We start from the raw sequence: 60,948 nt of genomic DNA, 5'->3' as shown, positions 1-60,948 counted from the left end.
GCTTCCAGAAATAATATATTGAAAAAATGTCTAATAAAAATTCCAGGTAAGAAAAATTTTTAAGAAGCACAATGAAAGCTTTTGGAAAATAAGCTTAAAAATAAAATTGATGAATGCTTTCAGAAAAAAGCTAAAAATAAGTTCAAGCTTTCAAAGCTTTCATAAAGCTTTGTTTTAGGTTTTTTCCTAAACTTTTCAGTGAGCTTTCTAATTTTTTTTCAAAACTTTTATTGAAATTACTTCTAAACTCTTTCCCCTAAAGCTTTCACCTTTTAAAGTGTTCCTTAGAATATTTTGTTCTTAATTCTGAAAAATAATAAAAAGACTTTGGGAATCAATTTTATTAGTTAGTGATGAAAACTCAGAAAACAACTGAAACCTTTATGAAAATTTCTGACTAGTGCTAACATCGCCGCTTTAACAAAGAGAAGAATTCTAATAAAATGAAATATTCTATTCAGAACGTCTTTGTACATTTTTATCAATGCGCTCAATGTAAAACATTGAATTTAAATGTAAAAGAAAGTATCGAAGGAATAAGGAGAAAAATTTAAGGGGATGTTTTAAGTTATCTGCACGATTTATCCCCTTGAACAATTGCGGTTATACGTTTTTTTATGCTTTTTATGTAAACGATTGTACAACTAAATACTCTCTCTTGGTTGTGGAGAATATAACATGAAAAGGGTGTAGGATAATAAATGACGAGTCGTAGTTCATCTGCACTATCGCACATAGAGACGGGTTATGTAGAGAAATTATGGTGAGGCTCAACATTATGTGGTGGAATTATTGCATACGCGGAATGTACATTGTGACTGAAATAAAGTATATGGATGGGAGGGAACTAATCGCGAATTCTTTATTCCAAAATAATGGTCTCAAATTCGAATTACCCCATTTTCTCCGGAATATATATACTCGCTCCAACTACGGGGAGAACATTCATTTTGGTTTGAAATGTTCTTCACGATGGTATACGTGCTGAGGGAATTTCCCTTTGAGCGTACCGTATATAGCAAAAGTACCCGTTATTATTACGAAATTGTTATTGCTTTCCTCCGAATTGATTCTCTACTTATGTCTTCTGGGGGTGAAAAGAAGAACAAAAAAAAAAAGAAAAGAAAAGAGTCTCGTCTTTCGGTTTGCTCTTTTCCACTTCAACCCCCTTCACAGAGCGGCCCTGTTTGACGGAACATTTCCAATTGAAAAGTGATACTTTTTTGCGCAAAAAAGAGCAATTTGCCCATGTCGTGCTTCCCTTCTATTTTCCATCTCAATTGCTTTCCGAAAATTGCTCGATATGTTCACTTAAAAATAGTTAAGGGGCGGAATTTAAATTATTCACTTCCACTCCGCTTCTGCACCACCCACGCGAATATACTATTCGTCGCGTTATATATTTCTCCTAGGGATATGTAGGTCCCTGAGCACTTTTGTCCTCAACATGTGAGACAATTGCGACATCTGACGTGGCGAAATTTCTTCTGTGAGCAAACGAGGGCAATATACCCACCACCAAAAAAAAAATTCAATTCGTCACGCTGGATACACCAGTGAATAAAATAAATTTTATACGTATAAAAAATCTTCTATTACTTTCCAATTCTCTCAAAGCTCCCCACTGAATTTTTCTCTTTCTCTCTCTTGAACAAATTCCAACCCCCACATACAGAAGCCACTCTCAAATGCATGAGTTCTGCATTTTGGTCCCCAATGTGGTTGGGATCCCTCATCTCAATTTCAATGACCAACCCCAAGGAGAGACAAACAATTCTCTGACTGAGTACTTTTCTCGGTACCCTGAATTGTCTTCACATTTATCCTCTTTGGGGTCCACCAGAAAGATTATTTGATATACGGAAAAGCCCTCTCGTGGATGGAGGAGTATACCACTCTGCTGCTGTGAGTAAATAGATCACAAAAGGGGGCAAATAACTCCCAGGTGGGTCGGACATACCCAACGGGGCAGTTAAAATCAATTACACTGTAACTTTACCTTGGAAACTCGAGCACTGATATTACCTGCAAGAACGGAATTTTAATCTCCCACGTGCTCTTAAATCCTCAATTCTCACTTTGCAGTTTACTTTATTTACTTTCCCATACGGGGGGATACGTACATTGCATACATATGTATGTATTGTATATATGATAGGTAAATAGTTCCCATAAGGAATGGAGAAATATATTTTACACACGATGTTTTGCTTTATTACACACACATTTATGATGTGAAAACTATATACTACACATGCTATGGAGCTTAGATAATTAAAAACTGCGGTTTTATAATGATTGGAAAATTTTATTTGCAATTAATCAGGAAAATTAGGACACCTACCTTACAAACTGCAAAGTTTATTATTAGCTCTTAATTATTAGGAGTTTAATTCCAGAAAATTAATAATTAAAAAATGGAAAACTTTCTTTAAATTTAACCCATTTGTGCGTACTCGTAGGTTTTTCTTTTTTTTTTTAAATCATTTTCTCTAAAAAAAATGGATTTCTTTCTTTTATCTTAAAACCATAATTTAACCCTTAAGAGGCTAAGCGGGGTCGTTGAACTACCCTAGTGCTATATTTCTAACCTAATCTACTCTAATTTTCGTAGCAAACTCAAGGAAAAAGTCAATCATAACGCGTCCAGTTATTAGAGTTGGTATACCACAACGCGGATGGGTCAGTCTATGCGTTGTAATTTAATTTTTAAGTAGTATTAGTAGGCAAAGTTGATTTTTTTTTTATGAAATTCATCAATTCGAAAGACAAAAATGGTTATATCTCAAGTTCTACAAGACCTACAAAAATTTCGAGACTAGTTCTGGAAAGGTATTGAAATAAGCTATAATCTGACATATATTTCGATACATTTCAAGGTCACCTCCAGAACACAAAATGGCGGATTTTTGTTCTACGAAAACAGTTTTTTGCATTTTTTGTCCTCAAGGAATGGTTCTAAAGGTTTCTGATGTTCCAGAAAGTTGTAGAGTTTTGCAAAAATCGGACAATCCGTTCAAGAGATATGACTCTTAGAACTTTTCAAATTCAAAAATTTTTCAAATGGCTATATCTTCTAAACGGCGACATAGAATTTCTTCATTTTCGGACTGATGAAAGATATTGAGTCAGGCTACAACATATCAAAATTTAAAGGAAAACGATAACAGATGTTAGGAGATATAGCCCCTTAAAGTTAGGTAATTTTTGTTTTTGTTTTTAGCGCCTCTTGCGGATGTTTTTGAAACTTGAAATGTTCTAGACAGTTGTAGGGCTTCTCAATACCTTTCATTTGATACCAAGATGGTCAAAATCGGTCAAGCCGTTCTCGAGTTATATCGAAAAAACACTTTTTGATTTAGGCCGCCATATTTGCTAAACCGCTTGACCGATTGTCAAGTATAAATTATTGATGAAAACATTTCACTGAGCTCTACAACATACTAAAATTTCAGATCTCTAGCTGCAAGGGAAGTGGTTGACGGTATTTCAAAATGGCGGACGGCGGCCATCTTGGATTTTGAAAATGCGAAAAAATGAAATTTTACACCCACATTTCTATAAAAAACTTCAAACCGGAAGTCTCTATCTGTTACCGTTCTCGAGCTATAAGGCAAAGTTTGGCGCACCGGCCGGCAGGCCGGCCGGCCGGATCAAAAATTTTCCACCACCATTTTCGTAATGTGGGATGTCTAAAACGTGCTCATACCAAGTTTGAGCCCGATCTGAGGTGGTCGGTTTTTCCGACGATTACAATACTTGGTATGCCACGATTGTGGTATACCAACTAATTACTGAAAAATATTTTTCTTTAATATCTCCTTTGAAGTGTTTTGTGGTGGTAAATTTGTGGTTCAGGGAGCAAGAGGAATATATATGGAGTCAAGTGGTACTAACACAACAACTCTCGGTTGTATAGTTTTCTAAAAAATCGATTTCCGTTTTGGGGTCGTTCAAAGACCCCACCTTGGTGTTCTTAGGAAGACCAAAGGAAGTTCTAAGGAAGTTCCAAAATCTTGGCCTCTCAGAGGTTAATCGTAAGGACATTTTATATGTGAGATATGTAATAGAAAATATAAACTTTGGATAAAATCTGCCTAAAAACTATCCATGAAAATGTAAAATTAAAATATAAAAAATTCATAATTTAAATTAATGGGTTAACTTCTCTTACTTAATAATGATCCCTTTTTGTGAACCACAAAGTTCTTCAAAGCTTTCTTATGTACATAATGTAGCATAAAATATAGGTATCGCCATTTAACAATCACCTCTAAGGACCTTCCCTTTAGAGACCCTAAACATCTAATCATTACAATCCGTTTTCTTTAAAATTTATTCCTCTAAAGACATAAGTTTTGAAAAAATCGGTTATACTGTATGTCTTATTTTGGGACCATTCTAAAAACAACCCCCAAAATGGGTCACTTTATCTCCAAAGTTACTCCCTTTACTATGGCAATGAATTTTATGGGTATAAAATCAAAAATTCTATTTCTATCAATATCCATTACATTTAATATTATCCAAAAAAAACGAAGGGATAATATAAACATTTTCCCCTATATATAGTATACTATGTGAAAGACGATATTTTTATTAGAGAGAAAAGTGTAGTAAATTTATATGGTAATTCTTTACGGTAGGAAGTATGTAGACGGGGTTGAGGCGTGTGGGCTAAGGAGAGAGAGAGGGAAGAAGAGTAAGGAAAAAAAAGAGAGAAAACCATGGCGTGGGTGCGAAACGTAAAAGTTTCGATCTGGGGGTATATGTTTCATCCCAATTTTAGAAAAATCCCATCACCTTGTCAACACGACCTCTCCATTTATCTTGTGCGAAAGGAAAAACGCCAATTCCATGCGTGCGAGGGTGTTTCCCCATGTATCTCCACCATTTATTGAAGGCATAAACGACTATCACGTGTAAATCGACTTTATTTTCCGATAACAAACCTATCCAGGCGACCACTGATATATTTCCCTACTTAATCACACAACACTCTAAATTCACCATCCACATGGCTCTTATATGGTTATATATTTTAGTGCCCCAACTTTGTCCAAATGCCAAAAAGGGGGATGTCGGACAAGGAGCTGGGGGTGGTTGATTGAGGGGTGGTGCCACTATTGGAATGGATATATCCCATGGCAGGAAGACCTTCCTTTTTTGGTTGTCTGGCATGTTGGGGAGGTTAAAGGGGGGTTGTAGGGGATACCACAACCCCGTAGAAGGAAGTATATTGGTATCCAATCAGAAAGGAGTTGGATTAATTCAATTTCAACGACACCAAGTGTAGATTTTTTATTATTTTCCGAGGATGTGGCCGGAAAATTCCAACACCCACACTCAGAGGTTGTGGGGGGTTAAAAGTCGATATCATGTGAAGTTGTAACTCTTCCTATCTCTCTACTCTTCTAACATACCGGCTATACCAAGAGTGGTGGTTCTGTGAGTAATAAAAATCAAGTTGTGCGCGATTTCGTGCCATGGTGCGAATTTGGTACCAAATAATACTATAAAAGGAATTTATTGTCGACAATTTTTTCCGTTGCCAAAAAGTCCGATCAATTGTTGTATTCCACCCCGAAGCCACCCCCTACATATGTGCTGTAAAACTGGGCCAGAGAGTGGAGCAACAGTGAAGATGTGCACGTTCAATTCACACTAAACTAGGTTGCTGGAGATTAGATAACAACACGTATAATTCTTTCTTAAAGTCTACCATCTACTCCCTCACAGAAGAAAAAGTATTTAAGAAGAGTCTTAGATGGGGGCACCGAAGTAAGGGTCAGAGTGGATGAAAGATGAGACAAATTAATGCTTCAAAGTATTTTATCTGAAAGATCCTTTCAATTCTTAGGCCCTCTCAGTAGGTCAATTAAATATCCTGACCAGATAAAATCACTCCATAATTTTTACCATATGTGGGGATTTTTATGACTTTTCTGGAAGATCCATGTTTCAAAGCAAAAGCTCCACAATAATAAATATTCTGATTAGAACCTCAAATGTCAATTTGAAGGTAATTCTTATTTGAAAAGAAAAAAAAAACAATTCTCAACATTGGACATGAAGAAGCAACCCCCTCAAGCACCCCTCACATGCATAGTAAATCACAATCGATTGTTAGTAAATTTTCAGCAGCGTGTCACGCAATATTTGTGGCAGATTTGATTAAATTATATCAGCTGATGTTGTGTGATAAAAATAGAACGATATCGTGTCATGTAGTATTTTATTTTAGGCCTCCCCCATTCCCCCGTTTATTAAAGCACGACACGTTACATTAACTCAAATGGGATATTAATGAAATTTCCTCATTAATAAATCGTTTAATACACCACGTTTGCTCTTTTTGAGAAAGTGAAGTTTTCTTCCAAGAGAAAATTTATATGAATTTCTACAGCTTTTTGGAGTAGGTAGGGTAAGATGGGGTAATTTGGTCACTTTGATAGATTTTCCAGTCATATTTTGTAGGAAATTTTCCAGCCAACAGCTTCTCCATGCAACGCTCTTCTCTATTTTGAAAGGAAATGGGAGAATTTTTAATTTTTCATATACCCTTGCAATAGTGACTAATTTACCCCATCTTCCCCTACATATAACTTATTCGAGGGCGTTACGTCGACCTCTTTGTGAGATTTATGTTGCTAAAAAGGGTGTTGTGGGTACTTTATGTGTGTACGAACCTGTGGAGTCCTAATTGAGGGGCAATTTTTGTAAATATGGAGACTAAAGAGACTTAGAATAGTAGGTACTTAAGAGGGGGTTACTGACCTTACAAAAAATTCTTTTAGAAATTAGAAACTGAAAAATTAAATGTTTTTTTTTTATATAATTTTTCTTTCTCTTTTTGTAAAAGAAACTTTTTTAATGATTGTAAAAATTTGCTCTACATCCTGTGAAATTTACTGTGAAAGATTTCCCCAACTTTAATCCATTTTGAAATTAAATTTGTGCACCCCGTGCAACTCTTCGAGCATATTTTCCAGGAAAATATGATGGAATGTTTAAAATTCCGAGATTTCACTCAAACTGATAAATTTTCCACAAAATGAGAATCCTTCCGTGGTTCATTAGCAATTTAATTAGGAGCAATAAGAATTGTCTCTCCTCTGAGTGCAGCCGTTTTTTGGAGAAAGGAGAGCACTTCCCGGAAGAAGTGATTTGTGATGGGGTCGAAAGTTCAGTTATCCAACAAAAATCGTAGGTATAGTATAACATTTCTATAGAATGGGGTAAGAATATTTTTCATTCTGAGAAAAGTTGGTGCATACACCAAGTCGTTCCTTCATTTATTCAGAGACAGGATGCTGGAACCATATTGAGTGGTGTATATAGAGAGGGCAATGGTTATATTTTTGAACAAGAAGAGGAGGCAAGAAAACAGCAAGTGTGTGGTTGTGTGAAATGAAAACTTGTGACCAAGACAAATTATGGCAAATAGAAGTTTGGAAAGTTGATAAATTGGATTATACGCGAGAGAGGAAGTGCTTCCATGTGAATACACAAGAATATCGCCATGGGTAGTACATGGCGATGTTCTTGTTTCTCCTGGCAGATTTGCTTTGGGTGAAACAGGAAGTGCTCCATGGTGCTCTGTTACTCCCGCACCGCGCTATTCTTCACTCATTTCACTTTTTTTTTGAGCCATTCCCCTCTTCTTTCGCCTCTTGTAAAGCTTTTTGCAATTGCCCCATCCACCGTGTCCATCCATCACTTTCCTTTGTTGTTCTTTGGCAACATTTTCACCTTGGCGCGTTAAAGCACGTCCCACACCCCTCTCTTAGCACAGGGGAGAGACAACGACGATGGTGAAAGAAAAAAAAATTAGAAGAAGTTACCACCTAAAGCCTAAACCAAACACGATTGGTGACATGAAGAGTATCAAGAAGGCACAGAGAGAAGACAAGATGGTAGAGGCTATATCGTAAGTGGCTGTTATTTAACCGTAAAAATTTAATTTTCACATAATCTCAGTGAAATGTTGCTTAATAACACCATCTTTCCAATTTGTTCGAGACACACAATTTTCTCCGCCCTCGTCGCATCATTATATAGGGCCCCTTTACGCAGCCCCTAAATTCTAAAGGCACTCCTCCATTCTCATTTCTTTTTTTCTCTCCATTTTCCCGAGCATAATGAATTGTTTTATAGACAAATTACAAAGTGGAAAATGGCTTAATGGTGTGTTAGAAAATATACACTCGCTCTCGTGTAGCGTGGGGTTGTGTACGCATGGAATTGGATGGGAATTTGCTTCTTGAAATCGAGTCCCAAAATTAATATGAATTTCGGTACTTTTCATAACTTTTACATTGTTTCATGAGATATCCTTTCTACCACCTCCACCTTCCTCCAACAAGGCCGCATTAGATTTTTGTGGATTTGAGTTGGGGAGGAGAGTTAGCATGAGAAGAGATTTATTTTCCACCAGCCTTGAGATTCGCATACCATCTTCATTCCACGTGGGAAGGAATCAGTATCTCCTGTATCTTCCCACGAAGGAAAAATAGATTTTTGAAATTTTCGCATTGATGGCCTTTGCAAATGTTGGTTATAGAAGGATAATGTTGTGTTTATCTACTATTGGTATAGGTACTATTTTTTTTTAAAGAGAAGCAAGTATTAAATTAAGAAGATTAAGAGAAATGAATCTAAAATTTATATTAGTTGGTCAATCTGAAAAAAAAAAACAAATATTAATAGTTATAGGTACCTACTTAATTATTTAGAGAGATAGAATATCAGTTAGGAATAATGAAAATGTGGGAAATTTTTAATTAAATAAACTTTCAATGATTCTGAGAACTTTGAAACCATCTTTAATGCACCCCCAATCAAAGTGGTGTGCCTTCAAAGGTTTTCCTCATATACGTTGTAATGATACAAATACAGTTTAAATGGCTTTACATCGAGGGAATTGTGTTCCAAGTGGAGGAACCTTCAAACAAAGTTTGTGATGGGAAGACAAATATGCTGGTACAGTAGTTGCTAATTGAAGCAGCAAAAGTGTATGAGGGTGAGCAAAATTTCCATCTTCACTATGTTGGATGTGTTTACATTCAATCTATAATCCCACATATATAGGTGTGTGAAGTGTACCCCCCTTCCTGTCTTTTCGACGAGCAACATATGTCTTAGGAGATATAAAACATTCAGATCAAGAGGAAAAGGAGCGCCACACAAAAAGGTGGGAAGTCGAAACGAGGTTCAGTGGGGACGAATTGGAACCCACCTAAATGAGATATATCACTAAAGTGCCGGAAACCCTCTTAACCAAGCTGTCTCTCTATCGTATACCAGTATTTCGAAGCTCTTTGGGGGAAACATACCACCCTATGTGGCCCCCCAAACCGCACGGGAATTCGGTTAAAGACCTGGGGGTGGGGGATGCAAGTGATCGGTGGGTGAAAGGGAGTATTTTATTTTCGTCAGCGAAACCAAAACAAATTATATTCATTTAAATAAATGGTACACATACCTACCTCTCTGGTGGAAACCCCTTTTCACGTTCCTCCCGTATACAGTTGAATTCACACACCAAATACTTCCGCAAGAGTCCTCAACCTTTGACAAAATTTTCATAGCGAATGCGTCGTTCTTATGCTACCCTCGATCTCTTTTACAACCCTCTCACGACGCTTTACTTTGTGTGTACCATCACCTTTTAGGCGGAATACATGGTAAATGGGGAGGGGGATGGAGGTTTCTCACAGAGCTTTTGGGATAGGCGTTGCCCCCCTCGCATGCCCTTTGTGCTTCCACATACGGGACCACACTCCCAATATGACCTCACCCAAGTGACAAAGTTCTTGTGGCTTTGAACACTCTCAACGATGAATTGACTCGCTTTATGATTACGACAGGCTTCTGATCAGGATATTTTGGGGTCATTCGGTCAATTTGCCATCCAGTTTTGCCTTCAAAATTTTTCCAAAAACCACACTCTGCCAACAGTTTGTGTGTTTGATGAATTATTAATTTTCCCCCCAGAAACCTTTGAAATGAAAAATCCATTCGGTGTGAAGAAATTAGGTTTTCTTAAGCAAAGAAAAAAGATTACTTTCTATAAAGTTTTGGGGAGAATATTGTCATGAAGAGTTTTTTGAAAATTGAGGAGCTTTTTCTCAATTTTTTGCTTGGCAATTAATTTCCTTCCTTTTACTTTAAGAAACAATAATTTTAATTAATGGCACTAAAAGTCTTCATTTAGTGTAATTAATTTATTTGCTAAACAACCAGATTCTAGAGAAAACAAAGCATATTTTTAACGTAGGAGAAAGTATAGGGTAAAAAGCTATTGAAAAATTGAGGAAAAGCTCAAAATATCATGTTTTCCACCGAGATAAGTGATCGATAAAGAAGAAATTGTACAGTGGAAAAATTCCCATAGAAATGAGCTTTGCGCTATCTTGCTGGAAAATGATGTTTTGAGCTTTTCTTCAACTCTTGAGTGATTTTTTTGCCTCATTTTTCCCTACATTAGAAAATATTCTTTATTTTCTAGATTTTAATCGGGAAAATTCCTAAATTACTACTTATAGACAAATATTTAATGAAATTATTGCCACATTAATTCATTTTGTGCTTAATAAAATGCAATCAACTGAAATACTTCACCCCCAGATTTCCACCCTCAACAATGCCAATACTTGGAAAAATTTTCACCGGTATCAAAACTCAATTTAACTTGAAAAGCAGTAGATTAACTCCTAAAACCTCTGAATTAACTGCAGAATACTTTGGATAATGTGTGTCCTGAGCTTCTCTGGAGTGTTTTAGGGGAACATCCCCCCCACCTTAGCTCTCGCTAAATGCTTCAACATACATTTATCTTCCTACCCACCCCTATTCTTTTAGCTTTTAATTACCAAATTCCTCCTTTTTTTATTTTCCCACAATTTCCTGCTTCTTCAACCGACCACTTATCTCTTGGAGTTTCTTCCTAGATTTTCCCTGTTGATCTCTATAGCGTACAAAACTTTCCTAATATTTCTTCTCAAAGTTCATCATTGGGTGAGCTTTTTTCTCTTGCTGTGTGTGTGTGTATACTTTGTGTGGGGGGCGGAAGGGGGGTTGTTAAGGTGAAATGGGGTCATTTTTTTCATTCTACACAGCCATCATTCTCAAGAGGACCGCAATGTAAATTAAATTTCATTTTAAATCACAATCATAAGAGAATAATTTTCTTCACAATTTGATCTAAAAGAATCATTCAGGGAAAATCAAATAGGGGTTGAGGGGTGGTGCAAAAAAATTCATGTAGAGCACTTCCCAATGGTGCAGACGAAGAGTATACCACAGTGTGTTGGGTTAAATGAGGAAGATGAGAAAAAAAGCACGTAAAGCGAGGAAGAGAAAGAATCAAATGAATTCACCAACCTCCACATAGACATAATGGTAGTTGAGTACGTTTTATATATTAAGATAATGAACAAAGATCCTACTTAATGAATGTCGTCTACTTATCTTGATGTGACTCGCTTAATTAGATCAACCCCTTTTTGTGCCAAGGCGCATTTTAAAATAAACCTCCCCCCGCCTCACGGTATACATAAAAAGTTGACAAATGAAGTTAGATATAGTAAATATTGTGTCTTCTTTTTCTACCGCACAACCACCCTTATTTTGCGCGCAGACACCCCCATCCCATGCATGGGTGGTGTGAATAAAAGTTACCTCAAATGGAGTTTTTGCCACTCTTCGTAACCATCTCACCTTTCTGACTTTTTCAATCCCCGCTGTTGCCAATAAAAAAAAAAGCCAGAAAGGGGATGAATGTGCTGCTTGGGGTAAAAATGTTTATAGTGTAATTAAATTGACAGCCAGTGTATTGAGATAATTGTGTGCTTTTATTAAATCTCCACCAGAAAGGATTTATATGTATATTTTTTTTACCTCTATACCTTTCTGAGAGAAAAATCACCCCTTTTCATCCCCATAAGAGTGAGATCTTTAATTTCAGATACACAAATTAAAATTTGCGCACCATGAGAGATTATTGTTGGGAAGAAATTGCGAATTGGGGTAATTACAGAGAGATGGTGCGGGAAAAAAAAAGTTTTTCGCACTCACCTCCTCCCCCCAACCCTAAAGTGCTGTGTGGGCTTAAGACGGGAGGGGGTGCCAAGAAGAAAAACTTTATCCTCGCATTTATGCCTCATTCCATCTCTGTATTTTCCACCTCCCACACCTCTATGCTGTATTTAGCTGATTTTGTTAAATCTACTCACGAATTTTTGACCAAAGAACATCACAAAATACCTATCGAATTCATTGGTATCCAGCCAGTGACTCTCCTTGAGAAGACTTTTCTCTCACCACACTCATACGCTATTCACCCGAGGAATTTTACTTAACAACACCGGAGTTGGTGGAGGTATTTGTAATGATTAAGAAAGTGATGCTACACTGCAAAAAAAAAGTTCTTACAATTTACTAATATCATATAAAAATAAATTAAAAGTGTCTTATAGAGTTTACATAAAAATTGTCCCAATGTCAAAACTATATGGGGTTGATTCAGTCAAAAATATTTTCTTTTATATGCTTACAACTTGAAAGTTTTTTCAAGATTCAAATCTCCAAATCACGATGAATAATCTGAATCTTAACGAATAATTCGATTCTTTTTTACGAATAACAATAAGCTCTCTGAAAAATCTGATTCTTGACTAATAATCCGAAGATTTTCATTTACATAAACACTCCTAAATTAATATTGAATAGTTCATATAAAATGAAAATTTCCATAGAGCTTTTCCGGGATATTACCACGCTTTTCTTGAATCTTTGGCAGTGCTTAATAATATGTAATTTAATAAATGAAAGGTTGCAATTTGCAGCCATTTTCTATGTTAAATGAACAAGACGCTTTTCACTCTCTCTCTCTCTGTAATTATTTTATTCCTAAAATTCACTTAATTTATGCAATCTTTCTATCTAAGCTCTACACATGTTCTTTATGCTCTCTAAGCTCATGTTAATGAAATGAAATCAAAAGTTTCAAGTTTATTTTTGAAGTAGGTATTCATCAAAACCAAAACTTGTCAAGTTTTATTAACATGAGAATTCTAAGAGTGTAGCAAAAGATATATATGGTATGTACGTATAAGGTATGGTCATTCTCATTCCTTTTCACTCAACTGGAGAATACATTTTGATTTCCAAAGAGAGATACAGACAGAAAGGAGAAACAGGTCATCGCTTTTCTGCAATTAAGCCAAAAAGGATTTTAGTCAAAGTCGATGAAACTCAAAGTACCCTGGCAAGTGCCCAGAATTCAGCCTCAAGGAAGTGGACTTCTTTTGCCGTCCCAAAACCATGTGGTGTGAGGATGGAGAATTTAGGGGGTGGGAAGGCGATGAAGAAAACTTTTGCAAGCTCTTCGTACTATATGTATTTTAGGGGGAGAGCGTGTGTAGTCGTTTTTGCAGTCATATATGGGGAATGTATGTGGCGAAAAAGCTACATAATGGGGATGACCGTATATTTGAAAATGGTAGCTATTTACTCTCTGGGCAGGTAACAAACCCTTCTACATTCGGTGGAACATACCAAAAGACATGCTCCATTACATAATATATCAACCAATGTGGCGCTATACTGTCTCCACTTGTACTTTATATCCTTTTGCACCCCTGATACAGTTTACTTACTATGAAAACTTGCACACACAGACACACACGTGGGCTACAGAGTTGGGGACTTGGAAGACTCTTCACCAGGTATACATTGAGGTGGATTCCATTGGAGAATGGGAGGGTGGGGAAGTTGGGTGCAATTGCTGGAGTTATAGAGTGTGGAAAATGGGATTTTTCAATTGTGTGCGACTTGAAATGGAAAATTAAATTAAATTGCTCAGTGGTGGAGGACTTTCACATAGTTATATACTTTCCACTCTTACTAAACTCCTCTCCATTTGCACCCCTCAAAACCCACCACATATTATTTCAAACCAATTAGGTGTGAAAATTCAAATTTGTGCTGGCACACCAAAACTCACCATTCACCACATCAAATAAGATACTCATCCAGAAAAAAAATTATGATGAATATATTTTCATAATCCTTCCTTCGTGTGAAGCATTTGCATGATTTAATCTGGGTTTTTGACCCCATCCCCTGCACACATCGTACAAAAGGAGGCTTTCGCGACATTAATGCTCCGGGGCTTACATGTGTCTCCTCAGCCATTCTTCATCTACTCGCAACCACATTTTCCCTCCAACGCATTTCCCGTGATTTTTCTCCGCCCGCAAAAACACATCGCAACACTTTCCACCGCCATCAAGCACTTTTGGCAAATCTTCAAGGTACTTTGCGTTGTCTACAGCAGCAAATGTGGAATAAAGATGGAACTTCCACAAAGCAGATACGATATTAGCTATTTCACACGGCGATTTATATTCTTACAAAGTTTCTTCTTCTGTGGTCTGGAGGCGTAACACATAGGAGACACAGGCATAAATGTGGTTGGCACGTGTGTGGTGTGCTGCAGGTGTTTAAATTACAAGGGGAAGCTTTAAAGTTTTCCAAAAGAATCCCCAATTGAATTTAGCCAATTTAGATGTGCTTCAAGGGAGCTTAAGATGGAGCTTTTTAAGAATTTATTCCTTTACATAATATAATTCACAATAAGAACGTTACAAGCTGCTGGTTTTTCTTTGCGAGTTTGGACACAGTAATGTTGGGATTTTGTTATGAGTTGTAATGTTTAAAAGGAGTTTATTCATTTTTTAGCTATCGAATGAAAAAAATCACTTAAATAATTTTATATGTTGAAATGCAAGAAATAAAATTTGAAATTTTCATTGATCAGAAAACTATTCTTTTGATATTGGAAAAAATATTCAAATTAGTTTTTTCTTAATGTCCTGCACACTTTTGTGGGATTTTTTTTGCATATTTTGACTCTCCTTTTGGTTTTAGAGCAAGTCTGAATGATTTTTTGAGTCATCCCGTACCTGCAACTGCTTCAATGAGCTCTTATCTTCGGAAATACTCGAATGATTAACCAAGAAAATTCTAACAAAAGCCTAAAAATGCTAAATTCAAGCATAAAAGCACTTAAATTAATATGAAAAGTAGTAAATTCAAGCCATTGAGTTCTAAATTCAAACAAAACAGTAGTAAATTCTACCCTAAAAAAAAGAGCAAATTCAAGATTATAAATACATATGTAGTTTTAAGTACTACTACAGCACAGATTGAGGAACAAAAACCTTAAAAAAATTATTAATTCCTTTAAAGGGGATAAATTTAAACCATTTTTGGATTTTTTTTCGGTTTTAAATTGTTCGGTTTTTACCACAAGATGTTCATGTGAAGTCAAAATATTCTCCAGATAAACACCCCTTGTCTATTGATATACACTAAAAGAATTTTTGAGATATAAAAAATTAGCATAATCGATTTTTCCACGATATTTTTCCGTTTAAAATGATATTTTTGCCTGAATGTATTGGATATTTTCTGATCAAAATTTCAACTTGAATCTGTTATTGTTTGAAGCAGAAAATCTCTAATTTTTGCTTTAATGATTTGTGAATTATTGGTAGATCCACAAAATGAATAAACTCCTTTTATACCTCAAATATAATATCAAAATATTATTTTTAAATTAAATATTCTTTTTTTTTTAAATTAATTTCATGCTCCAGCATACATTGTAATATATTTTTTACTCCCACCTCGCATAAACATAGAATTTTAAACAACAAAAAGGTGCATAATTATTGCAGATGCTTCACCTTGGGCAACATGGAAAAAAATCTGTGCAAAAATGTGTGTGCATATGTAACTCATAATTTAATTAATGTGTACAAAGGATTTGCATGTTTAACATACATAATGCGTATAATTGCAGAAACTATACTGGGAAACAAAACTCTTTTTTTTTTCGGAGGGAAATTGTTGGTACATACACCAAGGCCATGGCGGTGTGGGAAAAACTCTGCTATATAAAATTTATTTCCAAATTTGTGTCTGGGTTAAATGAAAAGTTACCTAATTTTGAAACCAAAAATATTACCTACAATATATATTTAATTTCAGCTTGAAAGCTATCGAAAAAGGCAGGGCGGCAGATAGTAAAAAAAAAACTCCACTATGTAGCTATAGGGGAAATAACTTTTGTCTGTTGGATTTTAATTTATTTTTGAGAGAAGTCTACATGTGTATTGCAATTAGTTCCGATAGTACAATGTGCAATTTTACATGCTTGATTGCTCTTTCAAATTCAATGAGTTCAAGTGACAATAAAATCATACATTTTGCAAGTTCTCAGGGCCGCAATCACACAAAAAGGAGCCCCATTGAAAATAACCCGAAATGCCCCCCTCAATTTCACATGAGTGGCAATAAATTGTAAGTGGCGAGAGAGATCAAAGAATATCAAATAAAATTCATTTCAAAATAGAAGAGGAGACACTTTTACCCACTTTTTTCCGCTCTTACCTGTGGATTTATTGGGCAATAAAAAAATCATGCAATAGTGTTTCAATTTGCTTTTATTCTGTGCTCGTTGAGTAGTTCAATTAATAGAATTGGTGATAATTTTTTTTAATTAAATGAAATTAGTCTGTGTGTTAAATTAAATTTTCGAGCTCCAAAAAAATCGCATTAATCTGAATTTTTCAATATTATGCGTGATTATGCTTAATTTCAATGAAACACAGACTCATTAAGAATTTCATTATTTAATTGAATAACTATCATGGGAAAAATAATTTTTAATTCATTTTAAATTGTAATTCTATTTATATTAAAAATCTTCGTTAATTTCGAATTAAATAAAAATTTTAAATGGATTTTAAAAATCATTTATTGGGTAATTGTGGGAAATCCTTAATTATTTTCCATGTACCAACTATTGGCAAATTCTTCGCTTTATGTAGAATTTCTTTAAGCGATTGAAAGGCAAATTATTCGATTGAGTTCGAGTCTGTTCATTGCGTAGCTGCAAAAATTGCAGAGGAAGAAGTAAGACGAAGAAAAAAAAACGTATCTCATTTGAAAGAAATTATGTGTTCACTTGGTGGTGGGTCTTTGGAAAAGAGTTGCTTATTTCGATTTGTGACCAATACGTAATGCTGGAGAATTTTCCTCGAGAGTGCCGTGTGGATATAAAACGGGGTGTGAGGGTCTCAAGCAATCAGTATCGAGTTGTACAATCGGTGACAAAGATGGTGTCAAGAACAGCGATTTTCGTTGGTGTTGCAGTGGCGTTGTTGGGTGTTATTTGTGCAGCACGGGCACTTAGGCTACCCCACTATGATCTGGAAGTAGCTGGGTCAGGGAAGAACGAGGAATGGAAGCATGGTGGTGGAAAGGATCATCATTCGGATGAGCATTCGTCCAAGGGTGAGAAGGGTGAGAAAGGATACAAAGGCTCCCATGGGTATGAGAAGGGAGAGAAGGGTCATCACGACAAGGAAGGGCACAAGGGGCAGTACGGCGAGGAGGAGGGATACAAGAAGAAGCACTTCGATGAAGGAGGATACCACCATGAGAGCGATAAGGGCGAGAAGGGTGAGAAGGGGCACAAGTACGAAGAGAAGGGCAGCTTCAGCAAAGGACACTCCACCAAGGGAAAGCACGAGATCCACAAGGTTGATGAATTCAAGAAAGACAAGAAATTCTACGATGAAGACCACGATGAGGGCTTCGAGGAGAAACACGGAGACTTCCACGAGGATCATGGCTACAAGAAGGGCGGATCCCACAAGAAGGGACACCACAAGTCAGGCAAACACCACGATCACTACGGCAAGAAGGGCAGCCACAAGAAGGGAAGCCACCACCACGATCACTCCGGGCACAAGGGTGAGAAGGGACACGATGAGCACCATTCCCACAAGTCTGAGTACGGCAAGAAGGGTGGCAGCGATCATCACAAGAAATTCGGACACAGCAAGGGTCACAAGCACTAAACCCATCGCGCCCGTGGCTCATAGGACAATTTAACATCAATGTTAGACGAATGAAATAAAAAGTCCACTAACTCTGATCACGTCTTTTTGCATCATCCGCCACACTTTCATCACCCATCGGCATTTTCTGACCAAAAACATTGATCAATGGTGCGGCACACATGTGTAACAAATTGGAATTGAAGGCAAGTGTTGCATGAGCTGTCTTTGGGTTTGTTGGGCGACAAAAAGAACCACCAAGTAAGATCCATTTAAGCGAAACATCAATTTCTTCTGCTGTGAAAGATTTTTCTCGCGATCACAACGTCGCAACCTTGCTCGATATATTTTTATTCTCATTCTCTTTAAATTGTCTTTTATGTAACACCTGGTGATTACTTAATAGTTTATTGATCGATATTTATTACGTGGTTGGGGAATTTTATTTATAGAAACAATTTATGCTTTATGAGATCTTTAACATGGATGAATGAGCCCAGCATAATTTCTACAATTTATTTCATTAATTTCTTGATTTCTATGCAAGTTTAAAATTCGATTTAATCCTTTTTCAATTACTAAGTGAAGCAAATAGGGATACATAATAGTTAAATCCTTTTAACGAAATAGTTTTGTCAACATGTTCCTTCCATTTACGATCTTTTCCTTCAATTGAATGTAATTCAAAAATGGATTGCAGGGAAATTGCATAAAATGTGTGTGTGTATTTACTTTTAGTAAAAATTGTGAATACAAAACTATTTTTACAATCAAATTGCGAAAAAATCCCTCAACAATGTTATCGTTGATAGAACGAGGAGGGGGGGCGGGAGGCGACTCAAAATGTTGAATGAGCATATAGATATTCTTGTGTATATTTTACATCAACTTGTGAATTGGAATAAATCCTAGTCTATTTTAGAGAAATAAATCTCGTTTGTGAACGAGAGATGGATAGAGTGGAGTTTGTCTGAATCCATAAGTCTCCAGTTGATATATATTCATGACAGGATGATGTATTGTACTGCACCAAACTCATGGTATTGGTGAATTTTAATTAAAACTTAAATTCCCGTTGCTGCCACTCTATTTGCACTTTCCAGACATATTGTGTGTTTTTGTTACATACATACATATAACACTAGAATTTTCTCCACACGGATTTCGGCACTTGGCCCCTTTCTACGGTTAGAAGAAAATTCATTGGGAATATGGAAAATGAATATAGTCTGCATGTATTTATATACAATAGCAAAAGATATTAAAACTTATCTTCATTCATTTACTATTGTACATATGTATGTATGTACGTATAATTTTCCAACTAAATATAATTTTCACATAGACATCTCTTCGAGTTTGCAACATAAAGTCCTCTTGCTCCCCACAGCTCCCAATATATTCTGACAAGAGGGTGGAATGTTCTAAAAGGAATGTCTGTGTCGATTTGGCAATTCACATTCAACTAGCTATACTTAGACCAATATGTATGAAAACCCATCTGCACATTGCACCGCAAGAAAGTAAATGTGACCCCACCACCCCCACATAAACACCCAATAGAAATATTATCTAAATTATTCCACACATAGCATTTAATTCCATTTGATTCCCCCATTTCATTGCACGTGAAATAGTTTATAGAATAATTTTGTATAACTTGAAGATTAACCCTTTAAAGATCTCAAGGGTTCATTGATGGGATTTTAAAATATTTGGGCTAACTTTTAGGTATAAAGAGGAAACTTTTTTTTAATGTGTAAGTTAATATTTTGAGAATATTTGTAACATTTTGAGTTATTTATCTGATAAAAATATACTAGAATTTTCTGAAATATTCGGATGATTTACAATAAGAAATAAAATAGTTCTTAGTCATTCAAGGGAGACCGTTTAAGGAGCAAAAGCCTAAAAGTCCTAAATTTCATCCGAAAAACTTTATGCAGATTTTCCAAAAAATAAAATTGTTCGACAAATAAACTTCTTAAAAAATCCAGAAATTTTGAGACAATAAAAGCAAGCCTTTAAGGTCTCGAAAGGGTTAAATAGCAATATGTATAATGCTGCACTACAAGGATAATTCTTGATTATGCACAAATTCTTTCATGTCGCATGTAAACTCTACTAACTGTTCTCTCGTCATTGTTGTGAAAAAAGCAAGAATTTACGCAAAACATTTGCTATAATGGAGAACAATGAAAAGAAAGAAATGCAAATTTTTATCCCTTCTTATGTCTTTCAAAGAATGTTCTTTGAATTTTTTTTCTAATAAATTATTTTTGAGCTTTTGAAGGAATCTCATATTCTTCAGTGCACAAAAAAATCAAATATTGAAATTGAGAACAATTTGTTGATAAAATATATACATATGTAGCATTCTTTTGACGTGATTTTGCGGAAATTAATTTTACCATTATTTGCTAACAAAAAATAGGTGTTTGGCAAACAATAAGATTGTACAACATTGTTGCTGAACACGGTGAGTGTACAGGTGATGAAAAAAAAGTTGTCTATTGTACAAGAGTGGAAATAGAGGTGAAACTTATGAATATCACGTGCAACATTGTCTCGCTTATTGTTTCCAATCAATAGCAATGTGCAAAAGTTTCCACAACGTGGGAAAAAAATGAGAGGAAAAGAGCGACATGGGAGACAAGACTGGAGGAGCTTTGGGTGGTAGTACCCAATATAGGATTATATTGTAATGATATTACCTCACACAGGAGACGACGGAAATACAACAGAGATGGAATGGTGAAAGCATTTCAACTCATTTTTTCGTCTATTTCCAATTTCAATGGATTGTACGCCAAGTATCAAAACAAGTACACACAATTTTATTTCAACTGCGCTACACCCGTGTCTTTTATACCCCCACACTTCCATATAAATTTCCCATTTGCTGGCGTAATATCGCGCGCTTAGTCTCCTCTCCTTGTTGTCTATATATTTTCAATAAAAGGACTTGGAAGTTGGTATGTAGGAGGAGAGAAGCTTGTGAATCGGTTGCAAGAGTTGTATCCAATGTACACAAAATTACAAAACGAAGGCGATATTGGGAGAATCATTCAATTATTGCAAATGTCTCAAGCTTTCTCCCCATTCAAGCCTCCTTGCACATTTTCTCAAAGCATTCGGGCGTCAGGAGCAGAGGGATGTTATACGAGCAATTTCTCACACAGCCAAATAACATTTAAGTCCACTTGAAGTGTGAGTGATGTGGACCGAAAACAATTTTGGGTGTGCTATAAAGTTTTCACAGTAGAATTTGAAGTAGTTTCATCATGAATAGCCTTTAATGATGGCGATCGTAAATTTGTATTTAAACGAAAAAGTCACCTATAAAGTAGAAAAGCCAAGACATTAAAAGACTATCATCCTACCAGCGTTATGTAGTATACCACCGTGGAGCTCCTTTCAAATTATTCACTCGCGCTGTGGTATGTTTCATTAATGCATTCATTCCTCCTCTAAAGAAACCCCCTCCGAAGAAATGTACGGTTTAAAGTTTAAATTATTCTTTACTTTTTTAAAAGGATCAATTTGGATTAGTTGTAGATGGAGAATTCTTGAGTAAGACCTTGTGCGAATAATTACAACATTTTATGGTTTTTTTTGTATTAAAATAAAAATGATTTTAATTTAGCTTGAAGATCATAAATATGGAGTTAAATATAGTTTAATTTAGATAATTTCACCCCTTTATTCACGATTCAGTGACATCTGTGTTTACCAAGACATGATTCATTTTGGACACTATTTTAAATGAAAATATAATTAAAGCGGGTAAGCCAAAGAGTTCTATTGAAGTTCTTGAGGAAATTGACTTGAAATTCAGCACAAAAACAACTGAAAGTTTTCATCTATCCGAATCCATTCGACTCTATGGAAAATAAGAACTTTTTGTGATATTTCAAGTATTCAAAGTTTACAAAGACAACGAAAAAAATTTCCGAATGTACGCACATAGTACAGTGGTGTTTCGCATAACGTCTTTTTAATTTTCACTTTAAGACAACATTATGAATTTTCTTTTATAACCAAAACGGTAAAATCCCACTAGTTCCAGTCAAATTTAAAACAGAACTTTTCCCAGGAAAATTCGTGAAAAATCATTGATTTTTTGATTAGAAAACTTAAGCTCTGGTCTCTAACACCTGGAGGACAAAACTGATAATTGCTGCCAATTCGACTTTCTTCTAGTCTGAATAACTTATTCTGATAAATTTTACTTCTATGTGTAGGCAACTTTCTTTACTTCATCAGGTTCATCGTAAGAAAATTTAGAAAAAATTCTCTTGAGAGAGAATTCAGTGTAAAGTTTGAGGTTAGAATTTTTGGTACTTCAAATGTTATTGTGATAAGAAATATTGGAATTTTTCCACAATGCACGATAAGTTGGTTAATATGCGTCCCTTATTAACCAAAAATTGTCCTTTCTGGCGTTTTGCTAAGGTCTTAATGTTAACTCAAAATTAAATTTAAAAAAAAATCGTAATGCGGAGCATCACTGTATACTCAAATTGTCTATATAAAATGAATTAATTGAGTGCAGAAATATGTTATTTTCTTTTTAAAAAATATTTTTTTCCTCAAATTCACTTCCAAATTCTATTTGAACGTCTCGATAGACGCATAAGTCACTGCTAAATGTCTACGCTAGGAAATTCCTTCAATGAAAAGGACCTCTAATGTTAAGAAGTGGGTATAATTTCCATTTCTGAGCTAGTGTAGGTACATACATTCTGGACTCATAGGGCGCACACCATGGCCCATAAATATCGTAGCGGAAAGAGAGTATGCATTTTCGCGGGAATTAATAGGGAATAATTCTCATTTTATCACTCCCTATTTTCTCTTCAAGTAAGAAAAGTACAAATTTATGTGTATATGCTACATTGTTACTTACATTTCGCCTTATATAGCAATTTTTGCTGGATCTTGTCTTGCCGCTGGTAAATTTATGCACACTTCCTGCATTGAGTACTTTTCCCATCGACTGCGGGTGGATGTGTCGACAGCTTTTACCCACACTACCTCCACGTTGTCTCCCCGTACATGGGGGGTATTCGCTACAAAATGTACCACAGGGATCTCTCTACTTTCGCTCTGATGAATTATCTTATTGCGATGGCAGCACCAACGACACAAATTTCTATAAGAATCATTCTACTGTGGTGCGATAGGGTGACTAAAGGGTGTTACCACGCTGAGAGGGGGTGTGGGTTGGAAGTTGTGCTGAGTGAGTGAGAGAAAAGTGCTCTGTGAGAGAGAAAAAAATCAGTAAAAAGATTGCGTTCATTTCTTTTCAATGTTGTATGTTATATTTCAATTTAGGGGTTGGGGGGGAGGGTGCGAGTGAAAAGAAAAAAAAAGCAGCAAAAAATACTCAAAGTATCATTCAAATGGCATGAGTATTTCGCTGTGTGGAAAAGAAGATTCATTGAAAAATCTTTCTTGGCAAGTTTTCACCCTCAAACCACCCCAGCTTCCCCCCCTCATCCTGGTTATTGCTTTGTGGGGTAGTACGAGGGAAGTAGGAATGACGCGATGGGTAGAAATGCGTCATTTTCTATCTTTCCACAAAAGTACCCCGGAGTCTGCCGATGTTGGATAAAAAATAGATTCAATTTAAATTTAGTGCGGAACTAAGATAAATGGTGCAAGTTTAGAAAAGACATAATGGATAGACGCGGGGACGAAGAGTTTTGGGGGGCGGTGGTGGATGAGGGAAAAAAAGTTTTGTGTGTGTGTTGAGTGTAGATGAGATTCTCGTGCGAATTGAATGAAATATGAGAGCACATTTCTGTGCAAACCAAGCAATATTCCAGCAATGAAAATAGCTTTGTTAATTAAAAGAAGAACCTCTGTATTTACTTTTCACCCCGTACTACTTTCCTAACCACGAACCCACCCCCACATCTGGGCAAACTTACCTATGTATGTATGTATATAGCATGGAGAGATAGTAAAATGAGATATTTTTCGTTTGGAAGATACCATTCGTCAACCTCTCTCGCCCATGGATTCGAGAGCTTTGATCTATACACCAGACCTTCCCACAGCTCCTTAATTACTTTACCCGCACCCCCTTTGCCTCTGGCACCCGCTCTGTGGCATTCAAATGAGGTGCCAATACACTTTTCCGATCCCCTACTCAGTCATCCGACTATTTCTAATCAATGGAATTTGTAACGTGCATATTTTTTTGAAAATTATCCATAATGGGGGAATTAACGTCCAATTCAAAATTGTCTCCAAAAAGGGGAAGAGTGCTGAAAACTATGTATATGTGTGTGTGTGTGTATCAGCTGGTTGCCCTCTGCTCTGTCAGTGGGCCCAGCAGTCTTAATTTGATTCTCTTGGGGAAAAGACCCATTAATTTTCTTCTCTCCCAAAAGGGAAAATTCTGTGAAGTCCCTGAGGAGTGCTCTACCACTCCTCCCGTGAAGCTAGAGGCTATCCAGAAGCCTGTGAAGAGAACGAGGATCCGTCTGTGCCGGAATTCTGCGGGTCAGGAGCTGGAGGGAAGGAATCTTTCCCATTATCGCACCGAGGGGATTGTAAATCCCAGAAGAACCACTAGAAGGGCTACGCCCTACCCTTGGGGATCTACGAGAGGTTCCGGAGACAACCCGTCCTGCCCTATAGAAGCCACCGCATAGTAGGGCTACGTTCTGGCCCCAAGAAGCCACCGACAGCACCAGAGGGCCACACCCTACCTCGAGAAGCCACAGAAAGCCGAAGACGTCGTAGAAGAGAAGGAAGCGACGACACAAGACTTACCCCCAAGAAGAAGAAGCCCAAGATTTGTACATTGAGAGGAGAATAAACTGCCCCGTGTGGGGAAAAAGAGGAAAACGAACTCTATATGGCGCCCAACCACCGCTGGAACTCACGCAAGTAGCATTTAAGAGTCTCAGGGTTGAAAAAAAAATTAAAATTATAGAGTAAAATTATTAGGAAATTTTCTTTAAAGTTTTTCATAAAAGTTAGCCTCTACGGAGGAATAAAATTTTTTTTCTGTGTCGTCCAATTTGTGAAGTTTTGTGCTTTGTCTCCTTGCGATTCTCAGAAACCGCAACCCCCAAACAATAAGCTTTTGAGTGATCATTTTGGGCTTTAGTGCAGAAATAATTTTTTTGACCATTTGGCGGGGATTTTTCTTTGAAGTTTCCCTTACGGATCCCGCTATACATAGCACAAAAGTAGTATTGGGGAGAGTTTTATAAACTTTTGATGGTCAAAAATTAAAATTGCCTTTGAGAATAAAATAATTTATTAAATTTTGCAACTGCATTTCTGCAATTTTTTTTTTTGGTCACCTTGATCAAAGTCTCGGTTTGGGGGCTCTTTGAAAGTCACCTTGGGATTTTTGAGGATCATCCGGGAGTTTTTGGGAAGCCATCCGGAGGTAGAAGAATTTTTTTTTCTTTTTCTCTGGTTTTTCTTTTTTTTTGTAAGTGAGGAAATCCCCTTCCAGGATTTTAAATTTAATAATTGTTGTTAATAATATAGTAAGTTTAAGGAATATTTGAAGCAATTATTTCTGGAAGTTTTCTTGAATTGGAAATTTGGGAATATACTTGGGATTGTTTCGTTTGATTGAATAAAGAATATATTAAGAATTGAATAATTATTTTTGGGATTTTTCTTGATTTGGGATTGAGTTTGGTTCTCCCTTTGAAAGTTTTTTTTTGATTTTTCTGGGAAAATTTCTGATTTTCATTTCGATTTTGTCAATATGGTTGGGACGCGAAAGAATCCTTCCGGGAGCCAGCCACCACCCAGTGCTGTTGCACAAGCACCACCAGTTTCCATGGAACAACCACCCTCCACAAGCCAACAGCCACCAACTGCTTCGGTGGCCAGCACACCACAAGAATCAAGAATTCCGCGAACCCCTCTGATGGGAAGTGGTCGTGGGATTGCAATCAATAGATGGGAGGAACGTTTCTTGCGATTGGAGCGAGAGTGCGAGGAAAATAGACACCTTGTTGAGACCTTGGGAACAACCACCGAGAGGTTCTTAAGGCAACAGGAGGAAAGGAACAGAGAGATATATGAAACCTTTCAAGGAAATAGCGACAGGATGAATCAGCAAATGAGCACTCTGGCCTCCACAATGAACACCTTGGTGGACAAGATGTCTTTACTACAGTTCCACAATGCTCCTCAAGTAACCCCCAGAGCTCGGCACGAGCAGACGCCACAACTTCCGCGACTCTCACGCGCGGGACCTTCGAGGGATTTTGCTGCGGCCTTGAATGCTGCGGCTCTGAATGCCACGACATACCATTCTTTGGAAAGTATTCCTGAAGAAGTGGGAGCCGTCGGTGGACAGGATGTGCCACAGGATTCTGGCAATCCACAGCCGGAAGTACAGTCTCAGCCTAGGAGCCTTGATACATCCGTGGTAACCACTGTTGCCCCTCCAGCTGGCAACCTCACCACCTTTAAGCCTATTCCATTGAAGGATTGGGGGATCACCTTCTCCGGTGATCTCAAAGGAACGCGCGTTGGAACATTTTTGCGCGAAATGGAGAGGATGTCACGGGCACAGAAAGTAGCCGCCGATTCAGTGTTGTCAAGTGTGCATTTGTGCTTGAGTGGTGACGCGTTACGCTGGTATCGGTCCTGCGAATTATTCCCCACATGGGAGGACTTCTCACGCGCAATTAAGACCACATTCGATCGGTCTGATTGCGATTTATCAGTGCGTAGGAGATTGGAGGACAGAAAGCAACGCGATGGGGAACGTGTGGGTGTTTTCATTGCCGATATTCGTGCGTTGTTTCGTGAGTTGGATGTCCCTTTGGATGAAGCAACCCAGATTCAGATGATACGCCGGAATCTCGCCCCAAGGATTCGAGAGTCAATTTTGTTGCGGGAATTTTCATCCGTGTTGGATTTAGAAAATGCGCTCCGTGTGATCGAAAATAACATGCTCATCGCGAGTGAGGATTCTGCGCGCCAAAGACCATCGCGCATCAATGCTGTGGAAACAATGAGAACCAATGATCCTCCGCGAAGGAGTAATCCTCGGAACAACAACAGGAGGAACACAGGTCAAACCACGGAGACCAATCGAAGCCGTCCACAAACTAATTCACCCTTGTGTCTGAATTGTTACATTGGAAATCATCCTTTAGATCAATGCACACAGCCTCGCCGTGCTAGGATCTTATGCTATGGGTGTGGTGCAGCCAATGTGACGAGGAGAGAGTGTCCTGCGTGTTCGGGGGAAGCATCTCCGGGACACTAGGAGGGATGGTGGACACCGGCATATCCCCAACAATCCCTCAACCGCCGCAGAAAAAACCCATGAGGAAGAGAAAACACAAGAAGAACCCCAAAGAGGTAGACGACAGGCCGTTAGGCACTCCTGATGAGGATGATCGTCGACCTTACGCCGCGGTGAGAATTTTTGATCGCGATGTGATTGGACTGCTGGATAGTGGAGCAACTCACACGTGTTTGGGAAAAGGATCGGAGGAATTATTGAAGGGAAGTCGTTTAATATCTCGTGCAGCATCAAAATTAATTTTTATCCGAACTGCAGACGGCAGCATGCATGAGTGCACCGAACTCGTCGATGTTCCAATCACCTTCGATGGCAGAACACACCTTTTACCTGTCCTCATTGTCCCCGATTTGCATTCGCCATTGATACTGGGAGTGGATTTTTGGATGAAGTTTGACTTGAGGATAGTCAAGCCAAATCCACGGAGGTGTGATGCTTTAAGTCGACATCCCGTGATTCTCAGCAGCGAGGAACGCGCCGGATTGGATGGAGTTATCCCTCAATTTCCCATCACCACGGAGGATAATTTTGGACGTACTCATCTGATCACCCACAAAATTGATACCCTCGACAACGCACCTGTGCATCAACGGTGTTATCCGGTTCCAACCCACCTGATGAAGGCTGTGGATGTGGAATTGGATCGTCTTTTGAAACGTGGCGTGATTAGGGAATGCGAGCCCACTCCGTGGTTGAACCCGGTAACAATTCGCGACAAGAAGGATGGGCGTATTCGATTTTGTTTGGATGCGCGAGGATTAAACAATGTCACCGTGAGGGACACATTCCCCTTGCCCCATATTGAGGCGATTTTGTCCCAGCTGTCTGGCACACAGTACTTATCCAGCATTGATCTCTCAGAGGCATTTTTCCAGATCCCTTTGGATCCCCAGGATCAACAGAAGACAGCCTTTGCGTTACCTGGAAGGAAGTTATACTGTTTTCAGCGAACTCCTTTTGGGTTAGTCAATTCTCCCATGACTATGGCAAGGTTGATGTCACTGGTGTTGGGGCATGATCTGGAGCCCTTTGTGTATTATTACCTGGATGATGTGCTTGTCGTGACACCTGATTTTGAGACCCATGTGCGGATGTTGGGAGAAGTTGCAAAGCGGCTCAAGGCCGCAAATCTCACGATCAATTTGGCGAAGTCAAAGTTCTGCGTCCCCGAATTGAGCTTTTTGGGATTAACAATTTCTTCAGAGGGAATCTCTACCAACACAGAGAAGATTGATGCCATCATTCAACTCACCCCTCCGCGCACGGTGAAGGGACTTCGCCAGGTAATTGGAATGATGTCCTGGTATCGCAAATTCATCCCTAATTTTTCAACCACCATTCTGCCCCTCACCAATCTTCTCAAGGGAAAACCCAAATCAATTGAGTGGTCGCCTGAGGCTGACCGTGCCTTTGAGGATCTCAAGCGTGCCCTGATTTCCGCGCCTATACTGGCCACCGCCGATTATTCCAAACCCTTCCGAGTGAAGACAGATAGTAGCGACTTCGGATGTGGAGGCGTTCTCGTGCAGGGGGAGGATGATAAGGAGCGGGTAATTGCCTATATGTCGAGGAAGTTCACGGCCGCCGAGAAAAATTACACCACCACGGAGCAGGAGCTTCTGGGTGTGCTGTACAGCATTGAAAAATTCCGCCAGTACCTTGTGGGAGCCCGGTTTGTGGTAGAAACAGACCACTCAGCACTACAGTGGCTGTTAAGGCAGAAGGAGGCTCGTGGCCGTCTTGCTCGTTGGATTTTGAGGTTGCAAGAGTTTGATTTTGAGGTGAGACATCGGCCAGGAAGGGAAAACATAGTTCCTGATGCTCTGTCAAGATGCTTCGATGTCAGCTCCGTCGCCCAAGTTCAAGACAAGTGGTACAGTTCTCTCTTTGAGAAGGCCACACAGACTCCTGAGAAGCTTCCCGAGTACAAGGTGGAGGATGGAAGGCTGTATAAGCTCTGCAGGGTGCTCAACGATGTGGGTGTGGTGGAACATCGGTGGAAGTTGGTGGTTCCCAAAGAGGATCGCGTTGATGTGATGCGGAAGTACCACGATGAGCCAAGAGCTGGACATTTTGGTTATTTCAAAACCTTAAACCGTATTTCCACCCTTTATTATTGGCCAAAAATGAGGAAGGAGGTCAGCAAATATATAAAGGACTGCCAGATTTGCAAAGCCTCAAAAGCCCCAAATGTAGCTTTAGCTCCCCCTATGGGAAAATTTGTGGAGGCAACGAGGCCCTGGCAGACCATTTCCTTAGATTACATTGGTCCTTTAGTTAAAACCTCCAAAGGCTTTACTGATATTTTAGTAGTGGTGGATAGGTTTTCGAAATTTGTCCTGGCTTTTCCTTTAAGGAATGCCAAAGCTCCGCAGCTCGTCGAGGTGCTTGAGAATCGTGTGTTTTGTGTTTTCGGCATTCCCCAAATCATTCTTTCAGATAATGGAGTACAATTTGAATCCAAATTATTCAAATCCTTCCTCCAAGGATATGGCATCCAGCATTGGAAAACGCCACTTTACCACCCCCAGTCCAATCCAACTGAGCGTGCTAATCGTACCTTGATTACCTCAATGCGGGCCTACATTAAGAAACACCATAAGGAGTGGGGGGATCATATTTATCAGGTTCAGTGTGCGATGAATTCAGCCATTCATGAGGGTACTAAAATGTCACCCTACTTTGTAAATTTTGGAATGGAAATGATCACGGATTCAGATCAGTATTCTATTGTTAATATACGACCTCCTCTGGGTTTGAAGGAGAGATTAAAGCAGCTAGAAGATGCCAGAGGGAATGTGGGTCCTCGATTGCGCCAGGCGCACCAATCTAATGCTAAGAATTATGATCTCCGTAAAAGGGTTCATTCTTTTAATGTGGGAGATATAGTGTGGCGCCGAAATTTTGGGCAATCTGATCAAGCTAAAGGCATCCAACATAAATTTCTTCTCTGGGTCAAGGCTAAAGTAATCTCAAAACAAGGAGATACCTATGAGTTAGAGGACGTGGATTCGGGTAGAATTGCAAGATACCACAAAAAGGATATTAAGCCTAATTAAAACATAATTCACGAAATAATATAAAATCCCCTCAGGGATTTAATTCTCATTATTATTTTGGTTGATTAACTTTCTTAATTGCAATTAGGTGTGTCTCAATTTTCTTATTTCTTTAGTAACAAAGTTTGAGTATGAAAGAATATCTTTCAGCGATTTTGCATCGCACAAAAGGGATCTGAGAATGATCAGAGCTTGTGTAACGCCCTTTTGCATACATCACAAGGAGTTAAGGAGATTAAAGCAAATTCCGATGGAATTAGGTTCTTACTGCCTTTTCTAACTCCCTCCTTATTTATTTTTCCACTTTTCTTATCCGAAGGAAGGTAACGGAGTGCCAATTAACAAATTACTATTGATGGATCCTCAGTAGTTATAAAATGAGGGAAGATTTAGCATGAGCACCTTTGGGGTCGCTCCCTAAAAGTTGTTGTTCTGCCTTGGAGCGTCCTTGGCGAGAATCGCGTCTTAAAATTTGTGGGAGTCATATCCTGCCTTTTGGCAAGAGCTCTTTCGAATGGCATTCGTTTGATTCACAAGCTAAGATGTTTGTTCCTTGAATTTTTCTTACTCTATGCACAATCCCTATAATTCCTTCCCTTCAAACCCTTATAAAATTACATGCGGTCGCTAAGTACCATTTTTAAAGTTTTTACGCACGAGATTTTTCCCTCTCATGCTAAAAAATTTAATTTCTAAATTTCTTTTTGTCAAATTCACTATAAGAAGACGGCGAACAAGAATAAGGTTCATGTTTCTTTATAAAGCTTCGTGTTGTGAGAACCGAATGCTAAAATGTGAATGAAGGGTTGATTCTCTAGTGTTGGTTGTTGATTGGCTAGCGAGTAGCCAGGGATAGGATTTCATCCACCTTTATGGGTTTGCCCTGCAATTCTCAAAAATCATGAGATTGCCACCTGAGATCAATTTTCTTCCCAAACTATTATTATCCCTGAATCTTTCCATTTCCATAAAACCTAATAATCCCTTTCTACTACTTTTCTCTTGATCACGTCAGGGGAAAAATATTGTTTTGCTTCCTTAAAGAGGAGAAATATGGGTTAAAATGGAAATTAAGTTTCTTAGGAATAATCATTTTGTTTTGTAGAACTTCTCGATGAAAAAAAATATTATCCCTTGATTTCTTTGCAATTAATAGACTTTAAAAATTTTATATTTTCTTTGAAAATAGAGAAGATGTTGCCTCGAGGTGTTAGAAGGATCGATCTGGATACAAGCGATTTGTAGGGAGTTCAGGAGTGAGTCCTGCGACTTTACTGAAGAGAAGTGCGTGAGGCATTTCATAAAAACTGCGTGAGGCATTTCATAAAAACTGCGTGAGGCACTTCATAAAAGAAAATGCGTGAGGCACTTCAAAGAAATGCGTGAGGCAAATAAAACCCAATGTGAGAGGCAAGGCGAATTCTTCGACAATTACTCCGAAATTAAATTGCTTTTTAAGTAAACTGATTTCTTAGTTAGTCATGCGGGCTTCCACCGTAACTTTATATAGCATTCTGCCACATTCTTCGCAAACATCTTCGTATTTATATTGCTCATAATGTAGGCTACACATTTACTAGCCTGAGCAGGTGTCTAGCTAGTACATAATCGAAGAAGGATTCTGCTACTCTACAATAATTAAATTTTAAGCAAATCCAAGATAGTTTCTTCGCCACAAACATTAAAATAGATATGCTAGATCACCACAATTGAATCTCGTGAAGAGAATATAACATCTTCGAATTGGGTACACTGTGTGAAACAGAAATCAACATAAAACCCGTTAAGAGAATGCATTTAGAAAATTATGAAGCCATTGACGAAACTAATGCTGCGTGGAGTAAAATCGCCCTATATTAAATTGAATTCAGTAAGCTCCTAAGATTGATCAAATACCTTCTATGTGTAATCGAGGTGTGAAAGGCATCAGAACAACCGTGAGGGTTGAGTCTCGCAAAGAATTTCTCGGGATCAGAGAATGTTCAGGGGGGGATAGAACTAAATCATGAATATTGAAAATTTTGATTTTTCTATTTTTTCCTCTGACGCATCATAACGCCCACACTAAACCTTCCCGTTACCTCAAGAATTTTCTCTAGCAGAAATTCTGCTAATAAGCGTGAGGCTTAACGAAAAAGGGCGCATACGCGTGAGGCTATGCTGATAAAGGTGATTGCGTGTAGCAAGGACGATGTGATTTCGGAGCGAACGTAAGAAAAATCCAAATGTGCGTAGCAAGGACGACGTGAGGTCGGAGCGAGCACTTTCATTTTCCCTTTGTGCGTAGCAAGGACGGCGTGAGGTCGGAGCGAGCACTTTAATCATCCCTATGCGTGTATCAAGGAGGACGTGAGGTCTGAGTGAGCGCATAGAGCCCAACAGAAGAATCAATCACCAGAATACCTTTTATATTTTCACATTTTCTGATTTCTAAATTTTCCCTTTGAACCGGTTGTATGTTACACTCGCCGAAGAATATCAATTATGAAACAACGGAGCTACCGCATTCCTTGAAAAATTGCTTTTCTCCATGCACCAAAAATTTCCCTTTTAATTTTCCCCGTTTCACCTGAGGAGAAATTCATTGATCAATTGAAATGCATCGATGCCATCAGCGAAGATCAACCTTTAAATTTTTGATACCTTCGGTGAGACACACTAATCTGCAAGGGATTAATTTACGAATTCTGAAGGGTATAAATTGAGAAAACGTTCCTGGAAATGTCCTTTTCATTGGAGTTTGTATTTGAATACTCCAGGTGATCAAGTTCTTATATTTTTGCTTTGAGCCTTTGGCCTTCGCACATTGAATCTGTGTTAGGGTAATTCCTTTTTATTTGTACTCCTTATTTATTTATATGCATGGTATTGATAAGTTAAGATAAATTTAGTTAAATAAGGCCTTGTAATTTTAAGATTAGTTTTAATTTTCTTTTGCAAATGAGGTGTTGGTATTATATTCAAGTTTCTTTTTAAACGTTCTTCCTTGTTTAATGGACTTAAGGGCCCTGCACGTTCATCCCCTTTTCTTTTTTTTTTAATCTTTTTTTTTGTTTTCTTTTCACAACGTACGGGTGATGTAACGTGCATATTTTTTGAAAATTATCCATAATGGGGGAATTAACGTCCAATTCAAAATTGTCTCCAAAAAGGGGAAGAGTGCTGAAAACTATGTATATGTGTGTGTGTGTGTATCAGCTGGTTGCCCTCTGCTCTGTCAGTGGGCCCAGCAGTCTTAATTTGATTCTCTTGGGGAAAAGACCCATTAATTTTCTTCTCTCCCAAAAGGGAAAATTCTGTGAAGTCCCTGAGGAGTGCTCTACCACTCCTCCCGTGAAGCTAGAGGCTATCCAGAAGCCTGTGAAGAGAACGAGGATCCGTCTGTGCCGGAATTCTGCGGGTCAGGAGCTGGAGGGAAGGAATCTTTCCCATTATCGCACCGAGGGGATTGTAAATCCCAGAAGAACCACTAGAAGGGCTACGCCCTACCCTTGGGGATCTACGAGAGGTTCCGGAGACAACCCGTCCTGCCCTATAGAAGCCACCGCATAGTAGGGCTACGTTCTGGCCCCAAGAAGCCACCGACAGCACCAGAGGGCCACACCCTACCTCGAGAAGCCACAGAAAGCCGAAGACGTCGTAGAAGAGAAGGAAGCGACGACACAAGACTTACCCCCAAGAAGAAGAAGCCCAAGATTTGTACATTGAGAGGAGAATAAACTGCCCCGTGTGGGGAAAAAGAGGAAAACGAACTCTATAAATTGACACTGTATTCAAATTCAGGTCATAAATCATCTAGAAAGCAGGAAAAGACGCCTCCTCTATGCGGAAAGCTCCCTCTCCCTGTCTCTCTCTCTCTCGCACCCACATACTCTAGAAGGGCGATTAGTGAAGCATCTCCCAACCAATGCGATTTAACCATGTTTAGCAAATAGTTCTATAATTGTATTTACATCAAACCTACACAGAGCTTTATAGATATTTCTATACTTATGTGACCTATGACATTGTCTGTACACGAAGCTCTATTTCGGAGAATGACGTGCACGTATTGTCTTGACCTTTGCATCATTTCTTACGAGACACCATCTGAATTCAATTACCCCGGAGATGTGTAGTGCCTCCGGGAGCAAGAAAGTGTTTAACACACTATGTCGTTTGTCAATTAAAAGCTCATTCACATTGCCTAAAAGCTCACTTTAGCACTCTCTCTTAGATTTTATGAACTATGAATACATTTATCGGATATTGAATTAATTTAACTCATACCAGATGAGAATATCCTTTAAAAGGAATATCCTTGAAAATCCATATTATAAACCTAAAGTCAGCAATTTCCTTTAAATATCTTCAAAGGTTTATGTCAAACGTTTTAAGGACACTTGAAATTGCCTTGACTTTTCATATATAGTGATGATTCAATTAATTTAATTGGCAACATGTAAGAAATTCTCCATTAAGGCTGCATTTTATATCAATTAAATTACATATTAAATGTAATGCAATTGAATTGAAAGGTATCTGTCGTGAAAGCGTTAAAAAAAATTATAAAGAAAAATTATTTTGCGAAGGTATGAAACATTTTTCAAAATATTAAGATTGTGTTAGAAAAAAATAAATTACTTATTTATTAAAATAAATAAAAAAAAAATACATAAATAAATTCTGTTTAAAAGTTTTTAAAAAGGACTTTAATCACTGTTGTACGGGAATATTCCTTATACGGAGGAATAATTAGGAAACATTTAATATTGTAAGTATCAAAAATATCAAAAACGAATAACAAATTCCCAAGGAAAATTATAATTTTTCACTGATGTATGCTGGAATAAATCGGCAAATATTTTCCTTAAAATGTCAAAAATGACGTTACAGCTTTTGAATTCAAATAAAAAAAAACAAAATGACAAAAAAACACAATTGTGACGTCATTGTTGGCATTTTTGAGCAAAACTCTCCTGCATTTTTTTTCCAGCTAATCTCAATTGAAAAATGTGAATTTTCTCAGGTGATTTCTTATTATTTTTTGATCTTTTTTTTTTTAAAGATTATTCATGTTATTTTCTCGAATGATAAAATTTTCCCATAGAACAATGACTACACTCCTTTTCATCCCTCTTTAAAATTTCTTAAAGCACATTGTTCTTTCTATTCGTGCAAACTCGACACAAATCCTTCCAAATTGAGTGAAAAGAATTCATACAAACTTCCCTTCCGCTTGTTCTTCTTCTTCTACGAAGCTAATTAGTTAACATACTCCTAATTGCATAAATTTCTCCCCATTACTCCACACTGGCAAATGATGAACAAAATTTCTCTCATTCGCCAAAAGTGGGGGCAATTTTGAAATCATCGAGACTATGTGGCAATCACATTTAAGCACATGTACGTGAGCATGAAAAATCATCGAGTAGAAGGAGATTAATGAAAATTCTGTGTGGGCAATAAAATTTATTCTTTGCCACATTCCACCGGAGCCGAGGCGTTGGATCTGATTCGTGGTATTTGAGTGTGTCACGCTCAGAAAAGGTGTTAATACACTTAATTGAAGTAATTGTTAATAACGACAGTGGGAGAAGTTGTCGCAACATATTTTCACTCCAGCAAGGTACTAACTCTATTTAAGTCCCATTCCATTTAATGAAAACTCAACGCATTCGCGCGCCCTTTATGTAAGCACACAGAGAGCATTATGTGCTCATACGATGATGATGTTGTCGGTGTGGGGGGATGTTGTAGTGCTTGCGACACTCGCTGGGATATAGGGGTGGTATGTCCCAAGTAAAATGTGATTCTGGTGCTAGCTACAGGTATTGCTGTTGTTAATGCGCCGTATGCTTATATTGTATAGAATTATTAGCGAGCTTGGATGATAAAATCGTTTTATTGGTGCGCACCATCATCACACCCTAATATCCGTAATTATATTCATGGCTTTTGCTGTGTGTACTCTCACCTCACAGCTTTCCTAATCTCTCTCTGCCTACCTCTCCCACACCTCCCGGTCCACCTCCAAACAAGCCAACATTGATTTTGCAAAAGGCAATTCTGTTGCAAAATCTTCTCGAGATTTACGAGTAAAATTCTCATGTATTATTTCTCTCTTTTCATGGGTATTTGCATATACACACCACTCCCGGATGAGGAGAGGCACAACGAATCAATACAAATGAATACACTTTCCCTCAGCTAAATCCAATACTTCCCACGTACCTCCCGCACTTGAAACCAACGATACGAATGGAAAAAAAGAGCTCCCAAAGATTATCTCCCGGCTAATGGATTGAAAGAAGATAGAACAGATAGACATAATACTTTGGGAAACATAATGACTCTTGCGTTTTTAGCTTATTTGTCTACGTTTTTCTCCTTTTCCTTCCCATCCATTCTCCCAGGAAATTCAGTATGTATATGTGGCTGTTGGCAAACCCCATCCCACCCCCACCCCAAACCGAGGTGGATCTAATTTCGGATAAAATATCATCCCTGCTGGCATAAGCAAATGAGATCATATGTTTCTCTTTGCTAATTCAACACAAAATATTTCAATCACATTGGGAATGGCGTGAGGGACCAAAAGCTCAGCACCACCACTCTACGCCATTATAAACTGTTCTCACTTCCGTATTAATGGACTTGCAATTTATTTACCATGCAAATTGACTCACAACTCTCTTACTGAGTTGCTATAAACATTATTGTTTGGAATAAGAGGAAAGTGCAGAATGTTTCAAAATACTTTGGTGCTTTCTTTGCTGGAAATAAATATTTTGTAGGGATTTTAGATTATTTTTCTCCTTAATCTTAGATTATTACGAGCATTATTTTTTTCCTTTAAAATCGTGGAAAGATTCAAGTCAAAATTGGAAAAATATAGTTGATTCCTGAATACAGTCATACCCCGCATAATCAGTCGTGGTTAAACTCTTCTTACCCATTAAAACTAATGCGTAAGAAGAGTTTAACCAAGACTTGATTATGCGGGGTATGACTGTATTTCTTTTAACTTTTTGACCTAATTGAGACTCTTATTTTTTTTTTTTACCAAAATCCAGATTTTTTTAAAAATGTTTAAATTATTATAATGTCAAAAAATTAAAGCAAGAAAAAACTAAAAGACGCAGCAAAGAATATTTTAGTTTCATGGAACCTAAAGTTGTAGCCATATTCTCAAAGCTAATTCCCTAAAGCTTGTGTACCATAAAAAGAACAATACTCTTTAAAACCCAAGAAAGCTGCTATTTGGCTGATGTTGTGCTTCTGATGGCAGTTTTCCACCCCCACCCCATCACCTAAAAACCAAATATGTTCTTGGGGTGGAGGAAAGACAGGAAATTATATAGCAGTAGTAGTAAGTATCGAGCAAGTTCCACTTTGAGGTAGGTCAGTGTTGTGGTGTTGTTGGGGCAGGTCAGTGCTGAGTGACGTCATAATGGAGTGGGGAAGGTCGGGTTTTTGAAGGGGAAATTGAGCGAGGTCAGTGCCGTGACGTCATTTTTGAGGAAGGTCAGTGATTTGTGGTGACGTAATGTGGTGGACGCCATCTTGAAAATTTTATTTTGTCGGCCATTTTGAATTACGTCATGTTTTTGTCTGCCATTTTGTATGACGTCACATTTTTTGACGCCATATTGAATTTTAGCCGCCATATTGAATTTTATTCCGCCATTTTGAATTTAAGTCAGCCATTTTGAATTGTGATTTTTATATTTCGCCATATTGGATTTGTACGCCATATTGTTTTTATTGCGCCATCTTTGTTTTTGTCCGCCATCTTTAATTTATGCCCGCCATTTTGAATTCTAAATTTTTATCCCGCCATCTTGTTTTCTGTCAACCATTTTGAATTTTATGCCGCCATTTTGAATTCTGAATTTTTATTTCACCATATTGGACTTGACCGCTAAAGAAATTTGCATGGAGCGAGGAAAGAAGAGTGAAACGAGACTGAGAAATTTTTGCTGACGCGCGACATTCCTAAGCGATCACCAAATGAAGTGCATGAATTATGAGTGTTTTATTGTTGGCGGGGGGGGAAAGTGTATTAATTGTATTGAGGAAAATGAATAAGAAAACATTACAATTTCTCACATTTGTGATGAAGTAATTTTTAAGATCATACGGTTTAAAACTTTTTATTTCCAAAGTAAGGCTTTTTAAAACTTTTCATTCCGAGAGTTTTGTATTTTAAAATTTTTCATTTCATAAGCTTATCATTTTTAAAATTTTCATTTCAAATGATTTGCGTTTTTTAAATTACCATTTGAAAAGCATTGCATTTTTAACATTTTCATTTCAAAAGATTTGCATTTTAAAATTTTCATTCTCCCAAGTTTTCATTTCTGAATTTTTCGTTGTGTTGATTCAAGGTTTTGGAAATTTTCATTTCACAAATGGGGCATTTCTGAATTTTTCGTTTGTGCATTACAACGTATAGAAATATCAACCAATACTTTCTTTATGCGGATATATCGGAAAACAGTATAAATACAGAGAAAAACTGAAGAAAGAAATTATTCACTATGAATACACTTGAGATAACAAGAGACCTTTCGAGAAATAAGTACACACGTAAAATATTTAGAGGTGTGTACTCAATAGACAGGTTGCCCAATCTTAAATTAAAAGATCCTTCTATCATAATAGTTAACACCGCAAAGGCAAATCATCCTGGTGAACACTGGATAGCTATTTACATACCCGGTGATTCAAAAAGCATTGAACTTTTCGATTCCTATGGTCGATCTATTAAAAATAAATACCTTAATCAATTTTTTATAACACATACGAAAAACCGTAAAATAATATTTAACAACATGAAACTACAATCGCATTTTTCAGAAGTGTGTGGCCAATATTGTTGTGTGTTTGCGTATTTTCGTGCAATAGGTATATCAATGGAAAACTTTCTTGTTTTTTTCAGTAAGAATGCCGTGAAAAACGATCAAAAGGTATTAAAGTTTTATAAGAAAACGTTTGATTGTTAAAATGTTCGCTCCAAGTTTTCTATAAATAAAGGAATGATTGTGAAATATAGTTCACTACTTATTTTACTGCGACAACAGAAATGTTATTTAAATTTCCAGTCCCATTCTCAATGATTTTAGCTGGGCCTTCGGGTTGTGGCAAATCAACATTTGCTCATAATTTTTTGTTAAATCTAAAAGAGCTCACTGATACAAATTTTGAGACTATTTTATGGTGCTTTTCTGAAAATGGAAGCATAAATAATTTACCTAAAATAGCAAATCTAAAGGTTTGTCGTGGCATTCCTGATAAAATAGAAAACGATCACAGATCCCCAAAATTAATTGTAATTGACGATTTAATGACTGAAAAGAAGTATGAACAACGAATTTGTGACTTATTTATAAAAGAGTCGCATCACAAAAATATATCAATTATTTTTATATGCCAAAACATTTTTTATCAGTCACGATTTTCTCGGACAATTTCTTTGAATGCAAAATACCTTGTGATTTTTAAAAATGTTCGTGACAAGTCACAATTCTTTCCACTGTCTCGGCAATTACATCCAGAAAATCCAATTCAATTGCTAAACGTATATAAGGAGTGTACAAAAGTACCTTATGGCTATCTCTTGATAGATTTAAATCAGGAAACATCTGAAATTTTTAGATTTCGTACAGATATTTTTAATAGAAGTTCTACTATTTGCTTTTGTTGTGAGGAAGATTTAAATCAATATGAAACAGAAAACACAATCAATGAAAAAGACAATAAAGGATCCTTTGAGACTATTGAGAGAAAACAAACATATTTTGTGTACTCTTAAAGATGCAAATCCGAAATTGCGTAAAGCTATAATAAGAAATTGTTCGAAATCAACTTTAAAAGCATTACATGAAATTATTCACAATTCATTAAATGGAAACCTTAAAGTGCCAAAAGAAAAATTTTCCGCTCTCAAAAAATATAAAAATGCGATGCGCAAAATAATTTGTCCAAAAGCTTCTCAGTGTTTAAAGAGAAAAATACTGGTTCAGAGAGGAGGTTTTGTTCCTATATTAATTTCAACTTTATTGTCTAGTGTAATTGGAAAATTACTATCCTCAACATGATCCAACACAGGAACAATAAAAATTCAATGCATCGTTACATTATAATCACGCCCGAACTTTTTGAGGAATTAAAACCATTTTTGAATTTCGAAGAAAGTTTATCAGCATTAGATCGTGACATTTATAATATCTTAAAGGATAAGAAAATAAACGACATTGAGAAGTGGTATCGATACAGACATTCTCTTGTTAAACAATCGGAGATGCGCAGAAAGAAGTCAGTTTTTTCAGATCCGATAAAGAAATCAACTCAATCCATTGGAATTCAAACAGTTCATAACCCCACACAATCCGAAGGCACACAGACTAATTTGAAGAGACATATTTCTAAATCTTTCGGCACGCAAACAGAATTCAATCAAGGTGATGATGAATACATTGATGAATCTCTTCGTGACATGGATTTAATTCCTGCTGTTCCAGTACCAGAACCAATTCAACAATCAGAAGTGTACTATGAAACAAAAGAAGCGCCATCAGATGATTATGAAATGAATGAGGATGAATTTAATGATTTACCTCCTGATGTCCAAAACAAAGTCATGAAAAAGTATGCTTCATACTATCCGGACAAAATGACGGAAATGCCTCGAGTTATTACAGTAGCAGATGAAAATGGAGATGTGTGGAGTGTGGAAATAATGAAGAAGAATAAAGAAGATGTTCAAATATTCAAAACACCAAAAGCACAACCTAAGAAGACATCCAGTACAGCAGTAAAGACAGTCCGTACTAAGAAGAAGCCACCAACGAGACTTCCATACAATACGAGAGCTCGTATAAAAAGGAGTGTGTCTGAGGATTCAACGCAGACATTAATTGACTTTCCGGTGAAAAAGAAACTAGAATGGACAAATATCGAGCATTAGATTCTGAATATTTAAATTTAAACAGTAAAAATTTATATGCAAGACCACAAAAACTGTATAATTCATTAAAGAAAAATGATGTAACAAAAAGAGAAATACAAAAATATCTACACGAACAAGATGTGTATACTTTACATTATCCAATCACGAAAAATTACCCCAAGAATAAATATTTTGTAAGCAATATCTCAGAATTGTGGGAGATTGACTTGGTGGATATGAAACAATATAAAAAATTTAATGATAACTATACTTTCATTTTGTCGGTTATCGATGTGTTTTCAAAGTTTGCATTTGCTCGTTCTCTGAAAAATAAATCTGCTGAAGAAGTAACCAAAGCATTTGCTGATATAATTGAAAAAAATGGCAAGAAACCTGAAAAGGTTCAATCTGATCACGGAAAAGAATTTGAAAATTCCACATTTAAGAATTTCCTTAAAAGTAAGAATATTCAACAAAATTTTGCATACAATCCAATTGTGAAGTGCGCAGTTGTTGAACGCTTTAACCGAACATTAAAACAATTAATGTTTAAATATTTTACTCATATGAAAACTAATCGCTATATTGATGTTCTCGATAAACTTATTGATGTATACAACAATTCAAAGCACACAACTATAGGAATGGCTCCTGTGGATGTTAGCGAAGATGATATTGTGGAATTAAATCAACGGTATATAAGAAAAAATAATTCATTCAAAGAGAAATTTTCGAGAGTGCACCAAAAGTTTGAGCTAAATGATTTAGTTAGAATTGCAAAACCAAAAGTGAATTTCGATAGAGGTTTTCAACAAAGATGGACGAACGAGAAATTTCGTATTCATCGGATAATAAATAAAAAACCTTTTGCAATGTATATTTTACAAGACTATAAAAATACACCAATAGCGGGTAGATTTTACGAAAAACAGTTGCAAAAAGTTCAAATAAAAGATGGTTTTCCAGTGATAGAAAAAATTATAAAAACTCGCGGGTTAGGGAAAAAACTACAGTACTACGTTAAATTCAAAGGCGATAACACAAATCAGTGGATAAATCAAATTGATCTTTTAAAGCAATATGGGGTATTAGAAAGTCTTAAAAATATTACATTGTTCTTTTTAATTCTAGTACATTTTTATTGTAAATCAGTGAATTGTGATAACATAGAAATCTCATGGAAAATACGAAAATAGTTTAAAGGTTGTTTGCTTACATTTAGAGGAGCCGTGAAATGTGAAGTATTCAAACGCGTTATGTTATTTAATTGACATGTCTCGAGATATTTTTCATAATATTCTCTAACATAATATTCAACAGATTTATTATAGACAAGAGTTACATTCACGAATTCCGAGAGATAGAACAATTTATTGAATTCTTTCTTTGTTAATAAAATAGTTGTATCAGCTTGAGTTAAAAGCAATGTCGGAGAGTTATTAAGGTTCATGAAATCCACTGTAAAATTATTTTCCAAATACGAGTTTAACTGATTTATGTAACTTGTTCTATCAACTACAAGATGTTCTCCCAAGTCAAATAGCGAATTTAAGATTTTTTCACAACCACTAAACAGTCGCCAAGATTTTTGATTGAAAATTATTGCATCGACACCTAACCAGTAATTAATTACACAAATTTTAACAATCGATGTAAAATCTATTGCCGAAAATCCAGTTGTCACGTAACTCGTGTTTGAGTTGTTCAGGAAATGTGTGTATGTCCCGATCATTTCAACGTCGTTGCTTTTGCGGGGTCCTCGTGCATCAGCGGGCGTGACATCTGTGCCCTGAAGATCCATTTCTTCCTCATGTGTAGAATTGTCGTCCACAACAGTTTTTTCAGTTTTCTCTGGTGATACAGTCTTTGATTTAGATGTTTTGTTCTTTTGTCTTTTTTCCTGCTTACTGCTTTTCTTAGATTTAACTTTCACAATACCCATTTCGTTCACTTGTATGTTAAAGTTTATGAAGTGCAATATTCGACTTTGATCCCGTAAATGAATTTTAAAATAAGATTTCGACCTTTATATTCTTAAAATTGCTTATTGGCTTCTGAATCGTTTACCGAAGTTCTCCGAAGGTTTTTATGCGGTTCCAAAGGTCAATTAAGTACAAAGAGTTAATTTCACAACTTAATGAAATATATCAAATGAAAAAGCATAGTCAGCAAAATATAACAATTTCACAACAGCTCTCAATAAAAAATGAATTGTCATGAAAAATTTGTCCGGACACGTTTTCTTATAGAATTTCACAATGCGTCACTTTTTAAAAATGCAATAGAAGCTATTCAATGCAATTCAGCAAAATTGTTGAGAGAATGATGATGAGTCGTTTCCCACACAAAGAAATGAAAAGAAGAGGGGGTTTTGTCAACGTAAGCTTAATTTGGTTATAAATACTGAATTATTTCCATAATTTTCATATTCCACATCAGTCTCTTTGAGAGTTAAATCAGCCATCTTTAAGTGCCCCACATCTACTTCAACATACATCATCACTCCTACAAGAGTTAACTTTTCGTGAATCATCAAAGTATATCTTCAAAAACTAATAAAAATGGTAAGTTAATGCAATATCTTTTTCTTATTATGATGTTTGTTCTTACGATAGAAAATGTTTTATTTATTAGGATCTGAAAGCAGCCTTTACCAAGGGGAACAAAGTTGCAGAATCGATGGCAGCCACGAAACTGGAACCTTTCGTCTATCATCCGATAATCTCTATGAAGAGATTAGAAACAAAATACGGTCCTCAGGTGCTCGTCGAAATAGAGGACAACAAAAAGGTGTGGCTGCCATCGAGCTTCTCAAAGGAGCTAACGGATGAACTAATATCAAGCATCAGACCATATGAATGGCTTATGTCATTCAAAGGAATGAAAAAAATAGGCAGATTCACCAAAGCAGAATTTGATGTTAAGCTGAATAACCACAACGATGTTTTATAACAAATTATGTACGTTCATGTTATTTGGTAAAATAAAATTAATTAAACATACTTTATTTTTTATTAAAATGAATAAAGGGATGCTTTATCATCGTCGAATTGTACAAAATTTTCCACTCGTTTGTAAATAAATTGTGAAATGAAATTTTAAAATAGGTAGATGTGAAAAATTCAAAAACGTCAAATTTGTGAAATGAAAATTTCAAAAACTGTAAATCAACACAACGAAAAATTCAGAAATGAAAACTTGGGAGAATGAAAATTTCAAAAATGCAATACTTTTCAAATGGTAATTTAAAAAACGCAAATCTTTTGAAATGTAAATTTCAAAAATGCAATGCTTTTCAAATGGTAATTTAAAAAACGCAAATCTTTCAAAATGTAAATTTTAAAAATGCAATGCTTTTCAAATGGTAATTTAAAAAACGCAAATCTTTTGAAATGTAAACTTTAAAAATGCAATGCTTTTCAAATGGTAATTTAAAAAACGCAAATCTTTTGAAATGTAAACTTTAAAAACGTACATCTTGTGAAATAAAAATTTTAAATCGTGTGACGTACTGGGCACTCAAACTTCACAAGTTCAAATCTCATAAATGACCAAGATTTTCCGTTAAAAACAATTACAATAATTTAAATATTCAAACATTTAAAATCAATTCAAAGGTGCGAATCAATATGTCGGTGATCAAAACGGTCAAACTGAATATTCAAAATTAAAAATTAAAGATGGCGGACAAAAACAAAGATGGCGGTATAAAACAATATGGTGGACAAATCCAATATGGCGAAATATAAAAATCACAATTCAAAATGGAGGCTTTAAATTCAAAATGGCGGAATAAAATTCAACATGGCGGCTAAAATGTGACGTCATACAAAATGACAGCCAAAAACATGACGTAATTCAAAATGGCCGACAAAATAAAATTTTCAAGATGGCGTCCACCACATTACGTCACCACAAATCACTGACCTTCCTCAAAAACAACCTCACGGCACTGACCTCGCTCAATTTCCCCATCAAAAACCCGACCTTCCCCACTTCACTATGACGTCACTCAGCACTGACCTTCCCCAACAACACCACAACACTGACCTACCTCAAAGTGGAACTTGCTCGATACTTACTACTTATAGCTTTCTCAGTAGAGCATGTGAACCTCATTTAATGTTTAACAAATCCTCTTTTCCTCATTTTATAAGGAAGAAACTGAATATTTTACTGAAAGTCTCCCGCAAAGAGATACGAAGCGGTGTCTCACGTGTAGGGATGTATATAAAATCAACGTGTCATAGTAAAATTTCCCTTTAACATTTTGCGGTTAAACTGCTATGTATCTGTAGAGATATCTATTTTGTGAATTATATATAATTGAATCATTCGAATGTACGCCTATACACCTAAGTATGCATTTTTAATTTAATTTGCTTTGATTTGTTATCAGATTAAACACAATTAAGGGTTAACCTTAAGGCTTACACACACACTGTCTTTATGTAAATGCCTCATTCTTGGTCTTAATCACCCACACACAGTGTTTCTCAAGTTATTGCTCATTCCAGTATTCTCTATGCCAAAATATTGCTGCTTCTTGAGTAAATATCTTTGTCAGCAGTTAGTTATAGAGAGTACAGGGAATATATGTAGGGGAACATGGACCAATTCAGACCTCCAAAGGTCAGCGTAGAATGAGAAAAAAAATGTTATTAAAATAAAAAAACAATATTTATAAATTTGGTACCATTTTAAAGCCCATTTAATGCTCTTTTTACTCCCATAACTTTCTACATTTAAAAGTTTATCGGTTTTAAGTAATAACGAATTGAAAAAAAGGCCGAAAGAGGTCGGAATTGGGTCACGTTCCCCTACATATTTGGGAGATTTTTTTTTAATAATGCAAATATATTTTATTAATGATTTGTAATCAAAGTATTTGTAATATGAATAAAATATTTTGATGAATAAGTAAGACATATTAGAGAGGGTGCGGGATTAATGGGGTAAGTAGTAGAGAAGAGAAAGACCAAGAAATACGTTAAGAATGTACAAAGAAAAGGGAAAAGAATCAAAGAAAGTATATAGAAGCCGTATAATATCCATTTGTACATTCAAATCAGCAAAATAGGCAAATTAGTAAATGAAAGAAAATACTATAATTTAACGAGAAATGATAAAATAAAATAAAACTAAGTTGATGCTTTTAAAATTCTTCATTGTTATTGCAGAGAAATTGTATGCGATACAATAAAATATATAGTTGATTTGAGAGAAAAGCTTTGTGAGCAACGTCAGTCGGTGCTGGATTACATCCCCGGGATGGCATTGCATGACCGGGGTGTTATCCTTTTGGGAAATTAAACTAAAATAATCAACGTCCCATCTGGTGTCCTAACTAATTTTTATACTATCCACCACCACCCAGAGGGTTGCGATTTTTCCACAGGGCAATTTCATTTGGGAAATACACCCAGGAAGACTAGAGTTGTGTGCGGTGTGGTGGAGTTTTTCGCCTTTCTCAGAGTACCAACGCCGTAGTGGTATTGAATGTGCCACAAAATAAATGAGAATGTGCCATGTGGCTGGGATACCCCGTCGATGGATCTCTGTGATAATGCCATATTGGGGGATGGATGAAATGAATGGAAAAAGACGGGAAAAAATCGCAAATAAATAGGATATTTATAACAAATCATATTGAAGTATTAGCTTTGAGGTGATTTGCAGAGAGGAAATCCGTGATTATCGAGCAAAATTTTCCTGATATATCTCATAACTTTTTTTTTTCTCTCTCTCTCTCCCTTTCCCTTCCTGCACATCCCCTTGATGGAATATAATACAAATTGGAGGGAATCAGGTAAGTGGGTGGGAAGAAACTAATAAGGGAATAGATAAATGTTGGTAGGGAGCGTAAGAAGGGCAGGGATGGGTGGAAGCGAATGAAAGCACTTTTCCCATTCCCAAAAGAGGACCCACACACGCCTTTCCTCGTCAGACCGCATATACAACAAAGGATGTGTGTTTGTTGTTTGGGGGCAGAGAGAGAGAAAAAAAAGGATCTGGAGGAAGGGCATAAAAAATGAAAACGTGTGTCTCGACATTAATCTTACTTTCTCCAGATTTCGAGCAATATTTTATAAATAGAACGACGTATGATACTCCGCACATTTTTTGGAGTGACGACGGAGGGCGAAAAATGTGTGGAATACCTCTTATACACAATAGAATCACTGTCTGCTTCCGCTTCCAGTCAAGTCCTCACCGAGAGTAGCATCCCCGCAACGCTTACAACCCTTAGTCACCCACCCACCCCCCGCCATCTAAACCATACCCACTGAACAAATTATATATGTATGGAAAGTTTATAAAAGCTATCATTCGCCTGATATGATAAAATGCCGACATGAACACATTTTTCTGCTTATATTGGCGGAGTTTTCAACCCTCCCTGTGCGCGCGAACACAAAAATATAAAACGAAAAACTTAGAATGTGCTTTAGAATTTTTTCTTCTTCGTTCTTCTTCTAGCAAGAAGAGCAAAGTATAATCAAAAAAAGGAAATGTCTTCGTAAGTGGAATATTTGGCTTATTGAAAAGCAAATTCTGGCACTATTCCATTACATTATGGGGGTAGACTTACATATATATTTGCGAATATTTTATACATATACAGAAAATCATTCAAATTTTCTAGAAACTTCACTATGAATTTAAAAAAAAAGAATTGAAATAAGCAAAACGTTTGAAGTTGAATATTTAAAAAAAAAGGAATATTTTTTTTCTTGTCTCAGAAACTTGATAAAATTGAGAATAGCATAAAATACCTCTCAATCTTCATTGCTTATTTTTCATAAATATGTGCAGTGCATCAACAAGCTTTTGTTGAAGAAGATTGCGTAGATTTTGTCTTGTATATACCTTAGATGTTTCAATGATTTTTGCCATTTTTGCGGTGAAAACTTTTCAAAACTTTCCCCAAAACTCCATCATAGTTTTCCCATATCTTTGATAAAAATTTTTCTCACACAGAATATTTAACTTTTTCTCTCTCTCTATCTTAAAACAATTCCAATAAAACTAAAATATTGCGGCATGAAGAAAATTCTTTTTCTTTGGGCCATTGTGATGTACATTAATTTTCCAATGGGTTTCGCTTGACACCAAAAGTAAATTATGAGCTTAATGTTGGAGTTTGGGGAGACTTTACCGAGAAAGTTCTCTTCCCCACAAAACAATTTTGCCCACAAATTTATCTACTTAGCAAGACATTAATGTACTTCCTTGTCAAAAACTCCCTAACCACGCAATCGCCCTGTCACTATGTCTCACTAATTCTTCTGACAATTTTCACTTATAGACCCTGAAGATGAAGTACCTAAATGCAAACATGCAGAAATTGATTCAAGACGATGGCCTATTTCACTTCTAATGCGAAGGGGAAATTATTTCGTAATAAATTGATGGGAGTGTTGTAATAATGTTTGTTTTACATTATGCAACTCATTAAGCTGTCTGTCTTGGACAAATCATTTAATACCTATATGTAGGTACTTAGAATAACTAATTCTAACTGATTAATTTAAATCTAAGCGATTAAACGTATTTTCTGAAAATTCTTTCATAACTAAGAGCTTTTTCTGAGCTTTTATCACCTCTACAGGTATTCATTATGAACTCAAAAGGTATAAGAATTAATTACTACGAAGGAAAAAATTTTTTTTTAATAAATTCTCGACCTATTCCACTATAATGTTAAATTTTATGATTCTCACAACACTCCATAAGTTGCAGTAAATAATTTATCTGAGATTTATTTAAAGTTGTACGCTATGTGTGTACCTATGCAATAAAGCACAAATAGGTGGAATTTATTCCTCCTTTATGGGTAGAAAAGGGAACTCAATGGCAAAGAGAGGGTGAGTGCAATATAAATATAATAAAACACATTAATGCACTTTGTCCTCTCAAGATACTATCAAGAGCACCTTGAGTGAGTTCATATCGTGCATATAAATTCAGGTGAAAGTGCATTCCTGGGAGAAGAGGAAGTTAGATGGGAGAATAGAGTGAAAGAAAAAAGAATCAAGTGCGTCATTTTATGGTGAAAATATAAATATCAGAAAACTTTTCAGCATGTGGCAAACTTCAGTGGCGAAGTGATTCCACTCCAAAAGTCATTGTGTTTTGGGTTTCCATTTGCGGAGCTATGGGTGGGGGGGGGTGAGAGGAGGATGAAAAAGTGGGGTTGTGGTGTAATTTGTGAAGCTTCGCATTTTATATTATAAGGATTCAAAATGGATGTGGATTTTCAGCTATATATAGGAGAAAATTCCAAGTGGAAATGAATTTAATTTCCAAGTGCCTCCAGTTGGAGTTATTTTCAAATGTTTCAATCTCAAATAGGAATCCATAACGCATCGCATAATGTTTGCACGCATAAATGGCTTTTATAGGGGGGAGCTTTGGTTTGTAATTAATGTCTTAATCCGCTTATACGTACAATATGAATGTTTGTTTGGGAAATGGTATGCATTACAGGGACTTTTGAGGAGAGTGTAGCAAAAGTGGAGCTTTTGAGCATTTATACACTCCACACTCTCATGCCAGTGTATTTATAGCATGCCTTCAAAGCTTCAAAGCATAGCCCATACATATTGTGTGTGGAGGGGGGGGGGGAGTTCCATATATGAAAACCGAGTTAGCTTTCTGCTGAGTGCGCTCGGGAATACCCACTCAATGAGCATAGTTAGGAATTTAGAATTGCGTCTCTCAACATACCATTATTCCATTGTCTATAAAATTGATCTTTCCTGTTTTATTTTGCTGATCTACAAAATGCAAAAGCTCCTTTCACTCCTCCCTCCCAACACCAAATGCTATTTGAGTTTCTTCTTAGAAATAGGAGGGTGTGTGTATGTGTGCTGATGCGATGTGAAGGAAAATTCCTCTTTTGCAAGGGAAGTATTTGGAACCAGAAAACTCATTTTAAAGTGTTTTCCGCAACGGTGAAACCTTATCCTATTTTTTTTCTTACTTTATTCCTCTAGCGAATAAATCCCCTATTCCAAATTGAACCTCGCCTAACATACATATACACTGAGATTCAATTGATGCTCCACAAAACTTAGCAACGGCATTTTTTTCTTCTTCCACCACTTCCTCAACCACCAACCAACCCCTCCTATGTACGTTGTCAGCTTTCGTGTGGCTTGTGGAAAAGAAGAGATAGCTTCAAGAACACATTTTCGGGAGGGGGTGGGCGAGTGAAAAGAGTGAAATCAGATAGGGAATGTTTGGTTTATAAGTAAAAATCCACCACCCTCGCATTTTTTTTCGTCTTACTTTTCTTTCTTCGTCAACATAGAAAGCACTCCTACTTACAACATCGCTTCATTTACAGAGAATTACAAACAGTGAACGGTTTATCTCGTCATCTGTTTTTCAGTTTCACCGCACACAGTGAATTTATTATGCCGCCTTTTATTCATTTAAAATTATATTAGAATTATCTCTAAAAGCTTACTTGTAAATAAAAGAAATATATTTGCTGTAGTTTGTCAAACATCCTTGAAAATTAATAAATTTATGAATTTCTCGCGATTATTTGATAAGGAATTGAAGCTAAATTAGTTTCTCTCCAATCCATAAATATTAATTGAAATTAAACACAATTTTGTGATTAAGAGAAAATTTGCGACTCATAAAAGCTTTCAGTGCATTTAATATATTTATTTCGCATCTTTCAAATGATAAGCTCATACTCAGTTTTATCATACAGCCATGCAATGTTCGTTTTCCACGTTTATACATACCTACATTCCATTTGTTGTCATTAGCAAGAATACCTTCTATATGAGAGCAAAACTGCAGTTCGCAGCACTATTCTATTGCATTTACCCAATTAATGTTTTAGGACTTTTCGGGAAAGTACATTCAAAACAAATTTTATTTGTATTGTAATCTATTTCTATTTATGATTCCATGATTGTTATGTACAAAAGCTCATAGTGGGATTTTGTACATATAATACATACATTCATGAAATTCATGGAACAAAAAAAGAGCGCAAAGAGAGAGAGTTATGTTTGACAATGCATATGTGGAGGAACTTATTTAATATGTGAGAGAAGAATCCCCCTTTGTGGAGAAACATACATAGCAGCACAAACTGCAGTGAGACTCTCTTTACAATTTAACAACTAATCCTGCCCGCTTTGTGACAACAAACACAAACTGTTTCAAGGAATATTAAATGGGTAAGAAGTTTAAAAGACAATTTCAATTTGGCACAAATTCAAATACCAAAATTGTGTAACAGACTAAAAGCTTCTTATTAGTTAATTTTTGCACTATATGTTCACCGGGAAAAATGTCATAGCAGAGGACGGAGAGAGCATGTCAAATGAAAATTTAAATTCTTCCCCAAAACTTTATGCTTCTCGCAGACTTTTTGGTTTAAGCTTAAAGCTTGTTTCTCACAGATATTTTGTATAAAGAATATCATTAAAAGCTGTTTTTTTTTTTAGAGAACATGATAAATAATATTAAAAAATAAATAAAAGTTAAATTAAAAAATCAACATAATTTTTCATCCAAAAATTCATTTTATTCATTTTTTTCAGTACTTGCTTCAATAATTTTGCAAAAAACTGTTTACTATAAAGTTTGATGGGGGGGGGGGGTAAATGAGTTGAAAGGGCAACAAAAGAGTAAGGGATGCAATATTTTTCTTTTCCTCAATAAATGAACAAACCCACTACACATGTTCCCACGTGCCACAATGAATGCCTTTATGGTACAAATCACACGTCAATTCCCATTATGATTTTTTTTCTTACGACAAGCATTTTCGTTTTTATTTATTTCAATCACAGCAAAAGAATGCGTCGTGGGGCAATATTTCAATTATCAGGATACCATTTTATATGCCTCAATAAAGATTTATCGTTGCCGTTTGGTGGGTGCCCATTTTACGACACATGCGGGGTATCTTGTATCCGGCTTTGAAGGAACACAAAAGTTCGCGCCGTTAGAAAGCAACACGATGGCATAAAATGACCATAATGTGAATGAAACTTCACTTGGCAACAGTGAGATCCCTACACTTCCACTTGTTACCCCAACACTATGTATATGCCTCGCTGTGCTACTCTATATTGAAAAGGGAGCGTAGTGTGGAGAAAAAAAAATGAAGGGGGAGAGCTTTGCGATAAAAACTTGTAAATATGGGGTTTGTTATTAGCTCCACTCTGGTAGTGTATTATATACCATGAGAACAATCTATTGTAATCAACCCATTTTCAAAAGAGTGCATGTGGAAATTCCAGAAAATTTCCACGAGACTGCTCAATTTCAAATCCCAGAGATGTTTTTTCACGCTTCACAATTTCGTTGCTTCTGCTTGTTTTCTATGGGAAAAAAACCATTGGTGCTCGGTAGTAAAAATATTACAAAGAGAGAAAAAAATCATTAAAATACACATACAATATTTTAATGGTTCTCTTTTTTTCACTTTAACTTGTGAGTTTGTATGGGAAAAAAAAGTATGTAGGAGGTAATCCAAGAAGTACTGAGGGAAATGTTGAGTAAATTGATGAAATCCTTTTTAATAAGATAGTCGGGAAATCCTGGTTTAAAAAATAATATATGACAGAGAATTTATTTTTTTTTTTTCAAATTATTTTTTATTAATTAGGGATAGTATTCAATTATTTGGTTAAGGTGTTATTTATCTGAATGGAATATTTCTTATAAAAAAGGATGGTTGTTAGATATTCTATTCCTTATTATATTATTTTCAGCGCTAAGAGCAATAAAAGATGGAAAAGAAATATGAGATTTCTGATTTTTTTTTTGCCTCAAGATCCTTAAAGATAATGTTGGCATAAAACGGTACAGAAATGGATAAAAATGCTACGGTAGTTAGTAATTGGGATAAATTATGACGTTGATTTATTAATAGAGATTATGGTGTGTGATAAATTGCTATTATTGGCTATTTTTTCCAACAATTGCTTGAAAAAGAAATTAAGTGGATCCAGTTGCGATGCTTGGCCAATTTCAATTAGTGCCAAATGAAATTAAACGCTCCATATATTTGGTGACATATTGATTGACTCTCCACATGTTAGAGTGGGTTGTTAACACATTGCTAAATGTTTTAATTTATGGTGGATGAATGGGGAGAATTTCAAGATTAGTGTACTACCATGATACACATTTTGGGAACCAATTATACATGAAAATATCGACTCTATATTGAATTAAATGCAAAGTGAATTAAACATAATTCGAAATTGAAAAAAAAAGCTAAAGCTAAATCAAGAGCTTTTAATTTCTTATCTTATTTATTTGTGAAGGAAAATCTCTGCTGATTAGTTCGTTTTTCAAGAAAACGAAAAGTAATCAGTAAAATCAATTTTGCATGAATAAAAGTATATAATAAAAAAGTATATAATGTAGTGAATTTTTTTTTTTATCCACACAACATCCGTGAGAGTGACTGTGATAGTCAACCCTTTTGCAGCGTTCCAGGTCCTCTCAGCTTCACAGCTAACGAGAGATTGACCGACGCATGATAAGCACCGCTAGGGCAACGCTTATCAACCATCACAGCCCTCTCCTAAAGAGTTTCACACACACAACAGACCATGGCACGGGATAATATTTTTGGCCTTCGGTCTCGATGCCTACAATAATCTGAAAGCTTCTTTTCAAGCTTTTTTTTTCACAGATGTTTTTCTTAAAGAAATTTCCTTCTTCTCCCCAGCTTTTCCGTTGCAAAGCAACACGATATACCTTATTTTCCTGATAATTTCTCATATATAAACTGACACTGATACAAGATAAAATATATCTCATTTATTTACTTCAACACTACCAAATGGATGGATACCGTGAAAAGTTTTGTAGTAAAAGCAGTTGATTACCTACTAGTAAAATCCGTGTTTGACAGCCCTTGGGAGAATGAATGATGAAAATTTTGCTATATACATACATACATATCTCCGCAAGCACAATACATACATCGCCTCAATCCTCCATTTGGAGTTTCTACTGTATGAAAGTTGGATGAATGCTTTATGGTTGGTGTAAATAAAATATTGAGTTTTTGACTCTCGGTGTACACCAAGTTCCTCCTTGATTATTCCCATATGAATAGGATTATAGTGTTTTTGCTACATATGCACCCAAGAAGAAAAAGATTCCAAGAAACTTGGGATATGTTTGTTCCCATGTGATCATCAATTTCTTCACATCCATACCAATTCGCTGTGGGCAAGAAAAAAAAAAGAAAAATCTCTTCCACCGAGAGCACATGTTAATAGGAAATGCGTCCCCGTGGGATGTTTTCCTGGGTGGTTATATCCGGTGGGGGCTTTACTTGATTTAATTGACTGTGTGGTGCCTTGATTGGGTTTTACCTGAAAAGGCCAGATGGATATGGATTTAATTAAATTTTATTCCCATTATTGCCGCACCGATAATAACTTTTTGGCCACCACATGTTTTCACAAAAGCCACCACCACCACCACCACAAAAACATAAGCCTGCAGATATTCGCAATGAAGAAAATTATAGCTATGTCAGCCCGATGGTTTTCCACGCATTAGTTTATGTATTAAAGTTGAGGAATATTGGATGGTTGGAAATTAATCTCTAATACCCCCAGTTGGTAGCAATTTCATATAAACATCCGTGCTAAATTGTGGAGCGCTATCAAGCATTTTCACTATAATCCACGTTAATAACTCACACATTGTTATCTACCCGGTAGTTTTATGAGTTTTTCACGGACAATTATTCCTTCCTATCTTTAATTTTCTTCTCCTCGTGTTTTCTCCTCCACAATAATCCTATCATCCCATGCGCGCCCCAAGAGGGATGCAAGGGAAATGGGGTTGGGAGATCTATTATAGAGACCAATACGGTGTAGAGAGAGAGCTGTGTGGTACTGTCTCAACTCACTTATGTTCTTCGCATGTGATGAGCAAAGTTATAATCCATTGATTTTCGTATCAGCAATGTCCTACAGAAATCGAAAAGTTACACAGAAAATAAAAGTTCGTCGAAAGTTCGTAGAAGGTTCGTTATTTACTCATTGGTCTTATGGGAAAATCAACCTCCAGTTCGTAAAATGGGGTCTCACTCCTTTTTCGTAAAAAGGTTCGTAGTTTTGAACTCCAAATTCGTCAAATTCGCTTTTGAACTCCAAATTCGTAGTTTTTCACCTCCATGTTCGTGATGGTTCGTAAATTCCTTTAATGAACAATTTGCCATCTTTGACTCTTCCGGGAATAAATGTTAAAGATTTTTACCGCCTTTCTGGCCATTTCAGTACTCTGCGTTGATACCACTGAACATCCATATCCTCCTGATCCTCCTGACCAATACTAGATTTTATGCATTCCTTACACAAAAGTTAGGAGTTTTTGCCGGATTTGTGGTCGCTCCTCCTTGATAATGATGGAGTGACCTCCGGAATGACGATTTCATCCCCGGATTGTCCCAGGGTATCAATTCCTGGGGAAATAGGGGAAGCTGGTACAAAATGGTTGATTTTTCGCCAGTTTTATGGTCACTCCATTATTAGTAATAATGGAGTGACCATAAAACTGGCGAAAAATCAACCATTTTGTACCAGCTTCCCCTATTTCCCCAGGAATTGATAACCCTGGGACAATCCGGGGATGAAATCGTCATTCCGGAGGTCACTCCATCATTATCAAGGAGGAGCGACCACAAATCCGGCAAAAACTCCTAACTTTTGTGTAAGGAATGCATAAAATCTAGTATTGGTCAGGAGGATCAGGAAGATATGGATGTTCAGTGATGGTATCAAATACCCAGATGAACAGAAATGGCCAGAAAGGCGGTAAAAATCTTTAACATTTATTCCCGGAAGAGTCAAAGATGGCAAATTGTTCATTAAAGGAATTTACGAACCATCACGAACATGGAGGTGAAAAACTACGAATTTGGAGTTCAAAAGCGAATTTGACGAATTTGGAGTTCAAAACTACGAACCTTTTTACGAAAAAGGAGTGAGACCCCATTTTACGAACTGGAGGTTGATTTTCCCATAAGACCAATGAGTAAATAACGAACCTTCTACGAACTTTCGACGAACTTTTATTTTCTGTGTATATAAACGAAAGCTCACACAACTGGAGTATGGGGGGTGGTAGAAATAAATTGAGAAATACAACATAAAATTGTTTTTTTTTTCGAGTTAGAAACTAATAAGTCGAAAAAGGGATTTTAAAATTCTTTTAGTTAATCTTCAGAGTTCAGATGTTCGTTGATTCTTTTTGTACATACATAATGTTCTAGGAGGTATTTACACAATTCTTAAGCTAAAAAGCCAATATATAATACTAAGATTGTAACGTTTTAGCTGTGTTTTAATTGAATTTTTGATTAAAACTTTTGAATTTTATTTAAAAATGAAAATACGAAACTCTAGTTTTGAAAAACATGTAAAGTTGTGAGAAAATTCCAGCCCCAGAAGACGCATTAAAGCTTCAAAAGCTCTTGCCAAAGCTAGTTAATAAGCGTTATCCTAGTTAGTTCTAAAAGCTAACTATTCTTGTTTGTAAAAAAGAAAAGTTATGAATTTAAGACATTTCTTTGAAAACTTTATGATACATAGAACAACACAATAACTGACTATTTATGCTAGGAATGTGAGATCTGTTAAAAAAAATAAAATAGGAAAAATTTATTTAAAAAATACTTAAATGGATATTTTCCTTTAATTTTAGGGAAGATTGGGGAATATATTTTTCTTAAAAATAAAGCATAATGTTGATAAAAGAAGTTGTACAGCATTAAATTACCTATCAAAGTAGCAAATTACAGAATATTTTTAGAGACAGTTTTCTGCGTCTTTCTTTTTATCAAATTTTTAAGGAAAAGCTCAACTAAAAGCTCATATTGTAGACCTCATTAAAATCTGTAAATCTGCAATTGAAAAGACTTTAACTTCTGTTTTAGATAGGTTTCCTACTCAATTTTTACTCTACATATTAAATTAGGGATTTTTTTCTCTGTCTAACTGAACTAAAATTTTGAATATGAAAATTACTTCAATACACGAGTGAATGAGAATTCTGCGTCCTTTTATAAATACATTTCGGGATATAGGACAAAAAATATACTGTTCTGTCCATCACGAGGCACATCATCATGTATTTCTTTGAACTTTGCCTATTCCCATTCATTTTTTTTCCCCTAGTAGGGATATATGTACATACATACATACCTACATTGGAAACTAACGAAAGCAAAGGAATAAATTTTCGTGTGTGGTGCAGAGATTTTCGTGTCAGAGCTGTTCCCTTTTTCTAAGCACTCGATTATTCACAGTGACATTTCAATGCCACATTTGTGCATTTTCATCCCCTCCCCCACCACACCCCGCCGCGCGCGTGATATGCTTTAGCATGTAACATTGTGTGGTACATAATGAAACACGACTTCATTCCAGCGAATATTAATTCACCATGGAAATACTTCCAAATTACATCACATTAGTGTTTTGCATGGGGAAAAGTTCCCATTTTGCAAAAGGAGTCACAAGGTGGGTTTATGCTGTGTAACATAATCACCCGGAGGGAGCGCAATAAGTACTCCCCTGGAAAATCCTCTCGCAAATTTAATGTTTAGGAAGAAGAACTTTTGCATGTGCGAGAAAGCCTCCCGTTGGTACCCAATGGAATATGATTCGGTTTGTGGGGATTTTTTCTCGCCACTCTCTGTGTTGGGAGGGAAAAGGTAGATTTTCGGCAGTTGGAAGAAAATCCACTACGATGTGGAAGTTAATTTAGTTGAGGGGCGAGGTTTCTGTGGTTTCGGTGGTTTGTTGTTTCTGCTTGGTTTTGCTGATGCCTTTTACACACATACTAAATCTTTAAATATAGTTTCACATTAAATGGCAAAATATTTGTCAACGCACAAGTGAAAAGTTAAATGTGGTATAATTTCCCCTCCTCGCTGTTAAGCTTTCCCTCTCCCTCCACAGCATTGCGCGAAGTTATTTCATTTTACGGGGATGGAAACAACAACACTGTACCCGGAAGGTCAGACAAAAAGGGCATCCCCCATTTATACCTTTTCATTTTCTCATGGGCATCAGATATACGTACATATATAAATGCGTATGAAATTGTACAGATGATGACTAATTATATATTTATAGAGCCCCAGGGGGGTGGTACATTTTTTTCATCTTTCTTATCCAAAATCCACCTCTTTTAAGGGAGGCGAGTATTTTGCAGATACGCAAAAGCTAAAACATATATCTCTCTTTCTCTGTATACCATGGAATATTTATTAAACCATAATATTGTTGGAGTTGCAGGCAGTAAATTCCTCCTTTATCGCCGTGAGATGCCTTTTTATTTTGTCATATAAATACAGAAGAGAAAGAGAAGATATTCCGTTTCGATTTCTCAACTTCACGTTTGGGGGTGGATTTTTGAGATGGATCTTCTCAGGGATGGCAAGAGGGACGCAATGGCGGATCGGGGCAGAGGTATATCCAGCATACATAGAAAATAGAGACGAAAAAAAGAGAGAAACAGGAACTGGAGGGTTAGGAGGAGAGATGGTAAAAAAAAAGCTCGTGATACGAATCAATGGATATGTAGATATCACAGTGAGAGAAACACATGAAAGGGAAAACGGAGGAAAAACATAACCGGTGTGTTGTACATACTCCAAGATTTAAGATGTGATTTTATGCATGAGCACACACATAAAATGCTGGGATGATGTCAAGAAAAATTGTCCTTTGAGAGTTGTCTGTTCAACATCCAATTGAGTTGGTTTGGTTATTTCGTACCTTCATCTTCAATTGGTTAAAGGGGGTGTGCGGGTGGAGAGCTATGTGGAGGAACTGCGCGACCTCGTAGTGTGGGTGACACTGAGGGAGAGAGAGAGAAAAAAAGAGGGACGAGGGTATGGATGTTGGTTGTGAATGGAAGTGGATGTTTGTGTATTGAAAAAGGCATGGTGGAAAAAGGGAAAATGTAATAAAGTGCGATTTGCATAAATCCATGGGGCGTATACGATAAAACTTAAGCGAAATTGCGAGGTAGTTCTTGTGATCTTTGAACGCTTTCACTCCTTCACACACACACACACACACAAAAACGGACCTTTATTGCATGCTTTTTTCTCCCTGAATCTCAAATGAAGTCATCCAAATTCTATTAAAATATACAATGTCCTTTCCATACCGCAGCAAACTGAAAGATGAGAGAAAAAAACCAACCAAGTGGGGGTGGAAAGTATTTAAATCCCTTTTTACCCCCTATCTATGCAAACACAAACCCTTTTCTTCGTCGTTTGCTCTGCATCTTTATGAAGAACGGCATTTAGATGGAGGCACGCTTACGATGAATTTGTAATGTTTCAAGCAGAGCTTAATAATTTCTTATACACCTTACATACACTAGAGAGGATCTCTAAGAGGAAAAAAGTGAAAGAAACGGAATAAAATTAATTTTCTTATATTTTGTCCATAATTTTAACTTCTTTCGGTTTTAAGTAACAGTCTATTGAACAAAGTACAAAAGAGCTTTCAATTGTGCTTTCCCCCCCCCTTGGCTATGCTCAGAAGCTTTTGAGAACCGAAGATTTGTTTTTATTTTTGGTCATAACTTTGAGAGAATTAAAAAAAATAAAACTTTATTTGTTATTAGTTCTTTTAAAAGTATTTGTGTAAAAATTAGAAAAAAAAACTGTCTACGAATACCACAAACATTTAAAAATTCTTTAATATACATATATTTTTTTAAAAGTTTATGAGCTTTTAAATCATTGTACAACATCCGTTGTAACTTTTTAGCATAGTTTGAATTTTCTATGTTGCAACGGACTCTTTGTTTTGAAACGCATTTGCAATTTTTAACCGCCATCATTTTTCTATCTTTGTTACTTCCTTCCGTCAGTATACTTCATGGCAATCACGAGTCCCAAACTCTTTTTTGGGAAATTAATTTTTATCAAGCCTCGTTAGGCCCATCGGGCTTAGATTTTATAGTAAAATTAAAAAGTGAATCAAAGGCGTATCGCGCCACAATTTATATTTGAAAATCTTAATTTGAAATTATATTCAATTGGTGTTGGGAAGAATCCGTGCATTTTTCTTCTCCATCTCATCTGGCCCCTTCAGAACACCCAGACATCCGGCATCTACGGGAGCTACGAGAAACCAAAATTGTTCCTTCTCACCAGAAAGGCTACTAATGTATTTCTCACCTGTATCTCCAAAGGTATGATTGATGCCCAACCGAATCCAGGAAGTTCCAACGCTGTATTTTCCTAATCTGTGTTTCTTCTTAACTGTCGTTACAAAGGTAAATGACTTCTCCTGCCCGGCTACACTGGGATATCTATTGTCTTCATTATTGCTAATCTCTGCCCTGTACAATCCAAAGGTATGTTCTATACAATCATTTTAAGGACATTTTTTTGATGAAAAGTTTTATTCTAAAAAATATAATAAAAACATATTTGAATATTCTAACATTAAAAAGAGACTTTTCTGCCATTTTCTCATGATGAAATGGAAAAATGTTTTTAACCAAAAATCGAATTATTTATAAATTAAAAATATTACCTACAATTTTCAGGGAAAGTCTGAAAATTTCAAGTATGACTTCATTAAAATTAATTCATGATATTTATGAAAGCTTTTGATGATAAAATGTATTGAATTTAAAAGAAATCATGAATATTTTTTTTAAATAATTGAACTTTCTTCATAAAAATTCATT

The 60,948-nt window shown here is 36.4% G+C and overlaps 1 protein-coding gene and 1 long non-coding RNA gene across 2 annotated transcripts; both read left to right on the top strand.

Annotated features, from left to right (window-relative positions):
- The first annotated feature begins 16,886 nt into the window (after positions 1-16,886).
- Positions 16,887-18,013, top strand: LOC129791425 (probable zinc transporter protein DDB_G0282067). Its single transcript, XM_055829598.1, has one exon. The coding sequence runs from the start codon at positions 17,094-17,096 to the stop codon at positions 17,934-17,936; it is 843 nt and encodes a 280-aa protein (XP_055685573.1). The 5' UTR covers positions 16,887-17,093; the 3' UTR covers positions 17,937-18,013.
- A 42,322-nt stretch (positions 18,014-60,335) lies between these two features.
- Positions 60,336-60,623, top strand: LOC129791428 (uncharacterized). Its single transcript, XR_008750697.1, has 2 exons — positions 60,336-60,444; positions 60,529-60,623. It is a non-coding gene; the product is annotated as an uncharacterized LOC129791428 (long non-coding RNA).
- The last annotated feature ends 325 nt before the right edge of the window (positions 60,624-60,948 follow it).

This window comes from Lutzomyia longipalpis, chromosome 2 (genome assembly GCF_024334085.1).
Source record: "Lutzomyia longipalpis isolate SR_M1_2022 chromosome 2, ASM2433408v1".
NCBI classification, from domain to species: Eukaryota; Metazoa; Arthropoda; class Insecta; order Diptera; family Psychodidae; genus Lutzomyia; species Lutzomyia longipalpis.
Note: the sequence above shows the minus strand (reverse complement) of the source record. Positions and strands in the feature narration are given on the sequence as shown.

Excerpts from the sequence above, each read along its gene's own strand:
- LOC129791425 (XM_055829598.1), top strand. The coding sequence starts at position 17,094 with ATGCTGGAGAATTTTCCTCGAGAGTGCCGTGTGGATATAAAACGGGGT.